The sequence below is a fragment of the Arachis hypogaea genome, chromosome 14 (genome assembly GCF_003086295.3).
Source record: "Arachis hypogaea cultivar Tifrunner chromosome 14, arahy.Tifrunner.gnm2.J5K5, whole genome shotgun sequence".
In the NCBI taxonomy this organism is placed as follows: domain Eukaryota; kingdom Viridiplantae; phylum Streptophyta; class Magnoliopsida; order Fabales; family Fabaceae; genus Arachis; species Arachis hypogaea.
In genome coordinates, this window is record NC_092049.1 from 133,221,300 (window position 1) to 133,284,231 (window position 62,932).

The following is a 62,932-nucleotide window of genomic DNA, read 5'->3' on the forward strand; positions in this document are numbered from 1 at the left end:
TTGGAGGACAGGTGGACGAGTCTCAAGCGTATTTCCACAGACTTTTCTGGACTTTCCCTCCGTGCATCGAGGCATTCCGTCATTGCAAGCCGCTAGTCAGCATTGACGGCACACATCTGTATGGGAAGTATGGGGGAACGTTGCTCATCGCGATTGCACAGGACGGGAACTCCAACATTCTACCAGTCGCATTCGCCCTGGTGGAGGGTGAGAATGCAGAGTCCTGGACATTCTTTCTCTCGCACCTTCGAGAGCACGTGACCCCGCAGCCCGGTCTGCTGGTTATATCGGACAGGCATAACAGCATCAAGGCTGCGCTTGAGGCCCCTGACAGAGGTTGGCTACCGCCATCTGCGTACCGTGCATTCTGCATACGACACGTAGCGGCTAATTTTGCCCTTACCTTCAAGGGCAAAGATGCTAGGAGGCTACTAGTCAACGCGGCGTATGCGAAGACCGAGGTTGAATTTGATTACTGGTTTGATATTCTTCGGTCTGAAGACCCGGCGATGTGTGACTGGGCGAACCGGATTGACTACTCCTTGTGGACTCAGCATCGTGATGAGGGTCGGAGATTTGGTCACATGACGACGAACATCTCCGAGTGTGTGAATTCAATCCTCAAGGGGGTCAGAAATCTCCCTGTAGCATCCCTGGTCAAGGCAACATATTGTAGGCTTGCGGAACTCTTTGTTCGCAAGGGGAGAGAGGCTGAGGCGCAGATGGGAACCGGACAACAATTCAGTCAGCATTTGGTGAAGTGTATTGAGGCCAACTTGAAGACGGCCAGGTGCTTCACGGTGACGTTGTATGACCGGGATAACTCCGAGTTCACCGTAGCAGAGACCACTCCGACTGGTTCTTTCTCCTTGGGTACCTACAGAGTATCGCTTGCATCGCGGACATGTGACTGCGGGTGCTTCCAGGCGCTTCATTTCCCGTGTCAGCACGCACTTGCATGCTGTGCCTACTCACGGCTCACCTGGACCTCTTACGTTCACAGCGTCTATCAGATTAGCTCGGTGTTCAGTGTGTATCGGATGGGATTCACACCTCCGATCCCGGAGGGCTTCTGGCCACCTTACGACGGGCCCACGGTGATTCCGGACCCTGACAGGAGGCGTGCGAGAGAGGGTCGTCCTAGATCCACAAGGATACGGACGAATATGGACGAGGCAGATCCGAATCGGCCAAAGAGGTGCGGCCTATGTCGCCAACCCGGACACACACGACGTTGTTGCCCACAGGTTGGAGGATCGTCTCAGGCAGGACGCCATTAGTGGGCATGTAGTTAGTGTTAGTATTATTTACATTTTAGTTTTCCTGTTAGATGCAATGTCTTAGCACGTATGTAATTGTGTGATCTTTATACATTGTACTTTGATTGTTGTGAGTAGTAATGAATATGTTGTCTTTCATTATGAATACTGCTACAAGTTCCTTCGATGCAAATTTTAATATGCAAAGGTAAACACTAAACTGTTTCATGATTCGATGATTATAAATAGTCAATGTCCCACAACACAAATAACAAATAACATAGGTAAATAGACTACAAAATAACAAGGAAAGTACATATCGTTATCATACACGATTGAACCATAGAAAAAAAAATACATGAAACATGCATCATCTAAACAGATGCGATCCAGTACCACAGCGACGGGCTACCCGTGCCCTCTGACCTCGGCGGATAAACGGCTCCTCATCCTCGATGTCATCCCCGTCCTCCTGCGGGGCAGGCTGTGCAGGTGGCGCAACATGCAGGGGTGCCGCAGCCACCCCTGCGCCAGACTGTGATGCAGCGGTGAAGACGGATGGAGGGGTACCTCCGAGACAGAACTGCTGACCACCGGATGACAATGGAGGCTCGTTCAGATCAACATCTAACGGGGCCTGTGTGCCTGAGCTCTGACCACCACTGCGGGGAGTGACGTCCCCCTGCATGATGGCGCTGATCTCCTCTAGGAAGCGCGGACTACCGAAGTCCCCAACAAGCGTCTCGGACCCAATGAAGTCTGACCACTGTGATCCCGGGATAACCCAAGGTGTACCCCCCTGCTCAGGCTGCTCATCGGCTGGCACCCCAACGAAGTAATGTCCAAGAGGGCCCGATCCAAGCCCAGCGTCACCCGTGTCAGCCCCGTCACCCATCCCTGTACCATACCACTCACCCCCATGACCGCCATCGTGTGTACTAGTACCCGCAGCTGCAACAGCCCCTGAACCACCCCCGCCAACGGGCCCATGCTGATCATCGTCGTCGTCCCCACGGTCAGCATGCCCCCTTGCCCTACCTCCCTGGCGTCGTCGTCCGCCTCTAACTGGACCGGCGTCGTGATCATCGTCCATACCATGATCAGGCCACCTAAACTCACGATGGCTCCGCCGTGTCCCCACACCCATCCTCCTCTCAACCCTACGCCTGTCCGGCACGTCCTCAGGACGATCCATGTCAGGAACTCGCCCCGGACCTCGCTGTGACGCCTCAACTGGAACCGGAACTGCTCTAGGATCCCCCAGCTGTGTGTCCGGAGACAAGAACCTCTTCCCATGCTGACTCCACCAATCAAGGAACTCATGCGACGGTCCGGGGTCGGCAACAACGTCGAACCTCAGCACACTCTCCTGACGAGAGTCCCAGTAGAGATGCCACTTCTCCAAATAAGACGGGAACCACCGATCTCCACCTCTACCGTCCTTGGACATCAGAAAGTCGATGTTCAGGGTGGGAAGCGGAGGGGGCTGAACCCCTCCAAACTGCGGAAGAACACGATCTATCTGATGCCACTCTATGACAGCAAAGTAGATCAGCGCGGTCACAGAGCGCCACAACGCCATATGCCGAGGCTCCAAAACCTCCGGATGCAAAACCTGAAGTACGTCGGGGCTACTGTACGGCATCCATATGAACTGCACAACACAAGGAAGCCATTCTTGTCAGGGCAACTGTTGGAACCAAATAGAAAAGCTTGCTTATAAAAGGACACTTGTTAACTTGCATACTCACCTCCCTGTCCTGTAACCGGTCTATCCTGAGCCTCCACATCGCCACTCTAGGACCCTTGTCGCTCCCGGAAGGGTTGTAACCTGACCATCTGCAACATACACATGTGTTACATCAACTGAAATATGTGTTTAGAGTATGCAATAGACTATTAATGAAATGCAGTGATGTGTGTAAAATTGAAATAGATAAGGCCGTTTCTAGTACCTCGAGGCCAACGGCCAGCTGAACGTCTCATATCCTGCAGGCCTAAACCGAGGAAAGCGCCAAAATATCCAAGACTGAAGTAGCTGAAGCGGGCCGGCTAACTTGACGACATGTCTGTTCGCCACTCGGCACATGCAACGGTACAACCAAGCCAGTGCTGCAGAACCCCAGCTGTAGGTACCCAGCTCCTCCAGCCTCGCTAGGTACGGAAGCCATCTGATGTGAATCCGGTTCCCGGACTTGTCCGCGAACAGCTGCGTGCCCAACAACATCATGATGTACGCACGGGCATATCGGCGCACAGTCTCCTCATCTGCATCCTCCGGGCACTCGCCAAAAGTCTCCTGAAACCAGCTGCAGTTCACGGCGTACTTCTGAACCTGACTAAGAGGAGGTATAACTCCGAGCAACTCCTGGAACCAGACCCAGGCTGGACGGCCACCGTCGATGTATATATGGAACTCTGACAGGCACCCGCTCACGTAACGGCCGTCCACTGGCAAACCCAGCTGGTATGCCACGTCCTGGAGTGTGATAGTGCACTCTCCGAACGGCATATGAAACGTGTGCGTCTCGGGACGCCATCGCTCCACGAATGCACTGACAAGGGCCTCGTCTAGCCGGAACCATCGGTCGTTCAACCTTGCAAGATGGTATAGACCTGCCATCTGCAAGTACGGAACGTATCTATCATCAAGTCGCATGCCCTGCTGCCGCCGCATGCTCCTAATGCATCGCTGGGGCTGCGAGTAGTAATGAACCGCATAGTTAAAACCAGCTTAAAAACCAACCACAACCGTAAGCAACGCGATAAATCATCAACAAACCATTCTGCTAAATAAAACCGCATAACATTACATGAAAAATAAGCAACTGGAAAACAAACCCATATACCGCACAACTAAGCCGTTAACATAAACCGGCTTAACGAGATCCACTAACAAGAAAAACCTTAACTAAACCGGTTTACATAAAACATCTAGCGTAAAACAACTACAATCAAACAAGTCAAACAAATCACCAACATAAAACCACTAACGAAAACCACCTACCCTAAACCACTCAGATAAACCGCTTGCATAAACCACTCACAAAAACCGGTAACATAAACCACCAAAATAAACCACTAACAAAAACCACTAACTTAAACCACTAACTTAAACCACTAACATAAACCACTACCCTAAACCACCAACCTAAACCACTAACATAAACCACTAACTTAAACCGCTAACTTAAACCACTAACATAAACCACCTACATAAACCACTAACATATACCACCATCTAACCCACATGCAAAACTACTAAGTCACAAATACCACTATAATAAAAAATATTTCCGTACTAACCTCGTCGTTGATGACCCCGGCTATATGAGCGACTCCGTCCAAGCGATATAACCGTGCCGGATCATCCCCCATCAGCAGAGTATTCCGTTCAGGTCTTCCTCGGAGAGAATCTGGGTCGTTTTCTCTGAGATTTGGTGGGGTAGGGGGAAGGAATAATAGTTCGAATGAGGGTGATTCGAACTCCTTATATAGCCGAATTACCCCTAATTCGAACCAGCTTGGTTCGATTTATGAAGGACCATGAAAAGGGTAATTCGAACCAGCCTGGTTCGAATTACATAGTTTGCACAAATGGCTATAGTTCGAACTAGAGGAGTTCGAATTACTTGGGTTAGTAGTTCGAACCACATTGGTTCGAATTACACACAAAGCTCCTCTTCACCTAATTCGAACCATCTTGGTTCGAATTATTAAGATTTGTAATTCGAACCACCCTGGTTCGAATTACATAAAATTCACGTTTGGCTTATTGCTGAAACGATTTTCACTTTGGCGTATTTAGGTTACACATTTCTTGCCTTGGCTTATTCTAGTTTTTTGCCCTAGATAAAATTTATCTATTTATTATGAGCAGTGCAATTAGATATCTTTTAAATATTATCCTTTAGTCAGTCTTTAAAAAAAATAAAAAATAAATAATTTTTTTTATGTTTTAAACAACTAATACATAAAAATAAATATTTAAATTAATTAAATAATAAATTTTTTTTAAAAAATTGAATAAAGACTGAAAATTAAAGGACTACTAACATTTTTCTTACTATGAATTAGTTTATAAAAATAAAAGATAAAATATATTTTTTATTCTTAACATTTTTTAAAAAAATTTGATAAAATTTATCTATTTATTATGAGTTAGTTTATAAAAAAAAATAAAGTATGTTTTTTGGTTTTTAATGTTTTTAAAAAATTTTAAAATTATTCCTAACATTTAATTTGATTTAATTTTATTTCTAATGTTTAAAATAAATTTCAATTTTTATCTTTATCATTAATTTTTTTAATAATCAACCATTACTCAAATTTATTTTTCCAATTTTACCCTTATCCTTATCAGCCTCCACTCTATCGGCCAAAACAACACACACCACCATCACCCAAAACAGGGACGTGAAATCAACTCAGTATTTAAAATATCTTTTTATTTTACCATCATGGGTTGGGATACCCTCATGAGAAGCTACATGTTCTTGATCCTGTGGTACCATCAGTTGCACATTACTGATGAAGCGATGGCGCCATGGATAGAGTTGCTAGCAAACCCTGCAGGAACATCGTTGAAGGAGTGGTAGTAGTGGTGGTAGGGTTGTTGTTTTGCATGGTTAGATTCATGTGGTGATGATAGGGTAAAGCAAGATCAGGAAGGGGGTTGTTGGAGGCGGTGGTAGTAGAAGCCATGATTGTGATGATGGAATAATAGCGGGTTTGGGTTTGGGCTTGGGCTTTGTGCATGTTAGAGGGCGGAAGTCCATGTGAGGGATGAGCGGAGGAGAAGGGCGGAGAAGGGATGCCGGTGAATTTCTGAACCATGGATCTGAAGTTGGTTGTGTTGGTGGTGAGAAAAAATGGAAAAGTCTAGAGGGCTGTAATTTTGTTAAATTCTGGTCAGCATATAATTAGCAAAAAAAAGTGAGTTATTGGATGAAATCTCACATCAATCTCACACCATTAAAACCATCATTAATGACTATAAATCACAAAAATTACTGGTTCTTAGCATTCCTCGAAAAAAATAACAGAATTAGAGTCAAGAATAACAATGAAATCAAAATCAGAAATAATATGATTAACAAAATCAACAATATAATTAATAAAATAAATAAAAATAGAAGAATCAACCATGTAATTAATAAAATCAATAAATCAAAAGCAAAGTTAGAATCCTAAGGAGGACCAGCAACAAAAAGCAGTGGTGATGAGAACGCGAAGCAGCAGCCAGCAACATGTGAGCTAGCGAAGAGGTCCACAGAACGGAGACGCGGCAAATATCCTTTCTTGCCGATCTGCTAGCTCGACGTCCGCTCTCGCTCACCGGCATCGTCGCCACCTTTCTTTCCCCCTTCTTCTCCTTCCCTTCCCTCTTCTTACTTTTTCTGTGATTCCCTTTCTCTTCTTTCTCTTTTTTTATTTTTTTTTATTTTATAATTTTTTTAGTTAAAATAATTTGATCATAAATTTTAAATTTTAAGTAAAAATAATAATTTTAAAATTAAGTTAAATTTTAAAAATAATTTTATAAAAAAATATTAAAAATAAAAAAAAATTATTTAAAATCCAAAATCATACTTTGACTTTAATTTAATCATTTAAAATATTATAAGAACGGATTCTCTTAACATAAACTTTTATAGCCACAATTTTAAAGGTTCTCTATCAAGAGAGATGCTTCTTGGTAATTAAATAAATTTTAATTATTTATTTATTATATTTTATATTAATAATTCAAATTATTTAAATGGATAACTTACTAATTAAGTTGACTTTTCTTATAAGATTATAAAAAATTTTAAAATATGTTAATTTTTTTGTTATATCTAAAATTTTAAAAATCAAATCAGTAATTAATTAATAAAGTTAAAAATTTAAAATTTTACAAGTTCAACTGAAATTTAAGGGCAATTTACGCAAATAAAATGATTGAAGAAAACGTTTACGCAAATATAACATTGGCAATTTTCAGACGCAAATGCAATAAACGTAACTATATATAATCCGCTACACCCTGTAGCGGAAATCGATTGCACGTAATCCGCTACAGGGTACCGCGGATTACATTGAGGACTGCTTTAGTCATAAACCGCTACACCCTGTAGCGGTTTATGCTCAAATGGTGCAACACTCATAATCCGCTACACTTTGTAGCGGATTATGAACAATGTGGATTGATGGGAAGATGCCTATATATACCAGTCTTACAGTAACAACTCGTGATGCAAAATATACAAAATTATACAAATACAGTGTTCATAAATAATAAGCCATAGAAATATAATAGGCACGAGGCATTAACAGTAACACGGATTAAATTTCTACATTAGGCATAAATCATAAGTCATACAAATAGGTCGGATCCAAGACTAACACAAACACACGAAAGGAACCAACACTAATACACGAAAGGAACTAACACTAACACCCGAAAACGTAAATTGCTACAGGAGAATATAAAATTCAAAAAACTAGAAGCACACAAACTATAAGTCCTACGAACTACCGGCAACGGTGGAGCCTCTCTGGGGGGCAAGACCTACGTGTGTGTCCAGGCTGTCTGCAGAGCCCGCATCGCTTCGGTCGGTTAGGGTCGGCCTCATCCATGTTGTTCCGGATTCTGGTAGACCTCGGTCGGCCATCACGGCAACGCCTCAAGCTGGGGTCCGGAATAACGGTCGGACCGTCATAAGGTGGCCAAAGTCCCTCCGGTATTGGCGGCATGAAACCCATCTGGTACACCCTGAACACCTTCTGCATGGTGTAGACCTCGTCGACATAGATAGACCAGTCAAGCCGTGACTGGGCACAACATGCAATCGCATGGCAACATGGGTAATGGAGAGCTTGAAAGTATCCACAGTCGCATGTACGGTGCTGGAGGGAAACTCGGTACGTCCCAAGTGAAAATCTCCCGGTGGGCGTCGTCTCGGCAACGGTGTACTCAGACTGCTGTCTATCGAACAGGGTGACAGTGAAACATCTGGAGTCTTTCAAGTTGCGCTCCATCGCCTTCATAAAAGACTGGCAGAACTTGGCACCACTGGCCAATTGAGCCTCTGCCGTCTGACCACGAATCACGAACAACTCCGCTAGCCGACCATATGTGGACTTGACTAGGGCGGTAACCGGAAGATTCCGTGTACCCTTCAGAACAGAATTAACACACTCAGATATATTGGTCGTCATGTGACCGAACCGTCTGCCACCATCCTGGTGCTAAGTCCACTTATCGTATTCTATTCTGTTCGCCCAATCACACATTGCTGGATTCTCAGTCCGCATTATATCAAACCAATAGTCAAACTCTGCCTCAGTCTTCGCATAAGCAGCGTTCACAAGCAAACGCTTTGCATCTATGCCCTTGAAACTGAGTGCGAAGTTAGTTGCAACATGCCGAATACAAAATGCTCGGTACGCATGCGGGGGGTAACCACCCATTGTTCGGGTTCTCCAGTGCAGCCTTGATGCCATTGTGCCTATCTGAAATGACCAGTATCCCCTGTTGCGGAGTCACATGTTGCCTCAGGTTGGTCAGGAAGAAAGACCAAGACTCGGCATTTTTCCCCTCCACGAGACTGAAAGCAATAGGCAAGATGTTGGAGTTCCCATCTTGAGCGATGGCCAGGAGCAAAGTCCCTCCATACTTGCCATACAGATGAGTATCATCTATGCTTACGAAGGGCTTGCAATGCCGGAAAGCTTCAACACAAGGAGGAAACGTCCAGAAAAGATGATGAAAGTACACGGTTGAGTCATCCACGTCATCACTGACGCGAACCGGAGATGTCTTCAACAACGTAACCGTCCCCTCCATGGTGGACTGCACACCAAGGATCCAACGAGGTAGCTCGGCGTAGGACTCTTCCCAGTCCCCGTATATCTGTGCTATCGCCTTCTGTTTTGCCAACCACGTCTTCTTGTAACTTGGCTTGAACCCGTACGTTCCTTCGGTAGCTTCTTGGCTCTTGCAACACCTTTATCGATACCGCCGCATTGGCGCAAACCAGAGAAAATGTCTTGGCACAGATCACGTGATAATCTAGTTGTCGGTGGTCGCTAGATATCGATGTAGCCAAGCATGTGTGTGGTCCGTTGTACCGCCGAACCTCCCAGGTTCCCTTCCGTGCTCGAAGGCTGATGCGAATCATCCATGTGCAACCCTTCCCAAACTTCTTACATCTCCCATGGTACTTAAGATGATCTGACTCCATCACTCTATACTCAACACCGCGCCGAATGCTGTAATCCTTTATAGTAAGCACAGCTTCCTCCTTACTATGGAAAGATTGGCCAACTTGAAATTCAGCTACATAATTTTTCTCGTGCAAGCCTCGACCCCAAAGGTTGGTGCTGGATCTGTCGGTTGGCTGATGGCTCCCAGATCTAGGGTAGAATAATGTGCAGGTTGCTCATGTGTGCCGGCACTTGACGGTGGTTGACATGTTCCTGGGTTTGTCGGAATTTCATCATCGCTGTCCCCTCCAATGTCAACAGGCTCTTCATCAGAGTCATCCTCTTGCATAGCATTTTCTACCCGATCCGGTTCCCCCTCATGTTCTACATCTGCAGATGGATGAGTTGAGGTGAATGCCCCAACTAGACCGGCTGGCCGATACTCCAACAAACACTCAGGTGTAACGACGGGCATCGAGGTGGAGGCATCACCCATCGTGGTGGACTGGGGGTTTGGAGCGGATGCACCAGAACTATCGATCCCATGTTCCAGCTTCGCAAACAACTCATGTATCCTCACTTCCGGAAAACTCCGACGACAATGAAACAACACCCGCATATCTTCATCTGTTCGTAACACGAACGTTTCATATTGCACGCCGGTTGACACAACCGCAATAGGGATCTTGTAGAACAGCTTCTTCACCCACTTTGTGCCACCCACGACCAACTTCTGCAGTATACTGCTCTTCAGATCCAACAGTGTATCAGACGACCTGACAAAAATACTCAGCGGTTCTCTATCTGTAAACTTCACACCGTGCCTCTTACTCTTTTTTATTTTTCCAGAATGATGCACTAACACCAAAAAGCTCTCTTCACTCTCCATTCCTCAAGTGATGAATGAATGAGAATGACACTCTACACAACTTGTTGGGTATATATAGGCATCTTCCCATCAATCCACATTGTTCATAATCTGCTACAGGGTGTAGCGGATTATGAGTGTAGCACCATTTGAGCATAAACCGCTACACCCTAAAGCAGTCCTCAACGTAATCCGCGGTACCCTGTAGCGGATTACGTGCAATTGATTTCCGCTACAGGGTGTAGCGGATTATATATAGTTGCGTTTATTGCATTTGCGTCTGAAAATTGCCAATGTTGTATTTGCGTAAACGTTTTCTTCAATCATTTTATTTGCGTAAATTACCCGAAATTTAATAAAGACTGGATTGAATATAATAAAATAACATATTTATGTATAATTTTTTTATATAAAAAAATCTTTTTATATTTTATTATTTTAAACTAATTAATTTCTAAAGAATAAGATAAATAAATGTATCTATAATCTATGGGGATAAATGGTTATATACCCATAGATTATGGATATATTTATTTATATATATATATATATATTACAAAGGTCTTTGTCGAGACAACGAAATCAAAGAATAATTCAACAACTTAGATTTCGTTCACTTTGCGCAAAAGCAAAACACTTCCCGTAAGCAAAGCAAATCAAAACCACCCAACAAATTGGTCACTTACGTAAATTACTATATATTAATTAAACCTTAGTTTATGATACCAAACCTATATATAGATTTGAAACCCATATTACCTTTATAATCAAAATGGAAAATCAATTAGTATTATTAAGAAGTTTGTACGTAGTAGTATTTAAAATCTGTTGACTTAGTAGTATTTGCTAATTATATAATTATGTTGCTGCTGTCACCATTGAATTCACTCTTTTTTTTCATTATTGACCATTTTGGAAAAGTCCTCCTGCAATTAATTAACCAACAAGAAAAGAAAAATTCACTCTTTTTTTTCACCCTTTTTTTTCTCATAAAATAAAAATTTAAAAACTAATTAAAAATACTAAAAATAATATATCAGACCACTTTCTATTAGTAATATGATTTTGAGTGTTGCTTAGGGTCTATTTGAGTAAACTTTTACGAAATGATTTTTTTTTAAGTTATTTAAAAAAAAGTAATTTTATATTTAGAATCTAAAAATATCTTTTTATTTAATAATTATGTTAGGTATAATAATATAAAAATATTTTTTCTTATTTATTATGTTAAAATAATCTTTTTTATGCAAAAAAATAAAAAAATATAATTACAACTTCTAAAAAAATATATTTTTTTATTTTTCTAATATTTTTATTTTTAATATTAAAATCTTATCAAACACAGTAAAATATAAAAAAGATATATTTTATTAAAAAAAAATTAATAACTTAATAATGAGACCTAAATAAGTACTTATTATATATGTATATATAAAATATAATGAAAAAAATTATATCTATATGTTCAAACAAATAATTTTTTCAGTTATCCTAACCCTAGCATGCAACTGTACTCTATATATATAGTTTTATTTTACTTTTTTAAAAAACAATAATATATATGTCAACATCCATTGAGCCTTAATATCTTGCAAACCAATGCAATAATACATTGCGTGACTTAGAGTAGTGTATTACTTATATTAATTACTAAATGCATATTATTGCTCCAAAATTCAAAATGTTATATAAAAGCGATTTGACTGCAAATGTTTAATTTTAATTAAAACAGTGCAATGATTAATGCTTTTCTAGTCTAAAAAAAACATAATTTTGAGTCATATATAAACAAAAATATATATTGACACTTTCATTTAAATGACCAAAATTATTGATAATAGATAAATATCTTTACCTTAATTTTATACAAAGATTTGACAAAAGTGTTGCATTGACTTAGTCAGACAAGGACTAATAAGTAATAACAATCATTAAGTTAACAAATTAGGATGATTAGGCCAACAAAAGCTTGGAGGCATGCATCACGTTTTTAATTATAAGTAGTTCAGTTTGGACATATTTTAATTTGATAGGGAAATTGGGACCCTTGCATTCATACTTCTTCAATTTCAATATCTAATAATCATGCCAGCTGGAAATTACTATATATGGATGTATATATATATATATATTGAATGCCATATATATAGAAAATCAATATTCCATTCTAGTATCATAATAGTAACAATAACAACAATCATAACAATAATAATAATAATAAGAGAAATGATATCCAAAAATTCATATCATTGACCAAAAAAATTTTAAAATATGCTAATTTATTTTCGAAGATTAAACAAACATGACAAAAAAAAATTAAATATCAAATATTAAATATATATTCTAAAAAATAATTTTAGAAATTAAATTTTGATGTAAAATTTTGCAATGATTATTAAAAAATAAGATTTTTTATCCTTAAATTTTGGTAAATTTTTTTCAAGTTATTTTTTTAAAAAAAAATATTGTGAATGACTATATTTTTTTGAAAAATAAAAAAAAAATTAGAGATCAAATTTTGCTCCATTTTTTGTGTGCACGTTCTAAATATTTATTAAAATGTTACCCAAAAAATTTAGATCAAATAGATAAAATCGTTTACTAAATATAAAAATATTTTTGTTATTTACAAAAAATATAATATTTATTGATTATTTTTGTTATATTTTTAAATCATTCAAATCTGTTTTATTGATAATAATAAGGATTTTTTTGGTCAGCGGCTAAATTTTTTTGACACTAAATTAGTAGTTAACCCTAATAATAATAATAATAATAATAATAATAATAATAATAATAATAATAATAATAATAATAATAATAAAATCTAATTTAGTTTAATTATATTATGATGCCAATAAAAATGGTTAACTTAATAATTTTGTTTATTATAAAATCTTATGATAAAATTAAATGTTTCATTTAGGTAATAAAAATAGGGCTTAAATTATGATGTGTTGATTGCATAAATAAAAATTATAATATTATTTAATCACGTCATTTTTATTTAAGTGATTATTCAAGATGGTAGTTATCAATAATAATGACTGATATTGTTCCATATATTCCACTTAAATTTATAAGTATTTAATTTTAAGTTATCAATATATTCCACGTATTAGTTGAATTATGTAATTTGTGCAAAACAATATTAAACCCTTTTAATGCATCAGTTGAGTCCACAGAAATACCCGCTAAATATGATTCTAATATTTATTAACATTTTTGTTTAATAATTTCTGTATATCTTTAGTCTTCTAAGTTTTTGCTAAAAAACAAATTAAATTAAGAATTTAATTTTTATGTATTGTTAGTACAAAAATAATTTTATATATATATATTTAATAATATAATATAATTATACGATTATATAAAATATTTTATATTAAAATCATCGTATCAAAATCAAACTCTTAAATTAAACCGTAAAAATAATTTCGAGTAAAGACAAGTATAGCATACTTAAGAATTATTGAAGCAAAACACGAATCATGAATATGAATTGAGCAATGTAGACCATGCATATTACTGGTTGTTCAAGTTCCACGTAACAGAGCAGTTGTTTTGATGTTGATTATTACTATTATTATTAGCATTTATTTGTAGACACGAACAGCATAAAATAATTTTATTAATATTTAATAGTAACTTGTGATGTTAATAAAAATAAATAATTTATACATTTATTATTTAAAAAAGTCTAAAAATATACTAAAAGTCTCTGTACAATAAGATAGATGGGAGATTTGCAAATTGAAATGGTTGTCGGATTGTCTTCTTCGAACGACGAAAAGTAGTACCTGCAAAAATACTCCAACGCTCAAATCAGAATAGATTTAAGAGGTATAAGGTATGTATGTGAAATAAGTGAGTATCTAAGGGCCTCTCGCTCACCTTTATAAAGCTTGTGATAATTATCTTATCGGATTAATAGTCAAATTCTTTCTTGAAAAATCACCATTCTTCAAATTAGTTTTCAAAATATTTTTTTAATCATATTAGTCATTGAAAGATAAAACGTAAGTCAAATTGGTCTTTGCATGAGTTAGATGATGATGTGTCACGTTAAGTGTCACGTGGCATGATGACGTGGTAGGTTAATACCATATATCACAAGAAGATTGGTTGACGTGTTAGGTCAGTGACACCTAGCACGCCACGTGTCACTTGACATCTAAAAAGTTATTTATAATTAAAATAGTCCCTAAAAGTTCAGATCTAAGTTATTTTCATCCCTAAAATTTTAAAAATTAATAAAATTAGTCTTTATATAATTTTTTTTATAATATTAAATTTAAAATATTTTTTGATAGTACTAATTTTAATATTATTTTTTAAACCTTAGTAAAAAAAATCTCTTAACATAAAATAATAAAACTAATTAAATTATTATAAAGTTATTTTATTATTTATATTTTAAAATTTTAAATTTTCAAATTATAATTTTTTTATAGTGAATTTTTTTATTTAAACGAGTTTATCAAATTATTGTTGATTATATATTTTTAAAAAATTAATATTTTAAATTTCACTAAATAATATAATAGTTATTTTAAAATTTAAATTTTTTCAATTTTTAAAATTATAATTTTTATTATTGTTTAATTTATATGGTAGAACTCAATAATTGAAAAATCGATTTGTGGGATCACTTGTTAAATCGTAATATTTTAATATAATTTTTTTAAAATAACTACTATATTTAATTTAATGAAATAAAAAAGATTAAAATATTTAAAATAATTACTATATTTATTTGGTAAAATCCAAAATATTAAAACTTTTAATATATAACTAGTATATAACTAGTTTTAATATTTTAATTTTCACTAAATAAATATAGTAGTTGTTTTAAATGTTTTAATCTTTTAGATCTTATTAAATAAAAATAGTAGTTATTTTAAAAAAATAAAATTAAAATATTAAGATTCAACAAGTAATTCTACAACTCGGTTTTTCAATGATTGAATTCTAACATATAAATTAAACAATAATAAAAATGATCATTTTAAAAAATTTAAAAGATTTAAAATTTAAAATAACTACTATATTATTTAGTGAGATTTAAAATATTAAATTTTTAAATATATAATCAACAATAATTTGATAAATTTGTTTAAATAAAAAATTAAAATTTAAAAATATAAAATTTAAAATACAAATGACAAAATAATTTTATAATAATTTAATTATTTTTATTATTTTATATAAATAAAATTTTGTTTATTAAGTCTAAAAAATAATATTAAAATTAGTACTATCAAAAAATATTTTAAATTTAATATTAAAAATAAAAAAAATTATATAAGGACTAATTTGATTAATTTTTAAAATTTTAAGGATGAAAATGACTTATGTCCAGATTTTTAGGGACTATTTTGATTATAAATTAATTTTTTACATATCAAGTGACACGTCAACCAATCATCTTGTGACATGTGGCACTAACCTATCACGTCACCATGCCATGTGGCACTTAACGTGATATGTCATTATCTAACTAACGGAATGACCAATTTGACTTACGTTTTATCTTTCAAGGACTAATATGACTAAAAAAAATTTTTGATGACTACTTTGAAGAATGAGTAATCTTTCAGGGACAAATTTGACCATTAACCCTTATCTTATCTTACCTTTGTTTAGTTAAGATAAGGGATGGATTTGAATTTGAATGTTGGGTCAGGATATTAGAAGTTATTGATCCGTCTTTGGGCCGTGAGGATTGTCTAATCTTTAGAATTGTCGGGTTCGGTGACCGTTCCGAGGAAGGACCTGGAGATCGGGTCCGGAACAGTTGCTCCTAGAGCATGAGAGCAGCTTGCTTGGTCTCAATGTTGAGTTGTTAGGGAGCTCGGTTCTCCGTAGTTTGGGAGACTGTGAGGGGCTTGGAAAGGACGTGGCGTCATCTTGCGCCAATTGGCGGGATGGTGGTGAGTTTCGCTTTTCGCAAGTTGGAAAGTCATTAGCTTAGGCCTTAACGCCGCTTTTGTTGACAAGTTTGGTTTTCTATTATTGGGATGCCGTGAGGAGCCTGGAAAGGGCGAGATGTTGGTGAGTTCGTTTTTTTGCGAATTAGAAGACCGTCAGCTCATGCTTATTTTGTGTGGTCTTTTTGGGTCGTTATTGTGAACTTATTTTAGGCCTTTTAGTGGGCCAATTTCAATACTTTGCTTATTTGGATATCCATTTTGTTGGCCTCAGAGGTGATCGATTTCTGGAGTTAGCTGTTTAACTTATTTGCATATTCGCTTTGGTGGCTTCACGGGTGATCGATGCATGGGTCACCATTTTTTGTTATTTGGATATCCGTTTTGTTGGTCTCGGGGTGATGGATCCTCGATAGCCGTTTATTTATTTGGATATCCATTTTGTAATTTGGATATCCGTCTTGTTGGTCTCGGGGGTGATTGATCCTCGAATAGCCGTTTACTTATTTGGATATCCGTTTTGTTGGCCTCGAGGTGATCGATCCTTGGATCGCTATTTTTTATTATTTGGACATTCGTTTTGTTATGTGGATATTCGTTTTGTTAGTCTCGGTGTGATCAATTTTTCGAGTAGCAGTTTACTTATTTAGATATCTATTTTGTTATTTGGATATCCGTTTTATTGGCCTCGGGGTGATTGATCCCCGGGTCATCGTTTACTTATTTGGATATCCGTTTTGATATTTAGATATCCGTGTTGTTGGCCTCGGATTGATCGATTCCCGATCGTCTTTTTTGTTATTTAGATATCTGTTTTGTTATTTGGATATCCGTTTTGTTGGCCTCGGAATAATCGATCCTCGGGTAGTCATTTACTTATTTGGATATATGTTTTGTTATTTGGATATCCGTTTTGCATATAACAAGTCCTTTTATTCGTACTGTTTGTTATGTTGGTATGAATATAAAAGAGAAAATGATATTTTTTGAATTGATAACTTGCTTTATTGAAACTTGAATAAGTTGGCGCTTGGTTAAAACCTCCTGTTATTTTTGGGTATGAAAGAGTGCCTTTAAAACAAAGTAAAACTAACATAAAATAAAAAAGAAAAGAAAGTTTACCAACTTGGTTAGGTCCTTTTCAATTGGGGGTTATCTTTTCCTCCCTGAGAGGAGGGTTGATGTCATTACTTTAGCGCTTCAATAGTTGGTGTATTGTTTCGTGCGGCAGTGTTGCCGTGGTACTATTTATTGGATCCTACGACCTGACTTACCTTTTCATCATTTATGTACTCCATTGCCACGATCTGAATTTCGCACATCGTCCAGATCGGTTTGTTTGTGAGGTGCTTCCTGGAGTCCTTATTCATTAGTCCGTTGATTAGGTAGAGGCTGGCCGCGGACTCTGTGAGCCCATCGATTGTCAAGCACTCGTTGTTGAACATGTCAAGGTATTTTCTTGTGGGTTCATCTTGTCTTTGTGTGACTCCGAGCAGGCTGTCAGGTGTTTTGCCTTCGTAATTCGTGTGGTGAATTGTGTCACGAATTTTTTGGAGACATCGTCAAAGCAGGATATTGAGCTGTTTGAGATGGTGTTGAACCACTTAATGGCCGGTCCAGCCAATGTTACCGAGAAGAGTCTAGATCGGACTGCGTCGGCTGCTCCCTCTAGGTTCATCTGGGCTTCGAAGGCCGTTAAATGTTCCTAAGGGTCCATAGTGTCGTTGTATTTTACGTCAGTTGGTTTGTCAAAATCCTTTGGCAGTTTGACCTTTAGGACTTTTTCAGTGAATAGGGTGGCTCCCATTATCACTAGTTCATTCCTTCTTTGTTTGGAATCTCTTTGGCGCTCAGATTCTCGCGATCTACTACTGTTCTGACGCCTAACGTGATGTCAGTTTGGCGATCTCTCGTTCCTTTGCTCTTTTCACGATACGATCCGGGAGATTGCTTCACTCGTGTGCTCTAGTTGCGTATTACTTTTGTTAGAGTTGTGGTCTCCTTCTTGCAGTGGTTGTTTTTTATGATTGCAATTTGATTTGCGTGGGCGACGCTGGCTATCCTCTAGTGAGTTTGGGTGGTCATTATGGTTTGAAAATTGCTCCCCGCGTTCATCCGCTATGCCACCAAATTCTGCAAGTCCTCATAGACGGCACCAATGTACAGGAGGTTATCCGTACGAGTTGAGTAAGAGATCCAAAATTTGCGGGTCTTGATTATGGTGCGATACGAGCTCTGAAGCGGCGGTGCCGGGGGGAGGGGGGTAATCCGGTCCTCCAAGATTTGCATCCGGTCTTGGTGATGGCGCGATCCGAGCTTTGAAGCGACAGCAGTGGTACCTGCAAGGACACTCCGACGCTCAAGTCAGAATGAATCTAAGAGTTGTGTGTGAGGAATAAGTGAGTACTCGAGGGCCCTTGGCTTCCCTTTATGTACTTGTGGTAGTTATCTTATCTTATTTTTGTTTAGCTAAGATAAGGGATGGATTTAAATTTGAATGTTGGGTCAAGATATTGGAAGTTATTGATCCGTCTTTAGGCTGTGAAGATGGCCCAATCTTAAAATTTTTGGATTCGGTAACCGTTTTGAAGAAGGACCCGGAAATCGGGTTCAAAACAATGTATATATATATATATATATATATATATATATATATATATATATAATTGATGAAAGTATATTAATATTATTATTGTTATTATTATTATTATTATTATTATTATAAAAATGCTATTTGTACACTAAAATTAGTCACCAATGTATTTGTGTATAAATACTTGTGTGGTTTAATTTATCTTCAATGTATATTTGTATACCCGGAGATCAGGTCCAAAACAAAAATACATATATTTAATTGATGAAAGTATATTAATAATAATAATATTATTATTACAAAAATGCTATTTGTACACTAAAATTAGTTACTAATGTATTTGTGTATAAATATTTGTGTAATTTAATTTATTTTTAATGTAAATTTATATTCTAGCATGTATTTTATACCGATGACTAATTTTGGTGGCTGATTTTAATGTACACGTAACATAACTTTTATTATTATTATTATGGGTACAAATAAGGGTTGTAACTATTGGTAATGTTGATTTTTCAAATAATAATAAGGTCACGGACTTAGCTTGCAGTATAATGCTTTAATTATAAGATTTTAATTTTTTTCTCTTTTTAAATGAATATGTTGATATATTTAAAGTTTAAACTATTGGTAATGTTGGAAGAGTTTTAATTTTAATGTAATAATATTGTAAAATATTTTAAATAATTATTTAATTAAATTTATTTTGTATTATATCGATAGCTGTTTATAAATGCATGTTAAATATCTTTAATAAAAAAGAGTTAAGATTCAAATGCCAAAATTATTTTTAATAGGATAATATTATGGTGAAAAATATTTTGAATTAAGAAGTAAGATTTTTTTTTACAATAAAAAAGGACATCATATGAAATATATACTCACCTCAAAAATTTAATTATAATCTTCGCTCTTCACTCAATTTATTTTTATTGAATAAATTTTTCCTTTTTAGTTGGATAGCTAATATAAATTAGAGAAATTTTTCGCATACAAACCTTTTCACATACAAGTCATATAAGTTATTTATTTTTTTTTCTTTTTCTTTTTCCATGCTTTCTCTTTTTCTTTTCCTTCTTCTTCCTTTTCCGTGCATCTTTTTTTTCTTCTTCGTTTTTGAAGTGTTTCATCTTCATCGTCGTGTTTTTTCTCGTTCTTCTTGACTGCACGTTTTTCATCTTCTTCCTCCTCATCGTCTGCACCTCCTTCTTCTTCTTCTTCTTCTTCTTCTTGCTGCATGTTCTTCTTCGTCTTCCTCTCTTCTTCTTCTTCTTCTTCTTCTTCTTTTCTTTCGTTTATTGCCTTCTCTTTCTCCTTCTTCATTTACGTGCTTTTTTCTTTGTTTTCTTTCTTCGTTATTCTCGATTTTCATTATTTCTTGACATCAAACTCTGAAATCGTTTTTGAAGAAGAAGAAACAGTAGAAGATGAGCAGGAGAAAGAGAAAGAGTTCTGAATTATGCATAAGGTGTATTTCAACGAATTTTGGGTGTATTTCTTAAATCCGTTGGGTGTATTTTTATAATCGTTTGGGTGTATTTTTATAATCATTTGGGTGAATTCCTGTAACCGTTTGGGTGTATTTCTGTAATTGTTTAGGTGTATTCTGTAATCGTTTGGGTATATTTCTGAAGTTCCATTATCTTCAAAACGATTTCAAAGCTTGATTTCAGAAACCATGAAAATCGAAAAAAAACGAAGCAAGAATACCAGTGATAAACGCAAATAAAACAATGAATGAAAAGGCAAAGAGAGAACGCACGAAGGAGATCAAATTTGGCAAGAAACTCGTTATCATGGAAGAAGAAGAAGAAGAAGAGTAGGAGAAGAAGAAGGAAGAGGAGGAGAAGAAGACGGAAGAGAAGAAGAAGGAAGAGGAGGAGGAGGAGAAGGAGGAGCACGCCATGGAAATCGTATATGGGTCAACGTATTTTTTGTTAAGTTTCTCCCAACTTGTATAATGACTTGTAAACCAAATGACTTGTATGTATAGCACTCCTCTATAAATTAACACACAAATATATCTTCTCTCGGATAGAAATTAAAACATAAAATTTTATATACATTTTTTTTAAGTTCTAGATACATTTTAATTTACCATCTTTAACATATCATTTTTAAAGAATGTTGTACTTTCTATTTTATATAGAGTGCATTCACATTCACCCAAAAAAAAAAAAGAAAAATAGAAGCAAATATAATAAAAATAATATTGTCTTTAGCCATAATGAATGAAATATTAACTAAAGGAAAACATTAATGTTCCTGGTAAAATGGGTGGTAGGGTTGTTATTATTATTATTATTATTATTATTATTATTATTGGAAATGGCAGAATCAATTTAGAAAATTCCATGCCTCATTGCAACTACCACCAGATATCATGAAAGATTTTGTTTGGTAAAGTCAAATGAAATTAGGGAATTATATATCTTTATGAAATTTATGTGTGGGCCGCCTCCTATTTAATTAATTATCAATTGGTCTCATAATAATTTTAAAATAATAATAAAATACCTTTTATACTAATTATTTTCTCTAAAAAAGATTTTTATGGTTTTAATAAAAATATTACTCATTTTATTTCATAATAATTCTTATCACATTTAAAAAATAATTGGAAAAATAAATACTTAAAATATGGATTGAAAAAAAATCAAAGTTCATATTTACACTTATAACATATTTCAATTTTTTTTTGTATATTTTTACTCTCAATTACTTATCAAGTTTATACTATACATAAACAAGATAAGTAGCGCAATTTTATAATTTTGAATTGGATAAATTTATAGTCATCATCCTTAAATTTAATATTTTAAAAAAATTTAATAATTATTTTTTCACATCATTTTAAAATTTAAATTATTATTTTTTTAAAACGAATAAATCATAATAAATAAGATAATTTTATCTTTTAAATCGATTAAAATTATATTACAAATATCTTTTTCTTAGATTATTTATTATCCTAGTGTTATTGTCACTCTAAATGAGACGAGTAAATAAGATAAATAACATATATTACGTTTATAAATAAAATATTTAAAAAATTTAAAGTTCTAAAAATTGAATTGATCATTAAACTAATAGAGTTAGAAGTTTAAAAATTTAGATGTTTAATTAAGATTAAACTAATTTTTTTTGTTGGTGACTCTGGGATTAAACTGATTAAAATAAAATAAGGAAAAATCTAGAGAACCAGTAACTGTATTAAATTTTGGTTAGTATATAATCAACAAAAGAAGAGTGAGTAATTCACACTATTGGATTAAATCTCACACTATTAAAATCATCATTAATGGCTACTTGATAGTTACAAATCAAACAAATTGTTGACCCCTTAGCACTCCTCATAAAATAATATATTTATATATAAAATATATTTTTAAGAGAAAATTATTTTTTGTATTTTATTATTTTAAATTAATTAATCGTTAAAAATTATATTGATTTGACTGGTTAATTAATTTTTTGGCTAATTTTTTCGATTTTTTTTAATTTATTATCAACGAATTTTTATCTTGAAGTAGATTAATTTGGTAAATGATTTTTAATTAACCCAGTTCAATTCGATTCTCATATATGTTATCTCATTTATAATTTTATACGTATTTTTTTATCAACATAAATGTAATTAATTTACTAAGAAAATTCGAAAATTTATTATTATTTTAATTAGATGTCAAAAACTCTAAAAGGAACTTTCCCATCTCTCTCCCAAAGAAAAGAATTTCCTTTGTCTTCTTTCTCTCTCTCTCTCTTCTCAAAAGTGACGTTCTCAAAGAGAAAGAGAAAGAGAAAGAGAAAACAGAGAAAAGCACGGGTCTTTGCGATCTCCTTCTTAGACCTTAGTGGCTCCGATTGTTTCTCTACTCTCAACTTGTCCGCTTCTCTCTCTTTTCCCCCATTCCCATGCATTCTCTTCCTTCCTTCTTCTTCTTCTTCCATCCCAATAACTCTCTCAACTTTCTTTCTCGGTATGCCACTTACACCCAATTTCTCTCATCAAAACCATAACTTGTCAACACCACATTCTCTGTTTCCTCCTGCTACTGTAGCTAATCACAGCTTAACTACCTTCTGTTCATGTTAACGATGCTGTTGCTGAATTTGTTTTGATAATATTTAAAAAAAAAGGTTTTTTTTTTTTTTTTTTTAGTTCAGTGGATTATACTTGTAGATCTATACACGTTTATGTCCATGTGTCTATCAGTTATTATTCCGTTAACAAAGAGAACTGAAAAGTGAAAAGGGAGAAGAAAAAAGGTATTATATTTTGTTTTTCCATTTGGGGGGTGATTAAAAAACTATTATCTTTCTTTCCTAGTTAGTTAACCTTATCCTTTGATTGATGCATCAAACTGAATCACTAGCATAATTCAGCAGTCTCACTCTGAAAAGGGTATACCATTGGTTGGTTCTGGTGAATTTGTGTTTGTGTGTGTATTAGAACTTGTTAAAACACAAACACAAGAAGGAGCTTGTTCCTTTGTGTGTTCATCTGTTGTTGTTTGGTGAATCAAAAAGTGAGTTGTGACGGATCCTTCAAGGGAAGAAAGCTTGTGTGTGTGTGGTGGTTGCTACTCAGGTGGTCTGGAGTGCATTCTAGGCATTCTAAGGGCCCTAAGAATGGGGTCCTGCTTCTCTGTGGAAAGCAGGAACCCCAATTCACCATCTTCAGGATTGAGGAAGAGGAAGAATTCCAAGAAGAGGTTTGGATCAAGAAACTCTTCATTTGAGTATTGGAGGAATGAGCCTCTCCATAGGGTCCCTGGTAGGATCTTCCTCAATGGCTCTACCCAAGTTGCTTCCTTGTTCACCCAGCAAGGAAAGAAAGGCACCAATCAAGATGCCATGATTGTTTGGGAGGTGAGATCTTCTCCCTCACTTTTTCCATTTTTTGCACTCTTTAATTATAATATTGATCCTTTTTGTTTTACAATATAACTTAAAGTTATGCAATAACCCTTTAATACTGTAGGCAAATTCGACTGCATTTCTCTGGTATTGAGTTGGAGTCCTTGTATGGTATATATTGGATTCTTTGTAATATGGTTTGGAATCTTGGTATTGGTGGCAAAGACCAACAGAAAAAGAAAATACTAAATTCCCCTTTATAGTGCCTTGTTTAATTTGTAGCTTTTGCAACATTTTGTTTTACTTTGTTCACAACATGGATCATATTCAAATATTAAGGAGACATAACTGTATATATATACTTATCTGTCTTATATTGAGACTTGTTTTGTGATTCCCATTTTCTGCTGATCTGGTTGTGATCAAGCATCATATTTCTCATGCTTTCTTTGTCAGAGTATGGTTTTGTCTAAATTCACTTTATGCCTATGGATCATGAGCATTAAGGATCTAACATTTTTGTTCGGCTGGGATAATTACAGTACTGTGAGCTGTAGCTAGTTATGCTACATGAAAATTGATATATAGCCGATCCACACTTAATAAACTTCATGTCTTGCCCTTTACTTCCACCTTGTAATTATCTACTTTTCCTGTTTTGGATATTCTTTTTTCTGGTTGGAAGTGGGGGATCTCTTGATTGCTGTTTCTTGGCAATACTAGCAATTGTTTATAGTTTGTTGGTTTTTCTGTTGATTACTTCTGAACAGTGCTTCTTACATTTGATTTGTTAATGTGTATTGCAGAACTTTTGTTCCAGGCAAGATACTGTTTTCTGTGGTGTTTTCGATGGCCACGGTCCATTTGGTCACATGGTTGCGAAAAAAGTGAGGGATGTTCTTCCTCTAAAACTGAATGCTCATTGGGAACCTAATGCATCTGGTGATGATGTCCTCAAGGAGATTAGCGTGAATACGGCAGTAAGCATGAACACAGAAGAGGCTGCATTTGTATCCGCTGACGAGGAATCCAGAGCATCCATTGATGTCGAAGAATTGGAAAAATACCCTGAAATCTTTCAAACAGTTAGAGAGTCTTTTCTGAAGGCCTTCAAAGTTATGGATAGAGAATTGAAGACACACCCTAGCGTCGATTGCTTCTGCAGTGGAACAACAGCAGTAACATTGGTGAAACAGGTGTCAACTTTGTAACCTGCAAAATATAGTGATTCTCTTAAAGATTTATTCGACTTGTCTACATGTGAATTAGTTCTGGCCTTAAAAGATTTTGCTTCCTTTATAGGGTCGTGATCTTATTGTCGGAAATGTTGGTGATTCCAGAGCTGTGCTTGGTACAAGAGAGAAAGATAATTCTCTTGTTGCAGTTCAGTTAACTGTGGATCTAAAACCCAATCTTCCAGGTATATATTATCTTTCCATTTGAATTCTCACAAACTTTGTTTGAAAACAGCATAAGGTTGTTGAGACTTGAGCATCTTAATCTGGCCATTGAAAGTAGTAATTTTATTTCATTTGTCATAGCTTTCTATTCTTCTGCTGCTATTATTCGCTAAGTCTTCGCTCATTTGTTTGTTTGTTTTCTTAATTTTGCAGCCGAAGCAGAGAGAATTCGTAGATGCAAAGGGCGTGTTTTTGCCCTTCATGATGAACCTGAAGTTGCTCGAGTCTGGTTGCCAAATAACGATTCCCCCGGCCTAGCCATGGCTCGTGCATTCGGAGATTTTTGTCTTAAAGATTTTGGTTTGATATCTGTTCCAGAGGTTTCATACCGAAGACTCACCGAGAAGGATGAGTTTATCGTCTTAGCAACCGATGGGGTAAGATTACCTGACTACTAATCGCGCTAGCCTGTTTATTTTTTCTTGTACTTGATCTAATTGTTCATTATCAGATTTGGGATGTTCTCTCAAACAAAGAAGTGGTAGACATCGTAGCAGCAGCACCTGCACGGTCCATGGCAGCTCGAGCGCTGGTCGAGTCAGCTGTTAGAGCTTGGAGGTACAAATATCCGACTTCCAAGGTTGATGACTGTGCAGTGGTTTGCCTCTTTCTGGACCCGGACTTGCATAAAGTATCTAATGCTTCCTATGCTAAGTCCAAAGAGCAGCAGAGTTCAGGGATCAATGCAAACGGCGGCAGCGAAGAAGTGGAAAGCCTTCTGGAACCTGCCGGTCTGGTAAGGTCCGGAACTTGCAGGGAAGTCAATAATGACACATCCAATGGCGAAAGCAACGAAGAAACGTTGAAAGATGATGTGATGGATGCTGGAGAGTGGTCTGCACTCCAAGGAGTGACTCGAGTGAACACACTGTTGAATCTACCGAGATACGACCCTCGCAAAGATAAGGGTGTGTCCGCCAGCCCGAAAAAACGCAAATGATTGCAACCAACAAACAATGCCCTGTCTTTCTTGGTGAAGAAGTCGACTACATGAATCAAACGAAGTCGCCCGTCCTTAAAGCAAGGGAATGTTGAGTTGGTGTTTTGTTCTTTTTTGTTCTCCATTATGATTATAGATACATACTTTTCTTTTTCAATATTCTTTTGGTTTTATAATTTGTTAATTTTGACACTTTTTTCCTAGTTTATATAATTATATACATGTTCACAACAATTTGTTTTGGTCCTAGATTTGGATTTGGATAGGAAGGCCGGGCTGTTTTAGTGTGTCTGGAAATATGCTCTTCCTATGTTGTGTGCTTCAAAAATTTTGTAAAAATAAAAAAGATCTTCATACATTATTCTTTTCTTCTTGTTTTTCCTTTTTTATAAAAAATTATACATAGATATATAAAGGGGTTATTTTATTCATGCGATGAAATTGTTTTTACGTAAAGATGATGAAATTGTTTTTACGTAAAGATAATAATTAAGAACTGTTAAATAATAATTTAGTAAAATATGTTGAATTATCTTCACATGGAGACAATTTCATGTGAATAGTCCGAATGTGTTTGTTTGTAATAATGACATGAAATATTGGTTAGGTTCCAAAAAATCAAATGGAGTGGCCTATATTTTAGTGATGTTATACTTGATTTCATTTTCATATGAGAAATTATTATTGGGATGTGGTGTGGCTGGTGCCAGTATATAAATTTATGGGGGCCAGAAATATGCCTCACATTAATATCTACCAAAACTGAAGCAATAATTACTAAATCTGTCACAAGAAAATGCCTATCTGTCCCAATAGTTTTATTTCATGTGTGCATGTATAAATCTTGAGTTTTACTTTATTTTTTATTTTTTTTTTAAAAAAAATATTAATACAAAGTGGTCATGAAGTCCTTAGGTGAATCATAATTTATCCAAAAATAAAATGATATATTTCACATAAAAATGTCCTATTAGGACTAGTGCTGAGATATCTTCACTTAATTTCTCTAATAAAGTAAGATAAACCCATTCAATAGCTAAATTGATTTGTCAATATGTAAGAAATTCCATAAAAATTAGAGCATATATGACAATTGCAAAGAAATATTGGGAGGCACAAGTTGAAAGGTTACATTGCTATGACAATAAGAGTACTTTGGTGGCCTATGTATTATTCTATAAAGTATAAGCTACTACGCCATATGTATACTATATTTGATAATTGATTAATTGATTGATATAAATGCATTTACTACTACTACTAATAATAAATTATATTGGTCTTCCTTCCAACCAACGAGTGTAAAAATCAAGTGCCTCACGTGGTTTATACTCTGGCACTGTGTGCCCAGCTCCCTACAACCAACCATACCCATATAAGTGATATAAAATTAACGGAAATATTTGATAACCAAAGAAAATCAGCAAAAAACAGTCATAATTTGTCTTATTTAGTATTTATTAATTGTTGCGACAATTAATTAATACCAAATAAGACAAGTTCTGACTTCTGGTTATTTTTTTTTGTCTACCTAGCATTACCTAAAATAATAAATTTTTATTTTATTAATTTAAATTAGTTAATTACTAAAAATTTAATTGATTCGATCGGTTAATAAATTTTTTTACTTATTCACTCACGATTGATTTTTATAATGAATGAGATCAATTTAAAATTAATTCTCAGTTAATATAGTCGAATCAAACAGTTTGGTCTGGTTATTACTTATAATAAAATATAGAATTTAGCGAACATGTGTATTTAAAAAAGGATTTATAAAAAATGATATAAAATTTAAATTCTTAATGTATTTATTGTGTATTTATTAAAATAAAGTATTTAAAATTTTCTATACTAACAACCTTAACTTATGTCTAAGAGTATAGAGATTAGCTAAATCCTAAAATATATTTTTAAAAATAATTTTTTTTTATTTTATTAATCTAAATTAATTAACTACTAAAAATTAGATTAATTCGATCGATTAATAAATATTTAATCAGTTCGCTTGTAATCGATTTTTGTAATGAATTAGACTAATTTAAAAATTGATTCTTAGTTAATATGGTTGAATCAAATAATTCGGTCCGGTTATAACGATAATAATTAATAATTACTTATTATTATTACCTTAACTGTAAGAAAGATAAGGTTGTTGTCATATCCTTGTAAATATCTGCAGTCAAAGAAAGTGCAGGTAGAAATCCATTTAAAAAATTATATGAATGAAACAAAATTAGATTAATTAATTTAATTAGTTAATTAATAATACAATGTACCCAGCAATTTGGCCATTGGAGTTCCACGGTCTCCATTCATCAATAATGTTATATGCAAGTGAGCGAGTCCATGCTTCACTTCCGGTAAATGGAACACACATATCATGGTCTCCACTGCCATAAATCAATTATATATACATGGTTATGGAAAATTAAATAATTTAGATTATTAATTAATAGGTAGATAGGTAGGTACCTGAAAATAAGTGCCCTATAACCAAGGGCAGTTAGGTTCTTGTGGTAAGGAATCATGCTTCCAGCATCATGACTGTATTCTATCTTTCCGGTGCATAATTCCCATGCCCCTGTCACACTTTCCTGTAATTAATCATTTTTTATTATTAATTAATTAATTATATTATAATTATGATTTAATTATTCTGTTATAATTTTATTAAATTTTTAATTAAATTTTTATATTTTTTATTTTTAACGAGATTTTCAAACTATTTTTAATTTTGTAATTAAATTTTTTTAATATAAAAAATATTAGAATTTATTAAATATTTTTTTATAAATTAAAAATATTTATAATTAAGAATATAATTAGATCTTTCATCATATATATAATTAAGAATATAATTAGATCTTTAGTAAAATTATAAAGACTAACAAAATAATTAAATTTATAATTATTCACTAATTCTCAATATTACTCAGTAATTACCTCCTCAGCATGAATGGCTTTCCTTACTGCATTGTTGTTTAGCCATGAACTTGCAACTACATCACTCTGCATTGCATTCACATCCCCCGAAATAAAAGACCATTTAATAATAATATTAACTTAATCTCCAATAAAATTTATAGATAATAGAATAAACTATTATTTCTGATCATAACATATTTTATCAGTATAATAATTCTAATATCTATAAAAGATATAAATTAATTAAATATCTATTAGAAATTAGACTAGTTCGACAAAACTAGCTAAAATAGGTAGTTTATTTTGTAAATTTAATTCTGATGTATTATTAATGTAAAACAATTTTACACATATATTTAATCGTTACATCAGTAAAAATAATTATTTATACGGTGTAAACGATCATTCAAAAGAACAAATATAATTAAACAACTGCATACAATATTTTATCTTATCAATGTATCAAAATTAGACTCTTATTTTGTTAAATTTATCAAACATTTTAAATAATTTTGTGAAATTAGTCTAATTTTTATCTTTTATGATTAGAACTAGCAACAATCAAATATTTGGTGATGGGAAATAGATAGTAGTTAACTTACAACACAAGCAACATGTCTGGTTTGAGCCAATAATTGGGGCCATAAAGGAACAAGGCCTTGTTTGAGAGGTGCCCTAAAAGGCCAAGCTCTACCAAACATCCTCTTCCTCACTTTGAGATGCCTCTCATCATTATTATTAGTGAACCCTAATTCTTGAAAACTCTTTGGCAATGTTCCATTAGCAATGGCTGCTTTTATCCATGCTGAATTTGAATCTCCTTCATGGTAACATGGTTCCAATATATCATACACGTTAAGGCCGTCGATAGCCTGATCGATGATAAATTTAAATTGAGTACATAAAAAATTAGTCATCAAATCAGAAATAGAGCTATAATAATATTATGTTGTTTATTTTTTTTTTATGATGAGTATTAGTGTCTTACCCTATCAACTTTTTCAAAGCTCTTACTGCATGAATCATCATTATTATTATCTTCAGCATCCTCAGAGTAATATTTGTAGAAGTTTCCCTTGCAGGAAGTTTCTACATCCTTCAAAATTATACATTTACAATAACTAATCATTAATTAAGTAGTGCATCATGCACTAATATGAACAACAGATCAAGACACATTAAAAATAAATAAATAAATAAAATACAATGGATATTCATTTCCAATACTAAATTTAATTTTGATTTTATTTTAGATTCTACAATATAACACACAAATATTTGTGGATAATCATATATGATAACTAATTATTTGAATTTAAAAATGAAATTTGTCCTTCTAATGTTTAATTTTAGTTTAATTAAAATTTTATATTATTATTTTTAATTATTTTATTAATATAATTGTATAAATAATAAAATTTTATTGATTTTTCATAAAAAAATATTTTATTTTTAAAATAATATTAGTTTTATTTTATCAATCAATTTTAATATAAATTTTAATTTTAAATTAATATATTCAAAAATAATATTCTAAAAATACTCCATTAGAAATGCTCTTAAAAAACATCTAACACAAAACATAAGGGGTTTAATGTCTTCTTTTATTTAGTAATAATAATAGCAATTAGATTTTTTTTTTCTCTTTATCAGAATTGAGGTGAATGTGGTCAAAGTCAAACTGAAAAAGTTAAATGTCTTCTTTTCTTTTCTTTTTTTCCCAAAAGAGTAAAGATTATTATTCACATGCATGTTACTCGTGCATTTAATTAGTTCAAAAGAGCTTTGAACTTTCAAATAATTAATAGTAGAAGGCACTCATCACCACTTTCTATAGTAGTTGAATATATACCCTACCATGCATATAACATATATGGAGAAACATATATAATTAATCACAAGCACATAGTAGTTAAAGTTGTACTTTTAACAAATTAAATAACATATATAAATATATAAATTTGATTGAAAGCAAATTAAGCACCTCATAGATACTGTCGGATATGAGGCCCATTCCATGCACAAATGGGAGAAGAGCATTTCCATCAAAAATCTCGTCCGTGACACCATTACCCACCATGTAACCCTACACACAACTCCAAAGTCAAACCTATACTACTAGACTACTAGTACTTTATTTACAATAATTAATTATCTTATATATATATATATATATATATATATATATATATATATATATATATATATATATATATATCACATTATTATATATCAACTCTCATACATTTCATTCACTATTGGATTGGATAGTTAGATGAATTTAACAATGGATGAAATTGTATGAGTAGTGTGATAAATTTAAAAAAAAAAATTTAAGTATTGATAGGTATATGACATATATAGTTATAATTTTTTTTTTACGTTAATATATATCTAGACATTTACTTAATTAAAATTTATTATATTTTTAGTGTAAAGTCATATATAATAAACAAGAAAAATAATATATATATATATATATATATATACTTGTAAAATGATATGTAAAATTCTAGTGGAGGCACATGTATATATATGTCTTGCATAGTGCATCTATTCATAAAGAAAAATTATTTTTAGGGATTATTTATTTTATTTTTATCGAAAATAAAAATAATCATTAATATATTTATCAACAATTAGATATTAGTTGTTTTATGTTTTGTGCTAAAAAATTTTAATGACAATTATACAATTATCGATAAAGATTTTTTTAATAGTCATAAAAATTATATAATTATTATTATAATATATAGTAACAACAATAAATATATAATTACTGTAAAAATATAAATTAAATAAAACATATAATGACCATTATATTATTATCATTAAAAGTTTTTGTTTTTTGGCAATAAAACATAACATTTCTCTAAAGTAAATGCCAATTATTTAATTATAGTATAATACCTTAAAGTTGATCATGGGCTTTCTACCACTCCGGATTCCTGCCATGATTTTATACCATATAATATTTTAATGATGCTATGATTTATATAAACATAACAAGCAATAATTGGAATAAAATTATATTAAATTATATAATTATATATATATGAATGAGAATATTAATAATATTGTTGGTACCTTTTGCTACTTCAAAAGCTAGAGTGGGCACATAAACTCCAGCATACGATTCGCCAGCAATATAGAATGGATTAGCCAGGAATTCCGGATATTGCTCTAACCACTACTCCAAGAAAATATCAAAAAAAAAAAAAAAACAGAAGTTAGTTATTCATCATTCCTTTTATTATTATTACTCTTTTATTAACGAAAAAAGCACTCAAATAAAATCGTTTAAAATATTTTTTTAAAATATTTTTAAATAATTAAAATTTAATATATATAATTAATTAAATTATATTATTTTTATTAAAATTAGATCAAAAAAATTAATTTGACAAAAAATCAATAAATTATATTTTGAATCGATTTAAATTAATATTTTTTATAAAAAAAAATTACAATATTTTTATTATAAAAAATTACTAAAATATTATTATTATTATTATTATTATTATTATTATTATTGAGATAGATACCTTTAAGAGGAAAGCATGGGTATCAGACGCGGTTTGTAGGTCCCCAGTAACATATTTGGTTGAGTTCTTGGAGTATGAGAGCCCAACCCCCGCTGGAGAATCCAAATATATTATATTTGAAACCTGAAATTTAATTTTTAACATTTATCAAAACCTAGCTAGTAAAATAAAGTTGAGGAACTGTTAAACTGTGCTTTCCAATAATGATACACATGTGATAATATTAAATAATGTAATCATTAGATGCATATTTTTCTCTCTTTTAATTTCCCCCCTGAAAGGTTGATTAGATGCAAATAACAAAAAATAAAACAAAAATTAGCCGTGCACGTAAGTAAGTAATTAACTCAACACTTTTAACTTTTGAAATTGTAATTATGAGAACTTTTTTTAATTTATAACTACATCAATATTAAAAAGAGATAATTTTTTCTGCATTTTATGGTTCAGAAAATTATTAGACATACAACGATTTATATGTATCTAACACGACTAAATTATCAGAAAATTATCAGAATTTTTTATTTGATTCTAAATTTTAAAATCATATAAAATTCTAAAATTTTGTCATAAAATATTTATTTTAAAAGTTTAAATGGATAAGAAAAAGAAAGTATAAATAATTATATCTTAGACAATATAAAAGTTAGAACAAATATTATATAATCAATACAATTTATTATTGTTGGTCAATATTTGACCGATAAAAATATTTTTATATTAAATTATAAATTATAAATTATTTTAATATATAAAAATAAAATATTAACAAAAAATATTGACTAATATTAATAAAAAATATTGACTTTTAATATTTTTTTTAAAAGTTATATTGATATATAAGTTGGTAAACTAACAAAAATTAAGTCAAGAAATAAATTAAATGGGTGAGAAATTAAAGGAAAGATATTTCTAATAACTTTTGTTTCAGTCAAAACAAATCATCATCTGATGTTGACACAATGATAAGAAGAAATGATGTAATAATATAATAAAATATTTTCTGGTGTCAATCATCACTAGCTAGTTGGGCATTATTGAAAACAAACAAGGAAATGGAAAAGCTTATGTAAATATATAATAAGATGATTGATTTGGGTTTGTCACGTTGTTTAATTTGTTGCTACTAACCTTAGACCAGCTGTAAGGATTAGTATGCAAAGTGGGGAGACTCCCTTTTGATTTTGCTGCCTCAAAGTTGAACGGTCCTGCATCCATTATTCCCATTCACATAAACACATTAATTATTATATTCGGAGAAAGGATAGAGAATATATTAATTATTTTTTATATTTTAAATGATTTAGAATTTAGAATTTAAATTTAGAGTTTAAGATTTTAAGATTTAAAATAAATAAAATAATTTTAAAAAATAACTAAATATTAATTAAAAAATTAAATCTAATTTTAGAGAATTAATTTTTTAAATTTAATTCAAAATTTATTGAGTATACTTAGTTATTTTTTATTATTGAATTTTTTTTACAAGTGAAGTGTTTTTTGAAATATAAGAATGAAGAAGTCATTAGTATAAAATTTGAAGGATCAATGTATGTAAGATCAGTTTGGATAAACAATTGAATTAAATTCTTTTAAAACAACTTTTGAAATATAATGATTTATATTAAAAATAGTTTATAAATAAATTATTTTGTATTTTAATTTTTTAATTATAAAAATATTTATTTTAAAAAACTAAGAAATTGATAAAATATTTTTTATTATAGAAAATATCACCGTTTTTAATTTTTTTTATAAACACTTTAAAAAATATTTTAAAAAGTCACAAATTAATTTTAAAAAATTATATTAAATACTAATATTGTAATTTTTCATAAGTTAAAAATAAAAGAAAGTCACTTTTTTATTATTAGATTATTGAATATTCAAATATGTGAGATTTTTTAAATTTCATATTCTATTTAATAGTAATAAATAAAAGTAAATCAAATTGACATATTAATGCACTAGAGAAAATGATAATAAATACATGCATATAACACAAGTCTACCTTATGGCACATCCTTTTTTTTTATGGGAAAGTATAGGGAGCTGTACAATGTATACAATGGAGGTTTAGGGAGTCTTAGAGATATAATCATTAGTGTTACTTTTTTTTCATCAGCGTAAGCTTTTGGGATAAGTGGTATCATGACATGGTATTAGAGCTCTAGATCTGAAAGGTCAAGAGTTTGATCCTTGATGAACCCCAAAATTAGCTTTAGCTTTTGGGATGAGTGGTTTTTGATATAAAATTTTTATTATTCCTAATATCCGGATAGTTATTCTGAATATTATGGGTGATATTTATTTTGTAACTATATAGTCCATTGTACACATTGTACAAATAAACCATTGGCTCCCCAGCGTACTCTTCCTTTATACATACATGCATATGCATTGAACAAAGAAGAGGGAAGATAACCAATTAAAGCAACTTTAAATTAAAATTGGCCCCTTCTATATTTATTAGCCCACAAATATAGATGAAACAACCTTTAGTTTAATTTTTCCAACAAAAAAGATTAATTAGTAGCATGCATGAATGTATGTTGCCTTGATTGTAATCTATATATCCAACAACAAAAATTTAATAATATATACACACATGCGTGCCCATACCCTAATAATTAAAAAGTTGGAAGAATAGATTAGATTAGATTAGATTAGACAATGACATAGATAAAGGTACCATGCTCATAAACAAATCCATCAAAACTAGAGCAGCCAGGACCACCATTGAGCCACAGAACAAGTGGATCCTTCTTTGGATTTCTTTCTGAACTAACCAAGTAGTAGAACAGGTTCTTCCCATTCTCACCATTTCCATCAATATTTATGTATCTGAAATCATTGTTAGACAAATTATAGTTAAGGGTTTATTATTTAGAATTTGAAATTTAATATAAATAAAATACATTTAAAAAAATTAGTTTTTAGCTGTTAGAGATATAGTTATTTATGTTGTCTCTTTTTATCAGCTTAAACTTTAGGATGAATAGTTTAATGACATGGTATCAGAATTCTATATCTAAAAGATCTAAAATTTGATACTTAGTGAACCCAAAAGTATATGATTGATGTACATACCCGGAGTAATGGTTGGATGGGAAATTGGAATCAAAGCCAGGGAGCTGTGTAACAAGAGAACCTGAAGGAGCAGCTTCAACAAAGATCCAATAATGGTGATTCAACAAAAGAAATAATAAGCAACAGATTAGTGATGATGATAGAATAGAATTATTGGCCATAATAATTTCTTCCAACCTATTGTATTGTATATATATCCAACAAGTCAGTGGAGTAGTAGTGTAAGAATAAGAGTAGTGATGGTGTATGGGTGTATAGAGAGAGGAACATACATTTATATTGATGAAAAAGGTATGTGTAACAACCCACTTTTGTATATACTAAATATTTATATGGACGGTGTTACGTTGTTTACTCATTTAGTAACTTTATTTTTATATTATGTTCACTTACTCTTTATTATTGGACGAGGTGTGGGACAGAAATTAGTCACATTCCGTTATTTTATTGAATAATATAATAGAGTATATATGAAGTATTAGATATATTTTTGTCCGATATGCATGTCCAATTATTTTTAAAACAAATTTAAAAATAATATATATTGTTATTTATTAACAAAGATTATCTTAAATCTTTTATATAATTTATATTATATATAATTATATATTGTGTCCTTGTATTTTACAAAAAAAATTGGAGTTTGTCTGCGTGCGTGTCCGGTGTTGATATTTTATAGCGAGTATAGTAGAGACTAGCAAGTTTCGTTAATCTAAGCCGTGAAGTTTAAGTATATATCTAGCTAGTTCATACTTAAAACGGCGTTTTTTTTAGTCACCCAAAAAAAAAAAAACTTAAAAAACGTTTTTTATATCGAAAATGTTTGGTAACCAAAGAAAATCAGCCAAAAACAGCCATAACTTACCTTATTTAGTATTCATTAATTGTTGCGATAATTAATTAATGCTAAATTAGACAAGTTATGACTGTTTTTTTTTTGTCTACCTAGCATTACCCTTTTTATATAATATATCCCATTTTTCAAAAGAGTACTTTGTGCTGTTAATTAATTCTATGCTACTTTCTATGTTTGTGCATGATTTTTAAATGAAATTATTATGGGAGTTGGTTAAGCATCTATAAATGATACGATTATATATATGGAAAATATAGAGTTATATTGTTGATAATGTATATATTCAGAGTAATTAAGACATGGTTTTTTTAATTTTAAATATATATATATATATATATATATATATATATTTCCGAATATAATAAATATGCTTTATATTATTACGATTTAATTACACTATTAATCTCTATAATTTTACTAAATTTATAATTATATCTTTATATTTTTTTTTTCAATTAGATTCTTACACTACTTTTAATTTTGTAATTAGATCTTTATTATTAATATAAAATGTATTAGAGTTAATGGAATTTTTTTTTGTAAATTTTGAAGATACATATATACCTACCTATTTTAATATTTTTTTGACCACATACATATTTTTTTAAAAAAATATTCTATTAATTTTAATATTTGTTATAAAAAAAATATTTTTAAAAATAAAAATCTAACTAAAAAAATATATTTATATAATTTAATTATAAATTTAATAAAATTAGAGAGACTAGCAACATAATTAAATTTATTTTTAATTTAAAATGGAGTAGTATATATATAAACATATATCATATTTTGAAAACTAAATTTGCAAGTATAAATGTTTTAAATTCTAAAGTAGTTATGACCAGAAAAAGGTGAGGAATAATATAATGGAGCATATTGGAAGAAATTAAAGCTAGTATGAAAAGAAAGGGGCAAAACCAAAACCAAATTTTGGGTCAAAAAGTTACATCGTATTACTTGGAAAATAATTAATTACAAAGACTATGCCCACATACATAAAACCAAGACACAGAAATTTCGTTGCTATTGCACTCATTTGACGTCCTATCATGGCCAAGAATAATATATGATTGAGATTTTAATATTTTTTTTTATCTCTTATATTTATTAAATCATATTAGTACTTTGTTGTTATTCTATTTCTAGCAGAACCGATACGATACAATAATAGTGAGGTCACGCCGTGACTCTTGCCCACTTAGTTGAGAAAATTGGCCTCTGGAGATACATGCATATATGGAAATTTGAATATAATTTTAAAAAATGTAAAAACAGTTTTAGTGACTAAATCAGTAAATCCTAGTGTTTTCTGATGTTTATCATTTTTGTTATTTTAGTTCTTTAAATTTAAAATTTATTATATTAATTTTCAAGATCCAGTTTTAAGTATTATATTGGTCTTTGGACCTTTTTTTATATTAAATTAATGAATGAAATATCGAATTAGTTCTAATTTGTCATGCTAGACACAAAGTTAAATGATACTTGTTCATTTTGAAAAATAAAAGAAGATAAAATAATTTGCACATCATATAATTTTTTCTACATCTTCTCGTCTTGTCTTGTTTGCGAAAATGATACAATGTTGTTTAGTCCTATATTTAGGATAAGTAACAAATCAAAGCTAGTTCTAATAAAGTTGTAAAAAAATAAGAAAAAAAGAGATGAAGAATTTTTTATTATTTTGTTGTTGTTGTTTTTGATAAAGAGAACAATGCTATATATTTATACTAAACTGATTTTGAATTTTAAAATAAGCTAAAATAAATAGAATCTTTAGATGATTTTATTAGAGAAAAATAAACATAACAAATTTAGAAAAAGATAAATATAATAAAAAAATTTTAAAAAAAAAAGGATATAACAAATAAAAATAAAATAAAAATTTAATAAATTCATCATTTTATTTGCTAATTTAATGCTAAAAAAAGTTCATAACTAATATAGTACTTAAAGCTGAATTTCGATTATCAGTATAATAAATTTTGGGTTTAAAAATTAAAATAGTAAAAATGGTCAGGATTTAGTTGGTTTTAGTACTTAAATTCATATATTGTTCCAAAACTTTAAATTAATATTTAATATAATTCAACGGTATTATATGTATTCGTGACTTAATCTATTATATTCTAATTAACTTAAATTTTATACACTTGAAGCAAGCCCAACAGAAACGAGCAAAAAAACTTCCACTATGGAGGGCAAAATAGGAATTCAAAGACAATACCCCGAAATGAAAGGAGCTACTGAACTAATTGGAAGTTTGGAAGCCTCTGGTCTTGCCACTAGACCAAGCATGTGCATCTCCAGATATCTAAATTATATAACTAATAAAATATGTTAGATTATCAATTCTTAATAATATTTAACGTAATTGTATATAATTATTATAACCTTTTTTTTAATAAGTTAGCCCTGGTGGTTCGAAATAAGGGAGACTCATGCAAGACAACTAGATAAGATGCCAAGGCACATATACGATAAATTAAGGAGATACAAAAACCGAAAACCTAAAATCAAACAAAAAAGTTAAAACAACCAACAACAATAGTCAAGAATACACCAAAAACTTAACGTGTTGTAATAAAGACACAACACAACAAACATATGGGCTGAGCCGGACTAGATAACAGTCGGGTTGCGTTTATTTGTGAGAACAAGATAAAGACAATATATTAAAAATAAGATATAAAAAATAGAGATATAAAATTTTGTATATTTGTATTTTGTTTAGTGATAAATTAGAATAAATTATGAACATCTAATTTATTCTCATTTTTTTATTCAAAAAATTTTTGACGAAAATATAATAATAAAAAATATAATTATAAAAAATTAATAAGAATAATGACAGAAAAAATAAAAAATAAATTGCGTTCCTTATTAGTATTTCTGTATTTTTTCTGTCAGGATAAACACAAAATACACTAATTCGATATTTTTAGATACATTGTCTCTGTTCATGTCTCCCTGACAAACACAATTTTGTGTCTCTGTGTCCCTGTCTCAATGTCCTGTCTCTATAAACAAACGCAGCCTTAGATATGAATTTTATCTTAATATTTTATCTAATAGTATATATTTAAATAGGTTCTTAAAAAATTTTGTATTGGATATTTTCGTTCCTAAAAATATTTTATTACATTAAAATCCTTAAACTTTACAAAAATAAGATATATAAGTCCTTATTTTAGTTAAATTTATTGTTTTTTATTTGGACAAATAAATAGGTTCTCAAAAGTGTGACACATGCAAAGATCTATATGTCTTATTTTTATAAAGTTCAAGAATTTTAACATAATAACAAAAATATTTAATACGAAAATTTTCAGAAATGTATTTGAGTATATACTCTTTATTAAATCTATTTTAAATATTTGAATTTAATAAATTAATTTAAAATAAATCTGATTAAACAAATTGACCAAATATATAGTTATTGTATATCATTTATTAAATTTTAGGTTTAATTATTTCGTTGGCTTTATAGTTTTGCGAAATTTTTAATTAGGTTTCTATATATATATATTTTTTAATTGGATCGCTGCACTAATTTTTTTTCAATTAGGTCTCTTTTGACAGTAATTGACTTAATTTTATAAGGACCCAACTAAAAAATAATAATTTGGTACAGGGACCCAAATAAAAAGAAAAAAAAAGTGTAAGGACCCAATTAAAAAAAATTTTGGTACAAAGACTCAATTGAAAAAAAAAATACAGGAACCTAATTAAAAATTTTGCGAAACTATAGGACTAACTGAGTAATTAAACCTAAATTTTATATTATACATATAATTAAACTAACATATATATATGAAATTTTTGGCACAATGATCCCACTTAGTGGAAGATATAATTCACATTGTCACTTTAAAATCTCTCATGGAAAAATCTTTATCCTCATTTCATCTCCATAGAGTGATTTTCATGTTTACCGATCTCCATCGTAATTCCTACTCCTCCTCACTCCAACCTAATTATGATGAAAATGATAATTTTGAATTTGTTTATGGTTAATTATATAGTGGTTTATGCTTATGACTTTATGAGACAAAGTCGCACTTTGACTGCAAAAGTAGTGGCATGCAGACAGCTAGCGCAAATGCAAATTAGTGGAAAATTATTATGGCGTTGATTTCGATCAATTAATTGCGCTTTGAATTGGTGGACCTATATGTATATATATAACATGACACCTTCACTTATTATCATTTTGCTTCATAATTATTCAAGCTATAAGACAATAATAATAATATCTATAATTTAATTTTGAAAAGAGACATGCATGTATGGGGCTTTCCTTGTTTGTTCAAATCACTTTTGTACTTTTGTTAGATATCTAGTGGATGATGAACACTGCGATTGGGAGCTCATTGCTTCAACTAATCTCGTCTTCTTCAAATGGATCTCTTAGTTGTTGAGATTCAGGCCATTGCCGATGATATAACTAGTAAATATGTCCCTCCTCATGTCAACATATTCTATTGTTTAGGAAGAATTACACTTACTTACTTTTTAGTCCAAGTAGCAACGGGATTTGCTATGACTTTCAATTTTTACAAATAGAATATTAAAATAAAATTAAAAAAAAAAATATATACTTCATTTCTTTTATTTATTATCATTTCGAATTTGTAATAATTCTATTACAGTAATTATATTAATACATTAATATAGTAATATATATTATATACTATTTTCCATGGAAGAACAACTTTCAGTTGGGGTGGTTGCTATATTCATACATAGAAATAAGTACTTTATTGATTCCTAACAAGATTTAGAGTTAAAATCGAATTCGTTTCTAACTTTTTTTCAATTCGAAATCAATCTCAACATTTCATTTGATATTAAAATTGACATTTTAACTTTTTATAGACTCCAATCTCATCATCTATCACCATCACTCTTACCATTATTACCATCTCGTTACTCTCACCTATCAACAATTAAATTCAAGAACATAATATTATTTAAATTTAAATAATTATCAATTTCATCAATCACCAACAATAACAATCATTCAAATTCAACATCAAACTCAACAAAAAATAACTAATACACAACATTTATTTCTTTTTTTGGAAAAAGAAAGAACGAAAAAATTAGGACTGAGAGAATAAAGATGGAGTGACGGGAGAGAAGAAGAAGAAAAAAGAAAGAGAAAAAGGATATCACGATACCGGCTTACAGAGGAGTCATTACCGTTACTGGAGAGAGAACGAGAGGCAGAGAAAGACCACGCGAGGCAAAAAAAGACAGAGAAATGGTTTGCTTCATCTTCCCTTTTTCTAGTGGCATTAGCGATGACACTGATCGTGAAGGAGGTGTTACCTTCAAGCTATACTACAACACGGCAACAGAACCAATTCATAGCCTCTGTTGCCGACTATTGTAGAGACGAACGTGTTTGGGCAGTTGGAACGTCAATGACGCCAATGAAAATTGCCGAGTAAAAGAAGATCTTAAATCACTGTCGTTGTTACTCCTACTTCCTTTCTCTATCAGCTGCGACGATGGAGCCCTCAACCCGCCGGCGCCGTTTCTTCTTCTCCTCTCTTTCTGTTTTTTTTTTTTTACCAAATTTTCATTTACCCTTTTTTTTTCCTAAATGTGTGTGATAATTAGTTTAATTAAGTTGATAGAAATGAAAATAGGATTATGATTAGAGAGATGAGAGGGTAGGGTTAGTGAGATAAAAATAAAATTGTCAAAAGACAATTTTAAAAACAATTTTAACATTGAAGATAATTTTAAATTAAAAATAAGATTAGGGATAGATTCAATTTTGATCCTAGACTTTAAAGAGTAATATAGTACTTATCCTTATATCTATTGCCCCATATATATATATAATTTTAAAAATCTTAAAAATAATATTTAATTTATTTCAACTTTATTTCTAATATCTAAAATACATTTTTATGTATTAGTCTTACTTGTTAATGATAGTTCAATTAAGAATAATTTTAAAATATAAATCAAATTCTAGAGGCAAAAAATAACTATAAGTTTTTGAGCCGAGACATAATTTTAATGGATGAAATTAACACACAAGGAACTAAATTAAAATTTATTTTAAATTTTAAGAGTAAAATTAATATAAATAAAATATTATGTTTGTTTTGTAAACTTTTTACTAGCTAATATTAAAAATAAAAATCATAGTTTACTCTACATAGTACATAATATAATGGTTCATTTTAATATGTATATATTATAGTAGCTATAATGATCATAATATTTTAAAACACATTTTTAAAATAAAAGTATTTTTTTATTATTTAACAATATTTTTTAAAAAATATTACTAAAAAATATATTACTAAAATATAAAAAAGAATATAATTTTAATTTTAACAATATTTACATATAAAAACGGAGTCTCATGTAAAAAAAAAAAAGACAATACCTTTCATAAATCTTAGTTTTTCTTTATAAATCATATAAAATTTTTAATTTAACCTCCAAAAATATTTAGTTTAATCTCTTCTATATTACAAAATTAATTTTGTCCTTTTCTAAAATTTAGTCTAATTCCACCCCCTATTTACATAACTCTAGTAACCACCATAATCATACACATACTAAAATTCACATAATATAATATAATATAGAATTAGTGATGGTGGTAGATATAGGTTAGTGGTTAGTGTCACGAATCCACTAATATTACCACTTGTATTCAATATTATTCAACTTTGAAAAGCTAAGGTAATGTTTCCAAGATACGTACTTCAATTCATTCTCTGAGCTCTATCCACAAACCCTCATCATCCACTTCTATTCTATTTTTTATATGTATCGCACATATATATAATTTTCATCTATTTATAACAAAAATTGAATATAATTAAATTCTAGATAAATTCTACATGTTCTAGAAGACGGTGATTAGAATGTAAACTAATAATTAATTTAAATTGGTCTAGTATGTTCACTTAAATAAATATTAAGAAATTTAAATTTTATCTTATACATATAATAATTTATTGGCCAACAATAAATCTTTAAACAATTATAATTTATACGTAATTTTATTATGAGTAAACTACCAATTCCGTCCTCAAATTATCAAAACGCTGACAAAAATAACCTCCACTTTTGTTAAAGACAAAAATACACCTAAAATATTGAAAAATGCTACAAAAATACCCGACTGTGAATAAAAATCTATTCCGTTAATAGAGTTAGCTGAGCTGTCAAACGGATTCCGTTACACCATTTTCTCTGCTTCTCCTTTATTCTTCCTCACTCCCTCTCTCCCCAAACCTCCCAGAAAGACCTTACACCTTACCCTCTTCACTCTCACTCTGAATCTATGGCTGCTGCCTTCCGATATTCTCTGTCTCACGCACTTACACCCCCACTCCCCGCTCGTTTTTTTCTTCTCCCTTCTTCTCACTTTCACTTCTCCAACACACAAAACAATTGCTCATCAACTCACGCCGTTGTCTCTTTGTCTTCAACGGCAGAACTTCGTTGTTGCCACTGTTGCATACTCGCTACCCTTTCGTTGTCATCAGAAGAGGATCTCACAGTTCCTTGCCCTCTTCACTCTCTCAGCAGATCTTTCGATCTTTCTTCTCAGATTCGCCATCACCATCACTGCTTGCTCGCTGCCCCTCCATTGCTGTCAGAAACATGTCTTGCAGCGCCTTACTCTCCTCTCTCGCAGTAAGCAGTGGATAGTCCCTCTCTCTCTAGGGCAGTGAGGAGCTCTCTCTTCAGCTTCTCTCTTTGTCATTCTTTCTCTTTGGATTCTAATTTTATTAGATTATTAAAAAAAATATAATGAAAAATTGTAGAATTGCTGATTATGGATGCTTATTACTAATTATGGCTGATTATTACTGTGGCTGGGATGAAGAGGGTGAGGCGTAAAGTCTATTATGAGAGGTTTGGAAGAGGGAGGGAGTTAGTGAGATGTTGCTTATTGTTGTTGTAATTGCTTTAGGGAGTGAGGAAGGACGGGAGGAGAGGACAGTATCACCACAGGTGCCGTCGTTGAGGAGAGAGAGAAGCATAACAACAAGGAGAAAGAAAGAGAGAGGCAGCGAGAGAGAAGAATCGAAGAAGGAAAAGTGGATGAGCAAGATGACAGAGCAAGACCATTGTCGTACTTGAGGGAGAGAAACCGTGGAAGAAGAGGCGATATCGTATTTTAGGAGAGAAATAATGAGGAAGATGTTGTTGTTGCAGGAGCTTCAGCTAGGAAGATGATGTTGTTGTTGGTGTTGTTGTTATTGTTGTTGTTGTTGTTGCAACTTGCAGCAGCTTCTGGGAGGTTTGAGGGAGGAAAAGAGTGATAACAGATGATGTTTATTTTTGTTGTAGTTGCATTGGGGAGGGAGGGAGTAAGAGAGAATGAAGAAAAAGCAGAGGAAAAGGTGTAACGGAATCCATTTGACAGCTCAGCCAATTCTGTTAATGGAATATATTTTTATTTACGATCGGATATTTTTGTAGCATTTTTCAATATTTTAAGTGTATTTTTGTCGTTAATAAAAGTGGAGGTTATTTTTGTCAGCGTTCTGGTAATTCAAGGGCGGAATTGGTAATTTACTCTTTTATCATCTATGCTCTGTCTCTATATTATTGTTGAGCAAAAAAATTTATAAACCATAGGATAAATTTCGATTAATACTCAAAATGGTCCTGAAATTTGACCTCCGACGCAATTTAGCCCTTAAATTTTCAATTGGCTCAAATTGTATCCTGAAATTTTGACCCGTGCCTCAATTTGGTCCTTCCGACATTTTTCATCACCGGAAAGCTGACTTGGCAATTTTAAATGACACGTGGCACTATAATCGTTAGATGAAATGACCAAAATTTTCAAAGCATCAATTTAACCCCTCACAATTTGAACATAAAACTTAACGGTTTGATAAAAAAAATTATAAAATAAAATAATAAATTACATAAATATCCCCATCTTCTTCCTCTCACATTTTCTTCCTCTTCTTACATCTTCCAACATCCACCATGCAACAATCACCATTATTATCATCACACTAACCACTGCACCACCAAAATATATTATAACCGATTATTAGATCTTAATGGTCTTTATAGAAAAAATATGAAATAATTTTGTAAAATGTCGTTAATATCCTTTTTCTTTATCATCTTTTCTAAAAAAAAAAAAACTTCGAGTTCTTCCACCAACCTTTTCAAATGTGGCCATTGGCATTCATGAAGGTTGAGGTGTTATGAATCTTTTCGATAGGGAATTGTTCTTCATATGACCCTTCCTTCATGGCACTTTATCACCTATATATGTAACTAAGCATTGCAATTTGAGATTGCAAATTTTGGAATTTTTTTTTGAGATTTCAACTTTTAAGTTTGTTAAACAAGTATCGACCAAAAATTTTACTTTCATATTTGTTAGAACTTCCAAGACTTATTATCCTAGGTGTTAATAGAGACTTGATAGTTTGAGATTAAAAAGTTAAACATGTGAAAAAAAATGAGTCAAATAAAAGAAAGAAAATAGAAAAAATAACAGTTGTAATAGAAAAAATAAAATATAAGAACTAACATTCTTGACCTTTTGTTGTATATTCTGTGAGATTATGTTATTTGCAATAGGAGTCAGGAAAGGAACAAATGAAATTGAATCAGGCATAGTGATGTACAGAAACGGGAGTAAAAGAGAGAAAAAAAAGGGGTAAAATTAAAATTTTAAAATAAAACTATTATTTAAAATATTTAAATATAAATATAATTATTATATAATTAATAAAATGTTTGAATCTTAACCATTAGTTCAAATTTTCAATGGTTATGATTCAAAAGGAATTTTGGACCACCAAGAACCAAAATATGCTTTACCCATCTAAAAAAGCTCTTAGTATGTTAAATACAAAAATTATGTCACTGATAAAAATAAAAGTTTATCTATTTTGTGTCTTATGGAGACATATTAAGTTTATACATTAATAAATTTTTTATTAAAAATATGAAAAAATTTAAATTTTTAATGTATTTATTTTATATTTATTAAATAAAAATATTTAAAAATTTTTAATAATAATAAACTTATCATGTGTATTTAGTACACACATTAACTACTACGATTTGGGAGAATTGGGGCTGCGCTAGGTTTTATGTTCAAATTGTGAGGGTTAAATTGATGCTTTGAAAATTTTGGCCATGTCATCTAATCGTTACAGTGCCACGTGTCATTTAAAATTGTCAAGTTAGCTTTCCGGTGACGAAAAACGTCAAAAAGGCCAAATTGAGACATGGGTCAAAATTTTAGAGTACAATTTGAATCAATTAAAAATTTAAAGGTTAAATTGCATCAAAAATCAAATTTCAGGACCATTTTAAGTATTAACTCGATAAATTCCACTAGTACATAATTTTATAAAAAAATTATCCTATGATCTATATTATGTTTTCACGTTATTAGTGAGTAATTTTTTTTAATGTTTCCACCATTTTCCTAGAAGGTTCATAACTACATAAATTAAACTCCACCCTTCCCCACTAATTGCTTTACTTTTTCCTCGTTCAGATAATGAAACGAGAAAGTAAGGAAGTGATGACCTAATAACCCAATTTTCCACAAGCATGGTTATATAATATATGCATAAGTCCATCTAGGTTTTTAGTGAGCCTTTTTATGGCAAGGAAAGGATACAAAATTAAACTAATGATGACCTAATCTTCATCTGTGTGCTTAATTTTCCAAGAAGCATGCATAAGAATTAATAAGAAATATACATATAGAACTTTAGAAGTTTGTCCTTCTTTAGTTTTCAACAAGTAATTACATAAGATTTATTTTTTAGATGGTAGAGATATAATCATTAATGTTACTTTCTTTTATTAACTTAAGGTTTTTGGAATGAGTAATTTTATGACATTGTATCAAAATACTACGTCCGAAAGACCTAAAGTTTAATTCTTGGTGAACTCCAAAAGTAAAAAATAACATAAGATAAATAAATGAGAAAAGAATGTCTATACAAAAATCAAACAAACCTAAAAAAACTTTTGTTTGAGGAGAAGTGTTAGAGATATAAAAATAAATGTTGTCTTCTCTTATCAACTTAAATTTTTGGGATGAGTGGTTTTATGACACTAGAAGAGATGGAGACTTCTAAATTAATCGCGATCCTTGAGCCGGTTAGATGGTGTGCTATTTGCAAGAAATTCTGACGATTAAATTCGTCTAAATCTAAGAAATATAAAAATTAAGATAATATATTTAAATGACGTTCTACCTAATATTTATAGTATATTTTCACAATTAGAAAATTGCTTATTACATATGAATTTACAGACAGATTTTGTCTCTTTTACTGATGGATTTTTGGTTACCAACAAATTTTGTCATTCTGTAAAAGCTTCGTAAAAAATTACTTACCGTTAGATTTTTTTCTATCAGTAATTTATCGACAAATTTTTTTCCGTTACCGACAATTTTTTTTCCATTTTCGACAAATTTTTTTACGTTAATTTACTGACAAATTTTTTTCTATTACCGACAAATTTTTCTTCAATAATCGTCACTTCAATTTTAGAGTTGTGAATAATTGAATATGTGGCAGAGATGGTGTGGGATGTGGTAATTTTTATTCACTGTCTGATCCCAATCAAAGTTCAATCAATAGTTAGGGTTCATGGAAATTAAAAACTGGATCAAGGAGATATATAGGCAAATTAGCAGAAAGCTGAAATTTATGAATTCAAACTAATATTAACTGAATTAAATTTCTATTCTAGACATTTATAGCATTCATCAAGCTCATATTACTTTATTCACACAAATATTCATTCACTCAACAGAAGGCTTCAGTTTCAGTTAATTAGTGGATTAAAAATCTAACCTCCAAACAACAGAATCACAAAATTAGTGTTCAGATTAGAGCGGCGGCGGAGAGAGCGGGGCGGAGAAAGATCTGCGACGACGATAATGAAGGGATCAGATGCGACGAGAGCGGCGGAGAGGACTCTGCAACGATGGCGATGAAGGAAGCAACGCGACGAGAGTGGCGGCGGAGGGGGCTCGTGCGATGCGAGCGACGACAGAAGAAGCTCGTGCGACGAAGAGAAGAAGTAGCTCGTTGATGGAGAGAGGAACAAGCTCGTTTGATTTGTGTGGTGTGAATGGAGGTCGATAGGGGGGCAAAGCTAGGTTTAACTCAATTTTTTCGACGGAATATTTTAAATTACAAGCAAATTTTTTGTATATAATAATTTAACAAAACGTTGTGTTTTTGTTCATTTAAATACAGACGAATTTTTTGTCGGTAACTATTTTCCACGAAAAAAATTAAACAAACTCTTGTTTGAGGGAGGAGTGTTAGAGATATAACAATTAATGTTGTCTTCTCTTATCAACTTAAACTTTTGGGATGAGGGGTTTTATGACACTAGAAGATCGAGATGGAGACTTCTAAATTAATCGCTATCCTTGAGCCGGTTAGATGGTGTGGTATTTGCAAGAAATTATGACGATTAAATTCGTCTAAATCTAAGGAATATAAAAATTAAGATAAAATAATATATTTAAATGAAGTTCTACCTAACATTTATCGTGTATTTTTACAACCAGAAAGTTGTTTAATACAGATGAATTTACAGACAAATTTTCGGTCTCTTTTACCGACAGATTTTTTGTTATCGACGGATTTTGTCCTTTTATAAAAGTCTCGTCAAAAATTACTTACCGACGGATTTTTTTCGTCGATAATTTACCGACAGATTTTTTTCGTTACCGACAGAATTTTTCTCGGTAATAGTCTCCCTCTCGCTAAAAATCGTCAGATGTTTCGACAAATTTTCTGTCGGTAATTTACCGACATATTTTTTTCTATTATCCACACCCCTTGGTAATCGTCACTTCAATTTCGGAGTTGTGAATATGTGGCGGAGATGGTGTGGGATGCAGTAGTTTTTTTCACTGTCTGATTCCCGATCAAAGTTCAATCAATAGTTAGGGTTCGTGGAAATTAAAAATTGGATCGAGGAGACATATAGACAAAGTAGCAGAAAGCTGAAATTAATGAATCCAAACTAGTATTAACTGAATTAAAATTTTTTTTCTAGGCAACTATAGCATTCATCAAGCTCATATTATTTTATCCACACAAATATTCACTCAACGGAGGGCTTCAGTTTCAATTAATTAGCGGATTGAAAATCTAACCTCCAAGTAACAGAATCACAAAATTAGTGCTCGGATTAAAACAGTGATGAAGAGAGCGGGACAGAGAGAGCTTTGTGACGACGGCGATGAAGGGAGCAGACGCGACGAGAGCGGTGGAGAGGGCTCTGCAACGATGGCGACGAAGGGAGCAACGCGACGAGAGCGGCAGCGGCAGCCACTGAAGAAGCTCGTGCGATTGAGATAAGAAGTAGCTCATTGATGGTGAGAGGAACAAGCTCGTTTGATTTTGTGTGGTGTGAATGGAGCTCGATAGGGTGAGGGCAAAGCTAGGTTTAACTCAATTTTTCCGACAGAATATTTTAAATTATAGACAGATTTTCTGTCTGTAATAATTTAACAAAACGCAGTGTTTTTGTTCATTTAAATACAGACGGATTTTTCGTCGGCAACTATTTCCCGTGAAAAAAAATTAATTTCTCCTACAAAATTATCGACAGATCTTTTTCGTCTGTAATTTATGCTAATTCATTTTCCTTCGTTTTCGATAGAAATTCTCTCGCAAAATCTATCTGTATTTCCATGGGATAAAATCTGTCAAAAATATCCGTCTACAATAAATAATTTTCTAGTAGTATTTTGATTAATTTAGAAAATTTATACTAGATCCTAAGTAAATTGGCGGAATATAATCTGATTTAAGTATTTTGCGGCTCAACAATACTACTATCAGAAAGATGCAAGGGATACATAAGATACCGTTTGGTTGATGTTTGTGTATGTCAAAGAGAGATACAGCAGGACGTGTTCTTTGTTTGGTATGTGAGACGCAAAACTAAGAGAGACACGATGACACAGAGATACCCACAAAAAATATGTATTTTGTGTCTTTTCAATTAGCCAAGACTCTAACTTTTTAGTTTGAGATACTAAAATTTTACAATTTTATTCCTTTCACCTGATTTTCTTTTCTTCAACCATTCTTCATTTCCTCTTTATGTAGCCTCCATACTCTCTGCCCATTGTTGTTGCCTGATTTAGGCTTCGACAGCGTCACTTCCATCCTCTCTTTGGCGGCACTGTTTGTCTTCTATTTTCTCTGGACAAGCAGCGTCACAGCAAAGAAGAAGGTCTCTTTGCCTCACCTTTCGATCAGTATCAACAGCGACTGCTATAACGACAAAGACGCTCTCTCTCCCATTCGCATTTCGTTCTTTGCTCTCTTTGGCGATGGGAGCAACTGCGATAGCAGAAGCAACCACAGATCTCATTACAGATATGATATTTTTTCATTGGCCCCGTCCTTTTTCTACCTTTTCTCATTTTTATCTTCTTTTTAATCTTCTCTATCTCTTTATTTTTTTTATCTACTCTGTTGTCTTGTTCTACCTTAGATTCAATTTGTATTTGTTTCAAATTTTATTTTTTAATAAAAATTTTGAATTTGTTTGTATTATTCAATTAGGATGATATTAAAGAACTTTTGTTTATTTTATCAATATCAAATTTCGAATTGAATTTTATTTGTGGTATTTTTTGCTGTGGATGGGATGATAATTCATTTTCTATTTGGGTTGATGGATATTTGTGTTTGTTATGCTGATTTTTAGCAATTTTAGATTAGTTTTAATGTTTGTGGGATTGATTTTGTTTTAGATGAAGAATTACCAAAAAAAAATGTGTTAGTTTCGAAGATGGTGATACCATGGTAAATTGTGATAATTTTGAAAAAGAGTTAAAATGCATAAATGGTGATGGTGATATAGAAATGAATTGGATAAAATTGACTTTTTAGTAGAATTGTGAGTTATGTGTTCTGTCCATATCTTAATTATCAAATAAAATGTAAAATTAATGTCTTCTTGTATCTATGTACTCTTGTATATTTGTGTCTATATCTTCATAATTTTATGACATCAAACAAGCACACCTTAATGGACCGTAATATTTTAGTGATTTTTTTATACTTATTTTATTTTGTACACCAAAGTACATATGCATATGCGCTGAGACTTTAGCTCATATGGTAATTGAGACTTTAGCTCATATGATAATTCATATGCTTCTTAATATGCTGCACTCGGGTTCGAACCTTAGAGAATATACCAAGTATTGAAAAGGAACCCTTTAAAAAAAAACGTACATATGAATAATAATAATAATAATAATTCATTATATATAAAGATAAAAGTATTATTTTAGTCTCTAATATTTAAGTTAAATCTTAATTTAGTCAAATGTCCTATTTTAGTTTTAAAATGTTTCAAATGTCTTATTTTAATTACAAAAAATTTTAAATACCTTATTTCAATTCCAAAGAGTTTTAAAACGATTCAATAATGTTGTTCTACCATTAAATTTAGCATGAATAATTATTCACATATTAAAGATTCAATAATATTTATAAGTAAATTCAATCCACCAACAATAATCACCATTGTAAAAAATTTTTCTTTGATTCTATATTGTTGATAATTGTTTGTTAGGATTTTATATTTTATACAGGAAGTAAATCAAGAAGTATTACAAAAATGGTTATATTTTTTTAACACACGAAAAAAATATAACTTAATTGATAATGTTGTAATATCTATATCGCTCACTTCGGTAACTGTTCGTGTCAAATTAACGATAAGATAATATTGAATTGTTTAAAATTTTTTAAAATAAAAATAAAATATTTAAAATAATAAATACCAAATTAAAATTTAGTCCAAATGTTAAATAGTAATTTATCCAATATATAACTATAGCACGTTAAAAAAAGGGCAGTGCTATGCTTATTTTTTTAGTACGTGCTGAAGAGACGTGACTCTTGATAGATAGTAACGCGTGTAAAAATTGTTTCGTTGTATATGAAATTAGTGGTCATGAATCATGATTAAGTTCTTGGGCTTTTTTAGTGTTGATTCATAGATTTTGGTAAAAGAATAGATTTGGATTGTTAATAAATTTTATGATAATTTAAACACTTTTGTTAAACCTAATTCTTTTTTTATGTTATTCCATGAACTCATAAGATCTACTAACAATTCAAATACATCTTTTATCAAAATTTGAGAGTCAACACTAAAAAAATCTAAGGGTTTAATCATAACTACTAATTTTACATAATTAAAAACTAAACAATTAACAAGACCTACGGCATCTGAATCCAACGCAGCAACTACCTTGTTTAACGGAATAATTTTTACACACGTTGTTATCTATTAACAACCATGTTTCTTCAGCACATACTGAAAAAAAAAAATCCTCATCGTAACACTGCCAAAAAGAAACACTAATTTTACATGCTTAATAAGACGGTGGTTGGATTTAAATTAAGGAAAAAGGACAAATTAGTCCCTGAGCTTTTAAATCATGGACAAATCGATCCCTTAAGATCTAAAAATACTAAAATGCTCCTTACTATTCAAAACGTGTGATGGATCGATCCTTCCATGCAAAATGATGTGCCAGACGTAACGGTGACTTGTCGCTTAGTTGGCGTGTGTTGGGCCTAGGTGACAAGACGGGACTGTTGAGGAAGTTTGGTGTGCCCGTTGGGAAAAAGTCTTGGACAAATAGGTCCTTATGATTGAAAACGACGACGCTTTTCTGTTTGCCCTATTTGTTCAAATGGAACTCGTTCGCCATTACCGTTGTTCATTTCTGTGAGTAGTTGAGTGTGGGGATATTGTGCAAGCTTAAATGGCCAGTGACGGAGCCTCCTCCAGCTCACGACGAGTTCGACTGCTGCCAACCGTGAAATGCGTGGAAGCTTCAGAGGAGAAGGATGAGATTGCTCCGATGTGTAAATGTCGTGTGTATGCCATATTGTACAAATCGAGGACGACAACGAACCCCAATAGATTGTTCTTTGGGTGTCCATTCTTTAAGGTATGTTGATGATTTTATTTGGTCAGTTTGATTATAGGGGAGTTGATTAAGTTCTGTTTGTTTTGGAACGATGAACATGCAGCTGAAAAATCCCAGTCATTGCAAGTTCTTCTTATGGCTGGATGACCATCTTTCAACAATAAGAGTCCTTGAAAAGTTTACTACGGAAGACGAGGTTGATGATCTGAAAGTGTATCCTGGGAAGAAGGTAGTGGAACAGAAGCTGATTGATTTGGAGAAGAAGGTGTTGTATTTAGAGAGGAAGAAGAATGTTAATCTGTATTTAGTTATTGTAGCAGTGGTTTGTGTAATTTTTGCTTCTGTCATTGTCAATCTTGGTTGAAAAGTAAGTAAAAAAAATCTTGTAATGTGGTATGGGATGAGTTTCCATTTTGTTGTATGCTATTCGAATAAATAATGTTGTAAGGTAAATTATGATATGTTCAGCAAAGTCATTGCCCTAAGCAAGTGAGTGGCATAATTATTTAGAGACATCATTATATATGTAAAGCATAATTTAATCTCATGAAAGAGTTGTTAATATTGACAAAAGAAGTCAAGTACATGTCTACTGCCAAAGTAAGGCATAACTTAAGCCTGACAGCTATAGCTAATGACATTGTTTTCCAAAAAGAGTTGCTTAGTAAAATAATAGTGTTTCTCAAAAAGGGGTTGAGGTCATGACTAAAGTCTAAACATGCAGCATTAACTACTTGGCTTGTTTAGTCCTGGAGTGGGGATGAACTTAAATACCCGTTGAGTTGCTTTGCCTGCTGCTGCCAAAGTCTGTGGAGATGCTCCTGATGCAGTTGGTTGTTGTGGAGAGGGGAGATGCTGCTCACTCTGGACAGGTGGCACATGCTACGAGGGTTTATTTGTCACAGGCTTCCTCCTAACTGGTTGCTTAGGCCTGAATGTACCTCGTGCCCGGCGTGATGTAGATTGGGCTGGGGGCTTGAATGGTGCTTTTGGAGGCAGTGATTGTGTCTCAACCGCTGCTACTGAGGGACCAGATTCTTGCTCATTCATCGATGCAGTGTTTGCATTGGAATTACCCTGCATGAAGGTCAAAACAAGTGTGAAATGTAATGAAACCAGCAAGCAACAACAATGAAATGTCACCAAAATTGTTACCTCATTAGCAACAGACTGATTAGCAGAATTATGTTCAACATGAGGAGAGTTCGTAGCAGCAGGGGGACTCTGTTCCACAATCTGAGATGAGGCATTGTGTAAAATGTATCCAGTTAGTTTAAACAGTCCCAGTAAAGCACATTATATCATAAGACATTTAAAACCTTGAAGTCTGAAAATATAGACAAATAGCTCCCTAACTAATACTAAAATAGACACTTAAATCCCTGAGTTTATTGTCGGCGGGACAATTACATCCCTGTGAAAGTAAGTATTACCTCTTCCTCGGGGGCTGACTGTGACAAAGGTAGAACCACAAGTGATTGAGAGTCCTTGGCCTTTGTTCTTGGTTTTTTCGTCTTTGGCTTCCAGTTTGGGTTGGATGGGGCCCCTTTACACGTCTTGTAGTTGTGTCCCCTCTCACCACACTTGCTACATGTGACATAGAAACTCCTCTTCAATTTGTCCCCATCAATAACAGCCTCAGCTGGGTCTTTCTGTCTGTTATGCACCTTGGGACGTCCAATTGGCCTTTTTAACACAGGTGGAGCAGGCTTAGTAAACTCAGATCTTGTCCAGTATTTCTCACTCGTTACCGGCTGGATGAAGTGCTCGTATGTCTTTCTAATGGATTCTATACATAGCCATGGATGAACATAATCATCGGGATTATCATGCCGTTTTCTGATTGCTGCTATAGCATGAATGCACGGCATCCCTTCACAGCAGGACAGCGGTTTCACAACAACAAAATGGCATAAACATGACTAAAAGTTGAATGAACTAATATAAATTTACAGCATGGCTAACAGGTTCACAACATAGTTAATATCAACACAATCACAGCATAGTTAATATCAACACAATCACAGCATATTAATTAGATTCACACCAAGCATGTCCAAATTCACAGCATGGTTAACATCATCTATGAGTAAATTGAAATTCACATCAACTATGAATTCAAAGCAGGCTTAAATTAAAAAAATACACAGCATGGTTATGTTGAAATTCAGGAACCTGACTAACCTGTGAGTTGCCATTTGTTACACGAGCAGCTGTGTTTGATCAGATCCATATCAACTTTGGATCCCTTGTGAGTGACTTCAAACCGTTTGCGCTCATTATCACCAATCCAATTCGCTGTCCATTTGTTGCTTGGTTTGATAAGCCTCTGTAGCCTTTTCTCTTGCACTGGTGCCAGTTTTCCCTCATGAGTCCCCAAAAGTTTCTTGTGTTAAACCATTCGCCGCATCACGTAGCACCGTAACTCCTCGCACATTGTAAGTATGGGCTTGCTTCTGTACTTCACCACCTTTGCGTTAAACGACTCGCACATGTTGTTTGTTAGGTTGTCGACCTTGGGACCATGGCTAAAGTATGCTCTAACCCAGGTAGCAGGTTCAAATTTCATGAGATAGGCCCAAGCATCCTTGTTTACTACTTTCAGTCTTTCCATGGTTGTCTTGAACTCTGAGATGGTTGTGCATCTAGCACATTCCCACACAATTTCTCTTATATACAGATCCTTGAATCGGTTTATGAAATTTTTCCACATATGCATGACGCAGTTTCTAACATGTGCACCAGGCATTACCTCCTTCAGTGCAGGTAGCAGTCCCTAACAACAATGAAGGCATGAAGCCATGTTTACAACAATATATAATACAGTAAATGACTAAGACAACAAACACGAAATGACAAAAAGGGAACTAACCTTCTATTGATCCGACATAAAATTCCAACCGTGGTTGCCTACATCACCAATATCCTCCTGTAAGCATGTTAGGAACCACTTCCAAGATTCTTTGTTCTCGGATCTTGCAACTGCGTATGCAACCACGTAAAACTGGTTGTTGGCATCCTGTGCAATGGCAGAAAGTAGTTGTCCCCCATGGTATATTTTAAGAAATGCTCCATCTAGGTGGATCAATGGTCTGCAGCCACTCTTGAATCCCTGCTTGCAGGCCTCAAAACAAACATATAACTTGTCAAACATAGGGGCTGCTTGAGGCTGAGGGATCAGGTCTAGCAATGCAGAAGACCCAGGGTTACTTCTATGTATCTCTAATAAGTAATCCCTCAATTTGCCATACTGTTGCCTTTTGTTACCCATCATCCTCTCCCTTGCCTCCTTCACAGCTCTATACACCATCTTTGGGTGTGCAGTAAGGTCAAAGTCCTCTCTTAGAAAATCAATGGCTTCATGGGTTGTCATATGCGGGTGCGTTGCCATCCTCTTCTCCACCTTTTTACTGATCCAGTGTTGATCAGCGGCGTTGCTTCCAAGGTCTCTTGCACAAGTGTGCTCGTTTCTATACGTCTTGACTTGGAAGCATTGTAGTTGCCGATTGTAAGACAAGTGGGCAATCCAACCACACTCTTCATCCTTGCATCCAACCATAACTCTTTCCCTATCATTCTTTGTCCACACCAACTCCCGGCCTTCAGCAATAAAGGTGTCCTTTACCACCTCTTTGAACCTCTCAATTGTTGCAAACCTTGTTCCAAGCTCAAATCTTCCCTCTCCGAAACTATATTGGTCATTGAACTCAGGCCAATGATGTTTGTTTCCCTCATCATCAGAAGAGACAGGTGTATGCAGCTCCTCAGATTCATACTCCCATACAATATCATCACCATCAGTGTCTACATCACTCACGTAGTCTACTAGTGCTGGCCTTTGTCCTCTGCCCCTATTGGGCTCCGTTGCAGGCCTAGGTATATTGGGCTCCCCTGCAGGCCTACATCCACTGGGTTGTCCACCAGGCCCACCTACCTCGGGCTCATGGGTAGGCCCTTTCTTTCTTGCAGCAGACCTTGTTCTTTGGGACACACATCGCGCTTGCTTCCTGGGTTGCTTACTTGGCTGAGGGGTTCTCTTAGAGGAATGAGGCACTTGTTTCCTCTTCCCTCTGCCAGACACAGACCCACTGACAACATCTTCCCCACTATCACTGTTACTTTCATCACCGGGAAGCGGGGGTGCATACGGCTCATCCTCTGCGCTCTCGTAACTATCGTGCTCCGTCGACGACTCACCCAATTCATCCACTTCGACACCAACATCATCTTCCTCTGCCTCAACGTTTTCCTTTCCAGCACAGTCTACAGGTTCTGGGTCATCAATAGGATGATCAAAGAATATATAGAACTCATCAGTATCTTTGTTTGTCATCTTTGCTTACCGCATCTGATTGATGCCTGCATCTCCCCTCAGAACATGCAGCCCTGACTCCATATCCTTGCTCTTTGGATCATACCAGTATGCCTCCTTGTATGATTGATATCCCAATCCCTTGAACAGTGTTATCAAATCACCGAAATTTACAAAATTCAGGTCCATGGGGGGGGGGGAACCTCTCAACCTTACCATCGAGATAAACTAACTCACCATTCGGAGCCCGTTGAAAGTAGCCCCCGTGATGGAAAACAGGAATCATGAAAACATCTACCATCTGCATCATTGTTTGACTCAACGATTACCACTAAGCATTAGCAAATAAATAACTACCTAAGCCATAAACCACACACAACTCATCTTCCATGCCCCTCCCAACACTACATACACCTAAACCCCAACCCACGACATGCACAGCAGATAACGTTCGAAAGTAACAGTCACATTCAGTTTTGCATTAAGGGTACTTACCACTACCGATGACACTCGCAACTCCACCAACGAAGCTTCACTAGTGCAACCTTACACGAAGACGACGACGGGAAAAAGATCAATCGTTTTTTTGGAGGGAAAAGATCATACATATGTGTGCTAGGGCTTCTTTGGAATTGTGTGTGATTGATATGGGCTTCTTTGGAATTGTGACTACAGCCAACGTTCTCAAAACGTCGTCGTTTTCAATCATAAGGACCTATTTGTCCAAGACTTTTTCCCAACGGGCACACCAAACTTCCTCAACGGTCCCGTCTTGCCACCTAGGCCCAACACACGCCAACTAAGCGACAAGTCACCCCTCTCCGTTACGTCTGGCACATCATTTTGCACGGAAGGATCGATCCGTCACACGTTTTGAATAGTAAGGGGCGTTTTAGTATTTTTAGATCTTAAAGGATCGATTTGTCTACGATTTAAAAACTCAGGGACTAATTTGTCCTTTTCCCTTAAATTAAAGCATGCCAAAGAAGCAACTCATGGCCAGTGGCAATGGCCATTTTGTCACACTGCTTCCTACGTTTGCATATACCTAGCTGCCCTTTAGGCTTTAGCTTTCTTCTATGAACCAAATAATAATTACTTACTATTCTAATTCCCATCCTGCCTGCTGGATTATTATTATTTTAGACAACTTTCCACACCCATTATTTTGTTTTTATTATTATTAGTTTAATTAATACGTGTCCGTAAAGTTCAGGTTACTATTATAAAAAATTTTAAATTTTTTTTATTTTAATAAATAAATAATAAATACATTAAAAATTAAGCCTTGTATTTTTTCATATAAATTTTTTAAATAATAACTTTAAGAACACATATTAACTAAATTCTTATTATTGTTATTAATGTCACCACCATTATTAAGAGCATTTTTAATTGAATGTTTTTAGAGTATCACTTTTGATATTTTTAAGAAGTGAATTAATTTAAAATTAAAATTTGTATTGAAGTTGGTTAATGAAATGAAACTGGTAGTGATACATATAGTATTATCTTAATAAAGAACTAATACAATTTTATCACTCGTATAATTATGTTAAAAAAATTTAAAAATATAAAATTCTAATTGAATTGAAACTAAACCTTGAAAGAATAAGTTTCACTTTCAATTTTAAATCACTATTTATAATAAATAGTCCCACAAATGTCTAAAATGAAACTGAAATTAAAATTAGTATTAAAGATGTTCTAAAGACAACAAAAATTGAGAATATAATATGAGTATGTGGATGTAGAATATAATTAAAGAATAATTTGTATTATTTTAGTTAAATTTGTATATATTATTTGGTGGATATTTAAGAAAATTTGTTGCTATCTTTTTATATTAATTTTAATATTTAAGAATTCATAAGTCATTATATAATTATTAGTGGACCTTTAATTTAATTATAATTTTAATGCTTAATGTGGTTTTAATATTTAGTGAATTGTTTAGAAAAGTAATGAGGCTAGCTTATTGCTAGGAGTATATATAATAAATAAAAAAGTATGAGGAGCCAATGGAATATTTATACAATGTGTATAATGGAGGTTTAGGAAGTATTAGAGATATAATCATTAGTGTTACCTTTTTCCATTAGCTGAAGTTTTTGGGATGAATGGTATCATGACATGGTATTAGAGCGCTAGATCCGAAAGGTCAAGAGTTCGATCATTACCCCAAAATCAGTTTAAGCTTTTGGAAAGATGTTTATTATTGCTAGTACTCGGATGGTTATTCTAGATAGTATGAGAAATGTTCATTTTGTAACTCAATAGCCCATTGTACATATTGTACAAATAGTCTATTGTCTCCCTAGCGGGATCCTAAATAAATTCATCCTAGTAAAGAAATGGTAATTTTAGCACATAAATGAGCTACAATTTGAGTAAAGCCAAGATTTTGTTAATGCATGGTACTTATTAGAATTTTGTGTTAATAGTATATAGCTAGCTGTTAGAGGTGACAATGAGTAGGGTAGAATAGGATTTGGATCAAATTTTAATTTTATTCGTGAGTTGAGATTTTTATATAAATTGAATCCTATTTTATTTGTAAGTTGAGAATATTCCAACCCTAACTCTGCCCGTTTTTAATCTATGGGTATTTGATCTTACTCGCAAGTTACTCAAAAGATGTAACATTATTATATAACTTGATAATAATTTAAAATAAAATTAATTTTTATGTAAAAAATATTAAATTATCAATTAATGATATTCTTTAGTGGTTAAAGATCTTTTGTATTTAATAAAAAGTCTTTGATTCAACATCTACTTAAAATATATAGTGCGAGTTGGTCGAGTACAATTAAGACTCAATCCGTATCCTACCTGCTACAGATCGAATTGATAACTCTACCAACCGAATCGAGTCAGATTAGATTCCCGTAAATAGAGTACATATTATCACCTCCTACTAACTATAGCTTGAGCAACCAAATTTATATAAAGAAAGAAGTCATTAAAAGGTTTACAAACGATTATTGTTAGGTATATGAAGATAGTAAGATGACAAAATTTTATATTTGTGTAGTGGTTTTAAGGCACGATTAAATCGTTTTTTTAGAGAGATATTTATCTCCACACTTAGTTGCTATAGGATTGATGACAATACTCTCCCAAAATACAATGAAACCTAAGAATTTTTTAATTAACAGTAGTAAGAAATTCTCAACTGTCTTGAACAAAGAAAATCTCTTAATAGTTGATTAAAATGTGCACTTAGTACTTGTGTTTTTGAAATAGTGGACAAGGACTTATTTATACATATTGCGCACGTAGCAATTATGATTAGTTACGCATACAAATGGTTGTATCTTTTCTATTTCCAATAGATACAATATTTTGAATATACACAATTCTTAAATAGTTGTGTCCATTTAGCCAATAGACACAATGTGTGAACATACATAATCCTTAAAAAGTTGTGTCCTTTCAACCAAATGGTACTAAACGGTTAGTAATCGTTTATTAATATTAATAATATTAATTAATCAAATTTGTAAATACCCTTCAATTCCCCACTATTTACAAAATTTAAATGTCATACAAGTATATGCATAAAGAATGTGTCATTAAGATTAAACATTCTTTATTTTAGTTTAAATTTTAAAGTTCTAACGAAGTAATAGGTGTCTAGTCGATTAAACCTATACTCCATATGCTAGTACTAAAAATCACACACATTACTTATACCCTCTAAGTTTAAGAGTTTATAATTTTAAACACTTATATGACATTGTGCTTATCCTGGTTTCATGAATATTTACGAGAATAAAACTTCTAAAATTATCTATTAGAGCGGCACCACTCTTATATTCATATAGGTGAAATTTTTTAATAAATAATATTATCATTCCATTAAGATAGAGTTTTAACTTACCCTCCTAATTTATTGTAAATAGCACTAAATCCTATACCTTAGTGCTCCAATTGCTAAATAACTTGTTATTATCCATTAAACCTTAAAACTAGTGGTCTACTAGAATAAGGTTGGGTTCCCATCATTTAGCAATAATAGGTTTTAATTCCATTTTAGCAGTAGTCTCTTTGATTTTATCCCTTGACAAACATTTAATTAAAGGGTCTGCTAAATTTCCTTAAGATCTTACATAAGTGATGGTAATTACCATTATCTATTAGTTGCCTCACAAACTTATGTCTCAAACTTATATGTCTAGACTTTCCATTATAAACCTTATTATATACTCGAGACATGGTTGATTCACTATCACAGAAGATTGAAATGGCTGTCGTCTGCTGTGGCCACAACTTTATATCATACAACAATTTTTTTAACCATTCTGCTTCTTTACCTGCGGCTGATAAAGCTACAAACTCAACCTCCATAGTAGAATGTGTAATACATGTTTGTTTCTTTGAGACCCAACTTATTACTCCACCACCTCTGGTGAAAATCTATTCTGAAGTAGATTTGTTATCTCTAAGATTTGTAATCCAATTTGCGTCGGAATAACCTTCTAAAACTACGTGATAATCACTATAATGTAATCCCAAATTTATGATTTTCTTGAGATAACCAAGAACTTCTTGTTATAGCTTTCCAATATTGATTGCTAGACTTTTCTGTAAACCTTGATAATTTGCACACAGCAAATGCTATATCAGGTCTAGTACAATACATTGCATACATTAAACTTCCTATAACACTAGCATATTCTAATTGTGTTATAGGTCTTTCCATGTTTAATTTCCTTCTAATTTAAGATTAGGATCACAGTGCGTATTGGATTCTTTAATTGTGAGATGATCAAACTTTTCCAATACCTTTTTAATATAATGAGATTGACTTAAAATAAAGCCAACTTCATTCTTATGCACCTTTATACTTAATATTGTATCAACTTCATTCAAATCCTTCATCTTGAATTTAGAAGTTAGATACTCCTTTGTTATACGAATTCCTTCTAAATTTCTTCCGATGATTAACATATCATCAACATATAAACAAATGATTACTTCATAATCTTTAGTAAAATTTGAGTAAATACATTTATCCGCACTGTTATGTGAGAAGCCATTTAATAACACCACTGAATCAAACTTCTCATGCCATTGTTTAGGTGCTTGTTTTAGTCCATACAAAGACT

General features: G+C 32.3%; 4 protein-coding genes across 4 annotated transcripts; 1 reads left to right on the top strand and 3 right to left on the bottom strand.

The window, feature by feature from the left end:
- Positions 1-7,775: 7,775 nt before the first annotated feature.
- Positions 7,776-8,462, bottom strand: LOC114925236 (uncharacterized). Its single transcript, XM_029292534.1, has one exon. The coding sequence runs from the start codon at positions 8,460-8,462 to the stop codon at positions 7,776-7,778; it is 687 nt and encodes a 228-aa protein (XP_029148367.1).
- A 30-nt stretch (positions 8,463-8,492) lies between these two features.
- Positions 8,493-9,487, bottom strand: LOC112743243 (uncharacterized). Its single transcript, XM_025792462.1, has 3 exons — positions 9,055-9,487; positions 8,708-8,975; positions 8,493-8,643 (listed from the first exon to the last, which is right to left on the bottom strand). The coding sequence occupies exons 1-3, from the start codon at positions 9,485-9,487 to the stop codon at positions 8,493-8,495; spliced, it is 852 nt and encodes a 283-aa protein (XP_025648247.1).
- Positions 9,488-22,538: 13,051 nt separating this feature from the next.
- On the top strand, positions 22,539-26,334 carry LOC112744264 (probable protein phosphatase 2C 33). Its single transcript, XM_025793832.3, has 5 exons — positions 22,539-23,712; positions 24,507-24,896; positions 25,003-25,120; positions 25,314-25,537; positions 25,612-26,334. The coding sequence occupies exons 1-5, from the start codon at positions 23,473-23,475 to the stop codon at positions 26,098-26,100; spliced, it is 1,461 nt and encodes a 486-aa protein (XP_025649617.1). The 5' UTR covers positions 22,539-23,472; the 3' UTR covers positions 26,101-26,334.
- An 807-nt stretch (positions 26,335-27,141) lies between these two features.
- On the bottom strand, positions 27,142-36,004 carry LOC112744265 (serine carboxypeptidase-like 20). Its single transcript, XM_025793834.3, has 14 exons — positions 35,664-36,004; positions 35,266-35,417; positions 33,705-33,781; positions 32,574-32,696; positions 32,116-32,218; positions 31,939-31,976; positions 31,013-31,114; positions 30,017-30,124; positions 29,631-29,900; positions 29,047-29,112; positions 28,576-28,697; positions 28,380-28,493; positions 28,231-28,276; positions 27,142-27,455 (listed from the first exon to the last, which is right to left on the bottom strand). Exons 1-14 carry the CDS (start codon positions 35,822-35,824, stop codon positions 27,372-27,374), a joined length of 1,566 nt encoding a protein of 521 aa, XP_025649619.1. The 5' UTR covers positions 35,825-36,004; the 3' UTR covers positions 27,142-27,371.
- Positions 36,005-62,932: the final 26,928 nt, after the last annotated feature.

What these genes read in the sequence shown, in the direction of transcription:
- LOC114925236 (XM_029292534.1), bottom strand. Translation starts at nt 8,462, where the DNA reads ATGACGACCAATATATCTGAGTGTGTTAATTCTGTTCTGAAGGGTACA.
- LOC112743243 (XM_025792462.1), bottom strand. Translation starts at nt 9,487, where the DNA reads ATGGAGTCAGATCATCTTAAGTACCATGGGAGATGTAAGAAGTTTGGG. An exon ending in CGTTGTTGAAGACATCTCCG is followed by an intron (nt 8,976 to 9,054) that starts GTTCGCGTCAGT and finishes CTTGTGTTGAAG; the next exon opens with CTTTCCGGCATTGCAAGCCC. An exon ending in GAGAACCCGAACAATGGGTG is followed by an intron (nt 8,644 to 8,707) that starts GTTACCCCCCGC and finishes CTTCGCACTCAG; the next exon opens with TTTCAAGGGCATAGATGCAA.
- LOC112744264 (XM_025793832.3), top strand. Translation starts at nt 23,473, where the DNA reads ATGGGGTCCTGCTTCTCTGTGGAAAGCAGGAACCCCAATTCACCATCT. An exon ending in TCTAAAACCCAATCTTCCAG is followed by an intron (nt 25,121 to 25,313) that starts GTATATATTATC and finishes TTAATTTTGCAG; the next exon opens with CCGAAGCAGAGAGAATTCGT. An exon ending in TCGTCTTAGCAACCGATGGG is followed by an intron (nt 25,538 to 25,611) that starts GTAAGATTACCT and finishes GTTCATTATCAG; the next exon opens with ATTTGGGATGTTCTCTCAAA.
- LOC112744265 (XM_025793834.3), bottom strand. Translation starts at nt 35,824, where the DNA reads ATGGCCAATAATTCTATTCTATCATCATCACTAATCTGTTGCTTATTA. An exon ending in CCCATGCTTTCCTCTTAAAG is followed by an intron (nt 32,219 to 32,573) that starts GTATCTATCTCA and finishes TTCTTGGAGTAG; the next exon opens with TGGTTAGAGCAATATCCGGA. An exon ending in AGCTTTTGAAGTAGCAAAAG is followed by an intron (nt 31,977 to 32,115) that starts GTACCAACAATA and finishes AAATCATGGCAG; the next exon opens with GAATCCGGAGTGGTAGAAAG.